Source organism: Hevea brasiliensis, chromosome 1 (assembly GCF_030052815.1).
Source record: "Hevea brasiliensis isolate MT/VB/25A 57/8 chromosome 1, ASM3005281v1, whole genome shotgun sequence".
NCBI lineage: Eukaryota > Viridiplantae > Streptophyta > Magnoliopsida > Malpighiales > Euphorbiaceae > Hevea > Hevea brasiliensis.
This window is the reverse complement of record NC_079493.1, coordinates 107,171,712-107,243,800: the sequence shown is the minus strand read 5'-3', so window position 1 is coordinate 107,243,800 and position 72,089 is coordinate 107,171,712. Positions and strand designations below refer to the sequence as shown.

At 33.4% G+C, this 72,089-nt stretch overlaps 3 protein-coding genes and 1 non-coding gene across 5 annotated transcripts; all 4 read right to left on the bottom strand.

Annotated features, from left to right (window-relative positions):
• Window positions 1-15,459: 15,459 nt before the first annotated feature.
• On the bottom strand, window positions 15,460-16,797 carry LOC110639157 (myb-related protein 308). The gene is made up of 2 exons (XM_021789985.2): window positions 16,243-16,797; window positions 15,460-16,145 (listed from the first exon to the last, which is right to left on the bottom strand). Exons 1-2 carry the CDS (start codon window positions 16,503-16,505, stop codon window positions 15,641-15,643), a joined length of 768 nt encoding a protein of 255 aa, XP_021645677.1. The 5' UTR covers window positions 16,506-16,797; the 3' UTR covers window positions 15,460-15,640.
• Window positions 16,798-36,904: 20,107 nt separating this feature from the next.
• TRNAQ-CUG (transfer RNA glutamine (anticodon CUG)) lies at window positions 36,905-36,976 on the bottom strand. The gene has a single exon. It is a non-coding gene; the product is annotated as a tRNA-Gln (tRNA).
• A 315-nt stretch (window positions 36,977-37,291) lies between these two features.
• LOC110649030 (L-ascorbate peroxidase 3) lies at window positions 37,292-43,507 on the bottom strand. The gene is made up of 9 exons (XM_021803430.2): window positions 43,135-43,507; window positions 42,924-43,048; window positions 42,747-42,796; window positions 42,459-42,524; window positions 42,332-42,380; window positions 38,836-38,918; window positions 38,670-38,749; window positions 38,471-38,573; window positions 37,292-37,760 (listed from the first exon to the last, which is right to left on the bottom strand). The coding sequence occupies exons 1-9, from the start codon at window positions 43,245-43,247 to the stop codon at window positions 37,572-37,574; spliced, it is 858 nt and encodes a 285-aa protein (XP_021659122.2). The 5' UTR covers window positions 43,248-43,507; the 3' UTR covers window positions 37,292-37,571.
• A 17,106-nt stretch (window positions 43,508-60,613) lies between these two features.
• LOC110649018 (synaptotagmin-1) lies at window positions 60,614-68,674 on the bottom strand. Of its 2 annotated transcripts, none has more exons than XM_021803419.2 (12): window positions 68,630-68,674; window positions 67,308-67,406; window positions 67,150-67,200; window positions 66,896-67,019; window positions 65,995-66,113; window positions 65,792-65,893; window positions 64,591-64,665; window positions 62,927-63,003; window positions 62,552-62,798; window positions 62,116-62,466; window positions 61,523-61,654; window positions 60,614-60,951 (listed from the first exon to the last, which is right to left on the bottom strand). In XM_021803419.2, exons 1-12 carry the CDS (start codon window positions 68,630-68,632, stop codon window positions 60,811-60,813), a joined length of 1,521 nt encoding a protein of 506 aa, XP_021659111.2. In that variant the 5' UTR covers window positions 68,633-68,674; the 3' UTR covers window positions 60,614-60,810. The 2 variants fall into 2 exon arrangements, with proteins under 2 accessions (XP_021659111.2, XP_021659106.2); XM_021803414.2 differs by lacking the exon at window positions 68,630-68,674 and adding an exon at window positions 68,249-68,581.
• Between the last annotated feature and the right edge of the window lie 3,415 nt (window positions 68,675-72,089).

Below are 72,089 nucleotides of genomic sequence, written 5' to 3'. Positions count from 1 at the left end.
CAAAATCCAAACTCAACGTACCGGATCCCTAAGACTCGGGAACCCAATTCTCAAAGGGCATCTCAATACGTCAAGCAAAGAAGGTAGCATCAAATCCAGGAATATCGCGACCAGGCAGTAGCCAAAGCTGAAGAAAATCATCCAATATAGCGAGTTACGAGAGGCTTTCATTAGAAATAGAAGAAAATTTGATGAGGTCTGATTGAAACCTCTTTCCTACAGAACCAAATTAACTCTACCCGAGATAGAGCCAAGGTTCAGCAGTTACAACGGGTGGTAGGCGAAGTTTCGATTGTTGAAAATTTAAGTTCCACACTGAAAATAAACAAAAATTAAAGGGTGAACATAAGTGAATGAATTATAATATTAATTTATTTATTTATATTAATGTGTAAAATAATATAATTCTTTATATAAACCCTTCAAAACACAGATGATGGCATAGAACCTGCATGTGACCCCCCCAATATGTGCTGGACTGCCATAAAAATAAAAATTTATTAACCCACACATCCCACTTGGAAGTAGAGAGGGTAAAATTCACTTCTCCGAGTGAGGAAATTAGTCGTTCCCTGCCTGGAAGGGGCAAGGAGAAAGTCTTATGGACAGAGAAGAGTGGTTTGGTACCCCACTAGAAAGAAAGGGGGACAAGAGAAAAATCTCTCCATAAAAAAAAAAAAAAAAAAAACTAGAGAGAAAGTTGTGTACTAATCTTCTTGTGCACGTAGCTATCTCATAGGAAAGTGAATTCTTTATGTAAATACTAAAATTTAATACTCTAAATACATTCAATAATTTTTCATAATACTATTAAGGGGGTCCTTGAAAATTTAATAATGTTGACAAGTGATGACATGACATTAAAGACGAAAATTGAAAGTTGGTACTCTGCTTCTTTAAACCATTAAAATACAATGGAAAAAAATGTGAACTTCTTACAAAAAAACAAGAAATAGCTTTCATAGACCAAACTTTAAATTTCCTGATAGACTTTTAGAGATTCGGAACATCTTATCATATTCAATTTCAAGTCCAGAGGGATTAAACATATGATCAATGAAATCAAATGGTTGAAAGTTGATAGATGAAAAACAGTGAAGACCATATGCAGGTTGCTTCCATCATTAAAATGGTAAGAGTGTAATCCTTCCAAAAAGTCTAATACAACTTCATTACCATAATGATTTGCAATTCTGGAATTTTAATCATCCTGTCTCTTTTGTCTCAACTTGAGAATCATTATTAATTCAACACTCCCAAATGCCCTAATTATAAGTTTTAATAAATTCAAAAATAGAAGAAATTAGAGCTGGGTTTGCATAAACTCTCAAGCCCAACTCAAAAAGTCTGATAATTTGTACACCTACACCATCAAACTTATATTAAATTTTAATCATTGAATTGGGAATATATAACCCTTTAGGTTTGTTAATCATATATGCAAATTCCATGGGACCAAGGAAACAGAGACCTTTACGTGAGAATTATGCAGCAGGCAAGTGGAAAAGAATGGAACTTATGGAACACTCCACCTACCAAAATTGATTGATTGGCTGCCTTCCCATACTTTTCCATGCCAAATTCCCTTACTATAATTGTAATGTGCTCAATTGCTCACTCACGTCTAAACTAAAATAAAATAAATTGGGAACACCAGTAGTTTTTTATTTTAGTACTTATAAATATTATATTTAAATTAATTTAATTAAATATTTTATTATTCTATTTTTATTAATTTTTAAAAGTTTATTGCATATGTCATTTAATATTTTTTTACACTTTTTAATAATAAATATGTTTAAAAGTTATTTTCAATAAACACATTAACAGTTTATCAATCATATATAAATAATTTAACTAAATATATAATTATTTAAAATTTTAATTAAAAATTAAAATTAACTTATAAGTACTAGTTAATTTTTATAAATTAAGCTACAAAAATTCTAACATAAACTATTCTTTTATTGTAAATTAAAAATTTTGATTTCTAATTATATATATTTTTTAATGTTTTTAAAAATGTTTTAATGTTTCTAATTATATATATAATTATTTAAAATTTTAATTAAAAATTAAAATTAACTTATAAGTACTAGTTAATTTTTATAAATTAACCTACACAAATTCTAACATAAACTACTCTTTTATTGTAAATTAAAAATTTTGATTTCTAATTATATATATTTTTTAATGTTTTTAAAAGTGTCATTAATAAATTTTATTGTTTGACATTATTATTAAGTAAGTCTTCAATTTATCTAAATTGAAGTGTTCAACAACTTAATAAATAAAAATATAAGAAATTTTCTTTTAAAAAAATATTAGAAATTTAAAATTTCAAAATGCAAATTTCTTACATATAATGAAAACTTACTTAAATTTAATTTATTATAAATTTAAGATATAAATATATTAGTTTCATATCTATTTTACATAAGAATTTTATCATACATATTATTGAAATGTTTAATTAACTGTTAAATACAGCTAATAATTAATAGTTATTAAAATATTTAAACTAATTTATTTTATAAATTTATACAAATTGTCAATAGATTATCTATTAGCTACAGTTTATATTAATTCTGAAATAAGTATTTTTTTTTCTCATTAGTTGGTAACTATTTTTTTTTAGATTATGTTATCTTTTTAAAATTTATTAATTACAAGATTTTGTCTTTAAATTAATTTTTTATATCACTAAATTATTTATTATTAATAAATAAATATAAAAATAATGTAAATAATAATTAAAGTAGTTATAATATTCATTATTAGATGATAAAAAATATGTATATATAAAATAATTCTATTTTTAATTCTTATATATATTATATAATAAATTAATAATTATATATTTATTTTAATAATAAAATAAATAATATATATATTTTTTATCAATTATTTTACATATTAAAAATAATAATTAAATATAATTTATTAAATATTTAATATATATCAATTACCATATATTAATTATTATTAATTATATTCCATAGCTAAATTAAAATAATTACATATATAATTGGGTATATAATAAATTAAATTTAAATAAAAATTTTTCTGCCCATAGGCAGGTGGGAGAAATTAATGTTAATAGTAAGGTGGCGAAAGGATGGTCCAATAATATATTTATTTGTTTTTTTATAGGATATAAAAGGTCATGTATTAATTTTGAAAAGGACAGGTAGTTGACTGATCCCAAACAATAGAACGACTTTGTGATCAATCGGAAGTCAGCCAAGCCACCACCACCTAACCGCATGAACATCCATACATCTCAACCACACACTAACCCTATCCCATGCCCTCCTATCATTAATATCATTTCTTACCAATACCCCATTCTTTGAAAAAATAATTAAAAAAAACATTTATCTCACCAAACTTTCTTAACTTTCCCTACCAGCTATCTTTTGCTATCTTGCGCCTATGTGTAGCCTGCACACCATGCATTTCCTTAAATTTTTTTTACACTATTTTCTTTTTTTATTTTTATTATTATTATTTTAACTAAAAATAGCATTTGATTAATCGAATTCACTAATTGATTCAAAATCATAGCGAAAGGTTCGACATCAGGACTAGGTTTAGCAATGACAACCAAGTGTTTGTTGAAATGCCAAGGACAAATAGTTCAGAATATAATTCTTACCCTTTCACGAGACGCCAAGTCTCCAGCGTAGCATTGCAAAAAATCAAAGAGAGAGATGGACTGAACAAATATATTATTGGAAAATAATGTGCGAAATTAATTTGGTTAAGAGAAGAAATATAACATTGGCCTGAACTTAATTGTTTTATTATCAACACTTTCTTTGCTAATTTTCACGTTTTAGTAGAAAATGACATGACAATGACGATGTTGAATATTAGAGTTGGAATTTTCCATGAAATAAGAGCTCGCGCTCCTTCATTGACTTCCATTACTCTGTCTTTAAGAATATTTAGAGAAGCTTAATTGTTCTCCCTCTTCTTAATTTCTGATTAATTGACCTTTTTCTTCTTCTTTTTCTTCACAATTCTGAAATAAATAAAATGTGGAGGGATGGGTGTGGATAAGGAAGAGTGGGTTAGATATCTCGTATCTTAAAGAAAAAAGGATGGGGACCAGAGGTAGAAGTAAAGGTGACAGGAGGTGGGGACCACCGCCGCAACCGCGCACATGAGCATACGTCAGACGGCTGCCAACTACCGCCCAAAACAGGAGGAGTTGGTAACGTGTAGGATGCTGACATTTGCTCGCTTTACATTTTGCCTCCTTAACTCCTCTATTTACAATCCTGCCATCCTCTTATTACCTTTAATTTTCTTTTCTTTTTATTTCAAATCTTTTTACTAATTAATGATTTAAGAAATCAAATTTATAATAATTAATTTAAGATCTCTTTACACATTAATTTAACTCAACTCAACTCAACTAAGCCTTTATCCTAAAAATTTAGAGTCGACTATATAGATTCGCTTTCTCCACTCTAAACGATTTTGGATTAAATTCTAAAAAATGTGTAATGCTTCTAAGTTATGTTATACTACTCTCATCCAAGTCAATTTAGGTCTACCCTTTTTTTTTCTTTCTATTCTCTAACCTAATGTGCTCTACTTATCTAACTGAAGCTTCCGTATCTCTACGCTTCACATGATCAAACCACCTCAATTTCCATTCTCTCAACTTATCTTCAATTGGCACCACTCTTACTTTTTCTCTAATACTCTTATTACGGACTTTATCTAGTCTAGTATGGCCACTCATCCACTTTAACATTCTCATCTCCGCAACTTTTATCTTAGACGCATATGACTCCTTCAGTGCCCAACACTCACTACCATATAATATAACCGGTCGTATGGATGTACGGTAAAATTTTCCTTTCAACTTATTAGGAATCTTGCGATCACATAAAAACTTTCGTGGCACGTCTCCACTTCAACCATTCGGCTTTAATCCTATGACTAACATCCTCCTCACATCCCCATCTACTTGAAGGAGTGAGCCGAGATATTTAAAGTGATTATTTTGGGACAGTACCACTTCATCCAAACTAACTCTTTCTCTATTACCAGTTTGACCTTCACTGAACTTGCAATGCATGTATTCTGTCTTCGCTCTACTTAACTTAAAGCCCTTTGACTCTAGAGTACTATCCAAAGCTCTAGCTTTCTGTTGACTACTTCTCGCGTCTCATTTATAAGAAATCATCCGTAAACATCATGCACCAAGGAATACTCTCTTGTATATGTTTCATCAATTCATCTAAAACTAATGTAAAAAGGTAAGGGCTTATAGCTGATCCTTGGTATAATTCAATTGAGATCGAAAAATCTCTTGTGTCCCCTCCAATTGTAAGCACAATAGTAGTTGCTCCTTCATACATATCTTTCAACACTTGTATGTACCTAATAGATACCCTCTTTTGTTCTAACACACTCCATAAGACATCTCTTGGAACACTATCAAAAGCCTTCTCCAAATCAATAAAAACCATTTGTAGATCTTTCTTCATATCTCTATATTTCTCCATTAAGCTTCTAATGAGAAAGATCGCTTCTATAGTTGAACGACCGGGTATGAAGCCAAATTGATTGAGAGAGATAGAAGTACCATGACGTAGTCGATGTTCTACAACTCTCTGCAATAACTTCATAGTATGGCTCATGAGTTTAATTCTCCTATAGTTTGAGCAACTCTGTATGTCTCCCTTATTTTGAAAAATAGGTACTAAAATACTCATCCTCTATTCATCATGCTTTTTTTTTAGTTTAGAATCTTATTAAATAATTTTCTTAACCATGTTACTCTCGTATCTCCCAAACACTTTCACACTTCAATTAGTATTCCATCGGGTCTACAAGCTTTACCCACTTTCATTCTCTTAACTGCTTCATTTACTTCTAAATATATAATTCTTCTAGTATAATTCACATTCTTTTCTATTGTTCTATAGTCTATATTCAAGCTATTACCATTTTTTCTATTATTAAAGAGATTATTAAAATAATTTTGCTATCTTTCTTTAATGTCCTCATCTTTCACCAATACTTTTTCTTCTTTATCCTTAATGCACATAACTTGATTGAGATCTTGACATTTCCTTTCTCTCCTCCTTGTTAATCTATAAATATATTTCTCCCCTTCTTTAATTCTAAGTTTCTCACATAACTTTTCAAAGGCCTACGCTCTTGCTTGACTAACTGCCTTTTTTTTCTCTTTCTTTGCTATCTTGTACTGTTCATATACCTCATTATTATCACATTTAGGTAATTCTTATACCATTCAAATTTTTCTCTTCACTGCCTTTTGTACTTCCTCATTCCACCACCATCTCTCTTTTGAGGGTGGTCCATGTCCTTTAAACTCTTCAAGTACTTTTCTAGCTACTTCTCTAATCTTTGATGACATCTGTATCCACATATCATTGGCTTCCATATCCAGGTTCCATGCTTCGAACTCGAGAAACTCATTTTTGAACTTCACTTGCTTTACTCCTTGAACTCCCACCACTTTGTTCGAGCTACACTATTTCTTTTGACCTTACTTGAATTGTTTCTAAACTTGACATCCAAGGCCACTAACCGATGTTGACTTGTTAAAGCCTTTCTTAGAATGACCTTACAATCCTTGCATAGAGCTCTATTTGTCTTCCTAGTTAAGAGGAAGTCGATTCAGCTTCTATGTTGCCCACTCTTAAAAGTCACTAAATGTGACTCTCTTTTTATAAAGTATATATTTGTTAGTATTATTAGTAATAATTTTAATAATTATAGTATTTTATTTTCATATTTTTTCCATATTCTTCATGAAGTCTTTCTAACCTTAAATTTTTATTAATTGATAATTAAAAAATGTTATTTCTTCGCATAAAAGAATTTTTAAGAATAGTATTTGTTATTATCGTCATTTAAAAGTTAATAGCAATTTTTTTTAACTTATTAATGCAGTTTGTAGGTTTTTATGTGTAAATTTCAATTTTAATCCATTAAATTAAAAAAAATTGTTTTAAATTAAAAAAAAAAGATAAATTAAAAAAATTGAAAAGTTGAGGATTTTTTATTGTTATTGTTATTGTTATGGTTAATTCATCTGGAATAAATCTAATCAAAGAAATAAAAAATGGCATTTTCAATTTTCTATACAAATTTTCTAATCTAAATGTAGATAATTAATTCATGTTTGAATACTAAAAAAATAAATTTAGTATAATAAATAAAAGTTGACATATTTTTCCCAACATTAATGTGGTGTAGACTCTAATACTATATAAGTAAAATAGATCGATATTAACTCTATCCTAAAAGCTAGTTTAAGGAGAGTAAGCTTGTTCAAGTCTTGTGTATAGTTCAAACATATTATTCTAAACTAGTAATATAGTTTTAACAATAATATTAAATAAATTCAGAATATCTTATGATAATAATATTAGTTTAATGGTTGTGAAGACAAAATTTCATAAATAAAATTTTCTCTCATATTTTGTATACATTAATTTATGGCTCAAGCTCATGGAAATTGATCAACATATTAAACAATTCAAAAGAACAACAACACTCAAAATTGTTGATATCTTGGTATACTGAGCTTAGATATAATCTATGAATAGGCTATTATGTTATTATGACTGTGCATTAAATATTAAAATTTTAATTAATTTGGACTATTGACTTTCTTTATTTTTTTTTCCAAAACAATGATTAAATTTTTAGTGGAAAAATGACTCTTTATTTTCTTTTATTGCACATATAAAAGATGTGAGAGTTACATAATATAATAATTTTTTTAAAATATTTTGTAGTTTCACTCATTTTTATTTCAGAGTATGTAATTCACCTTATAACAAAGTGGTACCCTGATGCGCAACAATTACTTTCCATCTTCTTTTCTGTTAAAAAGTGCTGACGCGGAATAAAAAGCTGCTGATGCGTGCAAAGGGAAATCTATTAATATAAAATTAAAAAAAAATAAGAAATTACAAAACAGTATTATGTGATTTCACTTATTTTCATTTCAGAATTTGTGGTTCATTTTTTGGCAAAGTAATACTATGAGATTTTGCACCATTAGCAAACCAAGTGAATTATTTAACTTTTGGAAATAACTAGAATATGAAATCTTTCACTTTTCGGAATACCTTAAAAAAATTTATATATGTTCTCTTTAAAAATCTCAATTTATTGGTTTCAGTATTTTCTAATGGCCAAGTCTCTAAGCCAGAAAAATATGACACGATGTCCAGAAGCGCTAGGGGGACAACTTCAACTCAAACTCCTCAAGACAATGTTGATGAAAACCGTAACCAAAATGAAGAAAGGTTTTAACCATCTCATAGAAGGGAGAACACAAGTAACTAGCCAATGAAAAGCACTATTTCAATCTACCCGTTCTAAAAATAAAACTATTAGTCCTACCCAAATTTTTAGTAATATTAATTCAGTAATTCACTCAGAAATTTATGCCACATCAGCATTTATTAATAGTTATTCCAAAAATAAAAGTGCAAACTCTATATTCAGAAATATGTTGATGGTTATTTCGAAAATCAGGATCTTTATGCAAAACTCTACATCAACATACATTCACTTTTGAAATTATGATGCCAAAGTGAATAAAGTCTCTTTATTACACGAAATATCTTGACAGTGTGTGAATTATTATTTATTATTAAAATAATTTAAAATTATTTTAATATCACATCAAAAAAAATTAACAGTGTCATAAAAATGTTATGATTTGCTAACAAAGCGTTACTATAAGATATCATTTTATCAAAAAGTAAATATTATACTCTGAAATGAAAAATGATAAAATCACATGATTTTTTTTTAATTTCTTCAAATTTATTTATTTTATTTTTTTATAATTTCTATTTTGAATATGTACACATAATGCACTATTAAATATAACATAGAAAATACCAATAAGTAATTGATCGGTACTATAGAGTTAATTCTCAATCGAATTTTACCTATAAAATTAAGTTTAAATTTTGAAATCTCCCTTATTAAAAGAATTTTTTAAAATAATATTCTCAGTTTGAATATAAATTAATCCTATTTGCATGTGTTGGTGGGGATATTAAGTAGTTAATATATATATAACAAAAAATTTATGTTGAAAAGTCACTAGTTACTTATTATCATAATAATTTGAATAATTGAGGGTGAATTTGGGAAGGCAAGGATCTAGAAGAAAAGCTTAGGGGGGCCCTCCAAAGGTCATACGCATGTGATGTTGGTAGAAGTTGAACTGTGAACAATTAAGGTAGGTCAATAATAATTACACTATTGATAGAGATGGAAGTAAATAAATTAATAAATAAACCCAAGCCTTGTTCAATAATTTTTCCTTTAGTGGAATAAAATAAAATTTCCCATGGAAGCTTCTAATGTCTCTACCTAACCCACGTGAAAAAAAAAATCTATAAAAAAATAAAAGATAAAAGAGAGTTGAATATTTGAAAAGTGGCTGCCTTTTCCATATGGGAATGGCCAGTGCTGATGGTTTTTGGATCTGTTCCAAAGTGGCTACTAGCTTACCACTATTTTGTCCTTTTGCTCTACTCACTTTTGTCCTACTACACTTAAAAAAAAATTTTAAAAAGTAAAAAAAAAAAAAAACCCACCCTCCATAATTTTACATTCTAACACATGAGGGATTATAATTTTCTTTTTATTAATTTAATTTTTATTAATCCCATATTTTATGTTTTCTTTAATTAATAAATATAATTTAAATTATTAATTATTATTAAATAATATTAATATGATAATTAACATAATGACATGTTAGTACTAAATATTTATCATGTAAAAATTATATCTGCTATGTATTATCATTTATATCAGCATTATAAATTTATTATATCAGTATCATTTAATAGTAATTAATTATTTAAATTATATTTATTAATAAAAAAATATAATATATCAAATTAATAAAAATTAAATTATAATTTTTTATGTGTTAAAGTGTGAAATCACAAAATATTTTTTTTATATATATATATTTTTCAAAAACTTTTAAGAGTTTATCTATTTCTTCTTTGACCTTTGTTGTCAATAATTATATTTTTGTTTAATTTCTATCTTTTTAATGCATTCCTAACTAAGTTATTCTCCCATTTGTTTGCTAGCTCATTCAAAATGATGACAATAATGTTGTTATTTAATTTATTAATATTTTCTGGTGGTTCATGAAGCAAGCAACATTTTGTGAAAGGCCAAGTACATAAATGGGACCTAAATCCTCAAGTGACATGACCTTGAATTCATGCCTCCAATTTGCCAATTTGAACGGTGGTTTTCATCTCTCAACTTGATAAAGTCTATATAAAATCATGACTCTATTTAATGATAAGTTTATTATTAGAATAATATGAAAAAAAAATGTTACCAATATTATGCAAAATTTAAATTATTTATAAAAGTAGAGTAATATATTAGAAAATGCAAACTGAAATGATAAAGAGAAATTAAATGGCTTATATTATATGATTAAATATTAAAATAGCTCGTTAAATACTTTTGAAAATGCCAATTCAAGTGAGATTTTTAATATATATGTTACATTTTTATGTGATAGCGATTGAAATAAAATATTAAAAATTAAAAATTAAAATAATTTATTATATTTAGAAAAAATAGTTAGAACTATAAAAATAAATAGTCATAAAATAACAAAAATATAAAATAGTTTAAATAAAAAGTAAATATAGTAAAATAAAACTTGATATTTAATTTCTATTTTATGATTTTATATGATAATATTTCTAAAATTTTATATAATCATTTTTTCACATATTTTTATTAAAATATAAGGCTTTATATATACCATATCATTTATTCCATAAAATGACATTCTTCAAATAACTTGACAAATGATATATAATGTGTTAATTTTATTCCATATTTAGTAATCACATAATCAAAGTTGTAATGTAATGATAATTATATAATATATTTAATTACATTATTTGATAAAATAAAAAATTTTAATATAATTAAATATCAATTAATATAATTAATTACACTTAAAAGCAACATAATAATAATAATAAAATATAAAAATTAATATAATTATAATTATTTGTTAAAATTTTTTTTTTAATTTTTTATCAATACTACCACTATCTCTGCCTAACTACTATAGCTACTCTCACCACTATTATCTTGTTACCACCATCACTATTAGTATCACAATCATTTAATTATTGTTATCACCATTTAGTCACTATTAACGCCATCGCCACTACTTGGCCATTATCATTGTCTCTATCCTCACCTAGCCACCATAGCTATTATCAACACTATTATCCTGTTACCACCATTATTATTAGTATCACCATCATTTAATTATTGCTATCATCATTTAGTCACTACCAACGCCATCGCCACTACATGGCCACTATCGCTATCTCTATTCTCACCTAGCCACTATCACCTAACCATTGATGTTGCCATTACCACCATTATCACTTAGCTACTATTAACCCTCGACCACCAATCATTATAACTATTACCACTTATTATTAATACCATAAATAAATTAAATATTAAAATAAAAATTATCATTATATTGTATTATTTATATTTTTATTTTGTAACCAAACATAATAATGTAATGATAATTATATTATAAATTTAATTTCATTACATAATTGATTATATTATGTCACATTATGCTGTATCAAACATACCTCATATTTTTAACTTCTAAATAGATTATATTCATGTTTACATAGATAGATGAAAAAGATAAATAAAATCATTTTGTGAGTTTCACTTTTAAAGGATAGTGATTTATGTGAATTAAATTAAAAATATTTAACTCTATTAAAAAATCTCTAAAATCTCCCACATAATTCTGAATTGTTTTGAATAAATTGAGTTGTAATTTATTAATTATTATTTGTGGGCTTAAATCTCTAAAATTGTTAAACACAAAAAAGAGATTTTGAGAAGAAAATTCAACAAGTATGAATATTGGATTCAAACTAAATTTAGTATTAGAATTTAAATGTTTAAAATATGAGATTCAAATTGTAATGACCTTTATATATATATATATATGAAAATTTTAAAAAATATTTCAAGTGGTGAGTTTCTTATAATTATTTTTAAATATCTATGCTTTAATGTATTTGTTGGTCCCACTCCTAACTCATGTGAATGAACTCTATGAGTGAGCTAGTGTTTGATAGAAATATTAATTTAAGTAAATATCCTTTGGCTTTTCATTAATTTGATAAAATATTTAAATTGCTACCTACCAAAGTTTCTAGAACTAATTAATTGTTAGCTAATTCAAATTTTAACTTGATATGCATATGAAGTAAGCATTTGGAAACCCCATCAATTATACTACTAACAGACACTACCTATCTTATTCTTCAAAATTAACTCTCTCTCTCTCTCTCTCTCTCTCTCTCTCTCTCTCTCTCTATATATATATATATATATATATATTGTTAATTATCTAGTTTTTGTGGAAATTAATTGCTTCTTCATTTAATTAAAAATAATGTTTCTCAAATTATGGACTCCAATAGTAATACTATTGGACTAAGGAATTTTTCGTGCTAATGCATGTGACTATTAATATTTCTAATTTCTATATTTTATTTTAATTTTAAAATATAAAAATAATATAATATTTTAAATTTTTTTATTAATTATTCCATATTTTACTTTATTATTTTTATCTCTCAAACTTTTTAATAAAAATTTCATAATAGAAATAATTGAAATCTATCTATATTATATATATAAATATAAATATATGTAATGAATATAAATTTATAAATATATGTAATTAATGTATGTTAATATATTGTAACTTGTTTTATAATAATAGTTGCTTATATTAGTATTAAGAGAAAATTATTAAATAATTTATAATTTGCATATACATAATTAGAGAATTAATAAATTTTATTAAATAAATTATATTTTATAAAATAAATTTTCACTTAACATAATTTCATAATTTTATGTGGTGTATATATATATATATATATATATATATATATATATATATATATATATATATATATATATATATTTCATTAAAGAAATAATATAATAGTTTATAGATAACAAATTTAATTATAAAAATCTTGAGTTTTGGATTAATTGTTAAAGAAAATAATAATTTAAATTATAAAAATTAAATGATGATGATGATGACACTTAAAAAAAAAGAAGGAAATTAATCTGAATATAAAAAGATAATTATTAAGATGTAAGGTAAATTTTTTATAAAAAATAATATGTGACAATACAATAGAAAATGACACGTGATAATATCATGAAAAATAATATTATATGTCAACCCCTTAATAATATCTACCTGCTTTAGATATATAGATAAATTTATTTTTTAAACAATTAAGTCTATATATCTTTATTATGAACTTAATTTGCAACAACAACGCACTCCATTAACTAAATTAATTAAATAATTGAAGGTAAATTACTATTATTGGTTGGTGAGATATTATTTTAATTTGCTGCAAAACCATTTAATTTATTCAATTTTTGAGATATATTTTCCTTGGATGGATTTGAGAGATAAATTAAGTTGGATATATATAAATAATCAATCAAAATATGTATTTGTAATTTGAATGGTGAATTTACGATGAATATATATATATATATGAATTATGTAATGTAATTAAATATATTTTAAAAATGATAATTATCATTAATTATTGAACATGTAATTATAATTATTTATTTTAATTTTTTTTTTATTTATTGGCAACAATATCACTCTTACCATCGCAATTACAGTTAGTATCATCACTTAATCAACGTCGTTGTTATTATCACCATTACTTAATTACTTCTAATACCACCACTATTTAACTATTATTATCGTTACTTAGCAGTGAAAATGTTAATAATTTGAAATTAAATTTATATTTAATAAAATATATTATATATTAAAATTTTAAAAAGAAATTTGAAATTTGAAATTAAATTAATATTTAATAAAAATAATATTATATATTAAAATCATGATTACTTATTTTATTTTATTTATTGATAATTTTATCACTACTACTATTATTGCCACCACTATCATTACCTAATTTTTGTTATTGCTATCACTGCTACCACTTAATCACTATCAACATCACCACCACTATTTAACTGCTATCACTGTCACTTAAAGATGAAAATGTTAATAATTTTAAATTCAATTAATATTTAATAAAATCATATTATATATTAAAATTTTATTAATAATTTGATCATATTTTATCAATGTATATATATAAAAACAAACATGAAACTATAATAATAATTATATTAAATATTTATTATTTTAAATAAAGCAATATATATATATCACATTACATTATAACTTTTTAATTTCATTATATGTACGTTATATCAATTAAAGCTTAAAGAAATGTGCAGAGATGTAGAGAGAAGAAAAAACAAAATTATAGTTGTGGAAATAAAATGAAATGAAAGGAGAGTTGATTGGGTCATGGCATAGATAATTAATATTTGTTTGGTAGAGCTTAGAAGGATAGTTGTGGTACTACCGGCAGTTGGTAGTTTCTTCACGCTTTTTATTTTAAAGGGTATTTCCTCTGCTGCTTTTATTGATTGCATTTGGAAGAGATAGGTTAGGTTACATTATTAGTTTTTGAAATATATTTTTTAAAAATATTTTTTAATTTTTTTAACATTTAAAGTGTAAAAAATAAGAAATTATCTTGTGATTATATTTTAAAATATTTTTAAAAAAATTATTTAAAAATTATTAATCTTTATAATAAAAAGAAATTAAAGGCCATTTTCCGCGAAGAGAGATACTCTGCTCATCGTACTTTGAAAAAATAAAAAGTTAGGTTACCCACAGCACCACTCCACTACTCTTCGTTTCTCCTCCTCTCACTGCTTATCCGTTTCCCACTGCACAAAGTCGTCCTTTTTTCTGCCGCAAGAGAGCCCAACCCCATAAAGAATCTCTCTCTATGTATAATAATTGATATTTCATTAAAATAATAATAATAATAATAAGTCGAGAAAACCTTTTCTTCTATCATACAAAATTTTGCATAATTTCTATATTTGTTTATCATTCATCATTAGGGCAATAATTTAATTAAAATAATTGTCCCGTAGAATATAAATTAAAATTTAAGTGTTTTTGTTAAAAGGGTCATGATTGATTGGAAAGAATAATGAAAAATCAATTAAGCTATATAGAGTTAGCTCCTGTACTAGATTATTAATGTTATTACTATTATTATTAATTATTAATTCTTACTTCACCTTTACCTGCTGATTGTATAGCAACAACTAGAACATGACCCTTTTGAGATCTGATAAGAGGCTGACAAAGCTCTACTTTCCCGGAAAAGAGGGCAGAAAAATCCATTGAAAAATCATAAAATCACTAGAAAAAAGAAAGAAAAATTATACTTTAATGAGTGGAAAACATTTATCAATTATAATCACCTGTACTAGCACTGTATTTATATATTTATGTTCTAATAATCATACAGATTAAGGGAAGAAAAAAAAAAAAGAGAGCTTAGGGAGATTCCAATCTAATAGCAATCCCTTTCTCATTTCTCTCCATTTCTTTTCAGCTACAAGATCAAGAATAGTTTCATATATCTTATTTCATTTCCAGGCTTCTATAGTCCAAAACACCACTTTTCATGGCTAAGAAGTCATAGCCAGAGTTGCTGCTGCCACTGCTAGAACCCAAATTACAACTGCAGTCTTTGCTGTTTTGTAGCCCCAGCCTGCAAGCAAAACAAAGACCTCTTGCTCCAGTTTTCATCGGCTCAGGAACCTGGCTTTGGTAGGGAAGGCTGATTTTGAGCTCAAGATTCAAGTCTGGACATCTTTCTTGAACTGGGTTTTTCTCTTCTTTACATACAAGTGTAGTTGTGCTGCTAATCTTTTCTTTTTCTTCTTTAACATGACTGAAAGATATTGTTGTCGTCGTTGTCGTCGTCGTCCTTGTTGTTGCTGCTTCCTGTGCTGGCTCGTTGAGTGGCCTGTGAGTTGCAGGATCTATTCCTCTGTTCAGAAGCTTTCTTCTTATATGTGTGTTCCAATAATTCTTTATCTCATTATCTGTTCTGCCTGGTAATCTCCCAGCTATAAGAGACCATCTGCAGGAAAATAAAAAACAAAAAACAATACCCATTAGCCTCAAGGCCTTCAAACAACTCGTGAAAAGCAATTATGTAGGTTAGATATATGGCTTACTTGTTGCCAAGGAGGCTGTGCAGTTTGATAATGAGTTCATCTTCTTCTTCGGTGAAATTTCCACGTTTAAGGTCAGGTCTTAAATAGTTAATCCAACGGAGTCTGCAACTTTTGCCACATCTAAGAAGGCCTGCAGCTTTGGGAAGAGAGCGCCAGCAACCCTCACCATGAGCTCTAATATAAGCAATAAGACGATCATCTTCTTCTTTGGTCCATGCACCTTTGTTTGTATGAGCTTTTTCACAGCAAGGAGACCTTCCCATTTTGGAGTAGAAGAAGCAGTATCAGCAAGTTCTTATTTTTCTTTCAAAAACAATATATAATTTTTTTTCTTTGGTGAATTTGGTAGAAGTGGAGACCTTTGTTCTTAGAGTTGCTGGAACATTAAGGCCGGCCCTTCAGAGTAATGGAGATGGAGTTTTATATAGGCTTTTGACTCAGAAAGAGAGAGAGGGTAGTGACCCTAAGTGTTTCTAGATGTGAGTTGGTGAGACAGGTTTGAGGGAGTGGCTGGTGGCCTCTCTCTTGATGATATTAGCGTCAATCATATAATAAGTTAAAAGGACATTAACTATAGGTAACCTTCAGGTAGGTGTAAAGTAATGTATATTAAAGTATAGGCAAGACATGGTGTACAACACTGCCCCTCCTCTCTCTCTCTCTCTCTTTCTTCCTTTTTTTCTTTTGATCAAGTCTTCTTTCTTTTATTTATCTGTAAAAATCTTCCCCAACTCACTGGACAACATACACATAATTCATATAGCTATAGCTAACATAGCCTATATTATTAATTATATCATGCTGTTGGAACTCACAAATTGGGGTGGGTCTGCAGAAAGGTCCACCTTCATATCTTCTAGGTATATAACCAAGCAGGGTTGCTTCAATACTTCTTAATAGGCCTTATATTGCAACTAAATTGGCTATATCATGCTTTTCTTAATGATATACATTATTGACTAACAAGTTATCATTTATGTAACAAATCAAGTACAATTTAATTTGATATATATTCTCTCTTGGAAATCCATGGAAAATGCTCACTCCGGAACTTGAGTTGGAATATGATTTTGGGAGAAGACAAGAAATTTTGTGTTTATTATTATTATTATTATTGAGTATGTTAGTTGTGGTGGGCAATTGGAAAAGATGCTCAACTGGTTTGGCTATTCTTGTGTTATTCTTGTGCTTATGTATAGAGATGGTAGTTGTGGTTCTTTATTCTATTGGTACACTACACTATCATGCATGAGAGAGAGTGAGAGAGAGTGTGTGTGTGTGTGTGTGTGAGAGAGAGAGAGCATTTCTAGAAGAGTTGGAGGTTGGATTCAAGAAAAAATGATGAAAGAAAAGGGAAGAACAGAAAGGAAGAAGGAAAATAATAATAAAAAAAAAAGATAATGAGTGTGGTTGTAGTTGTATGTGGGCTTTGGTTCACCATCTACTTTTCCTTTTTTTTAACCCCAACCTTGTGGTGCAAGTTTAGGCAACAAAAGTAGGGTTAGGGATGGGAAGGTTGATTAACCCTTTTTGTTGTTATCTCCCCTCCAACTTGCAGATTATTTGTTACCCACCACCACCATTTATTTGGGACTCTCTCTCTCTCTCTCTCTCTCTCTCTCTCTCATCATGACATTCAAGTGGATTGGTAAGGGTTAAGGATCATGGGCAGAAGTTGCTATCAAGCAGAGAGAGAGAGAGAGAGAGAGAGAGAGAGAGATCCGCTTGGGCAATAATCTGTGTGTATTTCACCTACTTTTTCACCCTTCCTGACTGTCCCTGCACCAAGTCCAACACTGGCCTCACTTTGATGTTGAAACTTTTTATGATTTTATTCCCATAGAAGTTCTTTTTTTTTTTTTTTCACATAAAACCACCTAAGCTTATCCATTTTGCTTTCAGAAATTAAACCTACAACCATCAAAACCAAATTCAAGCACTGCTCATAAACAAAAAGAGTTTAAAAAAAAAAAGAAATAAAAAAAGAATTTCCTAACTAAAGACTCTATATACATCAATGACTTATAACTAAAATTTAATTATTGAAGCCTCTTTTGCTTCAATCAGATGGAACTCATCATCACTGTCAGTTAGGTTGTTTTAACACTATTTGATATTGCAACCTTTCTTTTCTACAAATGCACACACAGGCACATGGCTCCTCCTAAAAGGGATTTTTATTCTCATTTTTCTTTCCTAAAAAAGATCAACTAAAATTTATATACCTAACTAGGTTTAGAGACTTAAGGGAGGGGACTCAGATAAGAGGGTTGGCAACAATCAAGAACGAGTGGTGATAGCCAGCAAAGCAAACACGTGAATGTCATGTGCTTAGGTACTGAACAAGAATCGTGGGTCAGATGCCAAACACACTTACCTACCTCTTTGGCTATCCTCCCCCATGTGGGACTCCTCAATCTAAGCACAAGGGTCAGCTTCAGTGACCCACATTAGGATAAAAGCTCTAAACAATGCTTTCTTCAAATTATTTCTCATTTATTATTTGGCTACATTATTGACTGAGGAAAACCAATCACATCTTCCTCATCCTCATTCCTAAGGGCATCCACTGTTTCATGAATTGGAATCTCCCCACCAGACAACTTTTGAGTTCAAGAATCCCATACCCAGTCTTGCAGTCTCAATAGCAAATAGGACTCTTCTGAGTTCTGACCTCTGTATTGAGGTTTATGTTAAAGAACACCTAAAAAATGGAACTTTTTTTTTTTGTTCTGCACATGCTTTAGTACAAGTCAATGATGGTAGATATTAATCATACACATATATATGAAATTAAAAGAAAACATCCAAAACATTCCAAATATAATTTCTATAACAAGACCGAGAACAGCAGAACAGGAAGGAATAGAAAAAAAACAGACATCTAATCATGGTTGAGTTCAGGTGCGCTGACTTTAGATATTCCATGTTTTTAGGGTCAAAGTGGAAGAGTAGAGAAATAGACAGGCTAAAGCAATTCATGATGGAATTTGGAACATCTGCATTAGGACAAGATAATGAGTAATTAACATGTGGAAGAACAAATACTACATAGTGTTTTACTGCTAGTTATATCATCATGGTTAACATTCTAACCATGATTAGCCAGTGCACCAAAACTTGGGCATACACCTGACTGTATGTGCTAATCTTTAATATGCCAAGACACCACTATAATTTTGATTGCTTGTTTGTTTTGCAGAAAGCTAAAGATTAATCAAAGATATTCGCAATAGCTCATTTGTCATCCATGCATCTAAGTACTTCATTTAGAATGGAAGAAGAATAGTTTCTATTCATTCAGTGGTGTATTATCGTTATTGTCTGATATAAACATTCACTAATCAGCTCATGGGCTGTGAAAATGAACAATGCTAATGACTCATTTTAGGAACAATAAGCGGGAATAAAGTTCAAGCACTCTTTTCTTCATTTGTTATGCAAACTTCAGGGAAACAACTAAAAGACGTACAACTCTAGCTGCACTTTGTGCCAGTCTGGTGCTGTCCTTCGCAATTACACTGGATCAAGAGGAGGAACTTGAAGTGAATTATAGTTTTGAAAGTTTCTCATGTGACACCAGAATTTCTAAAGAATGCCTCCTCATCCATCCCCCCAACAACAAAATTTGCATGAAAGAAAACCACATATAACATTACAAAACCTTCTAGTTCAAGAAGTAGGCAAGAAACAAGCTCTCCCTAGCACTTTTAACGGATTTCAAGTGGCCAAAATCATCTGAAGAGGTACTAATTATTGTAAACTAGCTTAAAAAAGCAGATATTTTGGCCCAACATTAGGTAAACTGATTAGTGTCCATCAGCTAAACCTTGGACATGACCTATATTTAAATAACTAATATGTAAACCCATATATTTTTCTAGGAAAAAAATTATAAAATTGTGCTGAAAAGGATAAGGCAAAGCTTTCTTCTATTCCAGACCCAACTTGTATGAAAAGACATCATTCAGATAGGAAGGAAATTAAAAATAACTAATTTGATTAATGGTTCATTCTGATTTTATTTATTCTAAGTGGATTGATAGACGAATGTCAGACCAGATAAAATAAGATGGCAAACTTGAACTTTTAGGTATATTGAAACGCGTAAGTGGCGATACTAAACTATTTAAATGAAAACATTATATACAAATAGGAGTTGCCATAAAGGTATATATGTCTGAATGTCATTACATAATTAGATTACGTAGCAATCACACAATAATCTTTTGGTTGAAAAGCAGATGAAGAAGAAAAGATGCCTATGCTGCCTTTTGCATAAAAGCTCAACATAAGGATGAAACTCATGGTCATCCAAACAAAACTTTTGTCAGTTGGAAGTCACACTCCCTTCTGTCTTCCCTTTCAACAATTGCCTAGAATCAATGCTAACTATGAATATATTAATCTCAATTCATATGCTCCATACAAAGAGGTGTAAAATCTTTCCATTTTCAGTTTAGACCTTACACAAAATATGAGTTATTAAACTTCAGGCCTCCTTGGTTCCAAGGGCCATCAAAACCTAAACCTATATATTACATAGCTAACAAAAGAATTATACTTTTGTATAATTAGCTCACCCTACTAAATTGAAACAATTACAGATAGTTACCAGAGAATGACCATTGAGATGGCCTATGGGGACAATGGAGAAGAACCAGGTTCTGTCAAAACCAAAAAAAAAGATTCATCTACAAGCATTTGGACTGCATCTCTGCATGCAGATCTACATGTATTTTGAGACATGGGATTGTTTAGCTATAATTCACCAACTATCGCACGTATTAATATACACTTATTAAAATAGCATCCATCTCAAGTTACCACTTGAATTAAATATCTCTCTCTCTCTCTCTCTCTCTTACATATGAAGCAATCTCTCTCTCCTTTAGACAACACCCTACTTAATCTGCCTATCTCCCCGCAGTAACAACTACTGACATTTTTATTTCTTTCTAAAGAAAAATTTTGATATTTTTATTCATGAATTCAATTAACATAATCTATCACTATATTTTTCTCATTTTGAAATGGCTGAACAAAATCAACACCACATGCCATTTTTATACAACTATAACACAAAATAATATAAAAAAATTACTGAAATATTTTTGAAGCCATATCCACAAAATATTCAACTGCAAACATTGTACGAGTAAACCATAAACAACTGATTCTTAGAACCAACAGGCATTGAATCGCCAAATATTGGCACAGCATGTTTGTTTGCCATTAAGACTTTTAACCAACAGTCTTGCATGACTTTAGTTCAGTGCCCTATGTCCCCATTTAAAAGATACTGGAATCCTGTAAAACACTGAAGTTCTTGAAAAGGAAGGACCACAGCAACTTAAAAACTGCCATTCCAACTCAGACAGAGCAACACAACTTAGGCCTCAAAGGTCTTGCACCATTTGCCTATTAGATATTAACATAACAAACTGCAAGCCTCAACTTGAACCAAGCAATTAAGCTCATGTTAAGCTACCTTATTGCATGAATTATGTGTGCGCAGTGTGCACATCAGCTTTCTCAGTCATTTACCTTCAAGAAACATACAAAGAAGCAACAATAGCTTTAGAATCTGAAGCAAACGATACCAAGATACATATCAAGCATCAAGTAGGTTCCTACTACGAATAAAATAGATTTTTCTATTGTCTGAACTCTGAATCCACAAGTATGAGGGCTCAAGTTGAGCATTATTTTAAGCACAGAAACTACAAAACTGGCCTGAAACATGCAGATTAAAAATACTGTAATCAGAAAACTTAAGAATCTATAAAACAAAAGTAATTTTGTAGCAAGTGACAATCACTAGAGATCCATTCTAGTAGGAGAATATAAGCATAAGACAACTGAATGATAAATGAGGGACAATTTTGTTGGACATAAACAAGATTATTTTATTGAAAGCCAGCAATATTAACCACCATCGCTCAAATATTTAACAAGATGGTCCATCCACACTATCATGTTAGGATGAGGAAAGTAGGCGTGTAAAATGTAAACCCTTGACTGGGGCAGGTAACCAACCACGAGGAAAAATTATCTATAAGCTTCAATCTTGATGCAATAATCTAACCACTATGAAGTTAAGCTCCGTCCAAGACCTGTTGGTGTAAGTTGTGAAGAAATTGGATGGTCACTTTGGAAGTGCAACAAGTGTTTCCAAATCCATATCCTTCCTAATATAATTGAGCAATATATCTCTCCAAGTTACTCTCCCCATAATTCGATATCTAGCCAGTACTCTATTGAGCAATTTAGCATGCACCAGAAACCGAAAACGGCAAGAGACAGTACACCAGAATCCACTATGTACCAATACTCCAAGCGGTGGAATTCCTCAATCTCTTTACAATGAATTTACATTTCCTCCTTTTCCCCCATTTAGGGTAGGATTGGCCAGAAGATTTGAACTCAAAAATCCCCATATTGATTTTATTGTGTATGTGGTTGTAATATCTTTAACTCCGTCTAAGTAGTTTGCGCTTAGCCGGTCCCAAGCCCGGATAAAGGAAGAGGATTGCGGTAGGTGACAACCAGCGTAAAAATTTCATCACACCTTATGATATAGATTCAAATGATATAAACGTTGGGGCATCCTCTACTAACGACGAGCTATATCGGAGCCCAGGTGTAATGAGAAATATGCAAGGGTGTAGGACGTTCACTGAAAGCGACACGCCATGCCAGCGCCCGGGTGTGGTGTTAAGTAAGCAAGGATTCCCACATCATGGACGGGTGTGGGTAAAGAAGTTAGTGCATATGATAGATAATAGAACAAATAGTGGAACAGAACACAAGATAGACATAGAAAATAATAAAAGATATCATAAAAGGAGACCAATTAGGAAGGAACAGGATAGGAGGAGAATCAGGGTTGGTACTTAGAATGTTGGATCACTTACAGGAAAATTAATGGAGCTTGTGGATACCTTGGAAAGGAGAAGGGTGAATATTGCTTGCATTTAGAAGACTAAATGGGTAGGAGAGAAAAGCAAGGAAGTGGGTAATTCAGGGTATAAACTATGATTTACCGGAAAATAGAGAAATAAGAACGGAGTGGGCATAATCATAGACAGGACATTGAAAGACGTTGTAATAGCTGTGAAAAGAGTAGGAGATAGAATTATACTAGTAAAGCTAGTACTAGAAGAAAAAATAATAAATATAATTAGTGCTTATGCCTCACAAATAGGACTAGATAGTGAGAGTAAACAAAGGTTTTGGGAAGATATGGATGATTTAATGCAAAGCATACCGAATAAAGAGAATATTTTCATTGGTGGAGATTTGAATGGACATGTAGGAAGTGATAAGTAAGGCTATGAGAATGTTCATGGGGGTTTTGATTTTGGCAGTCGAAATGAGGAGGGAAAAAACATCCTGGTTTTTGCTATGGCATACGACCTAATACTAGCAAATACCTACTTTATAAAAAGAGAGTCACATTTAGTGACTTTCAAAAGTGGGCAATATAGAAGCCAAATCGACTTCCTCTTAACCAGGAAGACAAATAGAGCTCTATGCAAGGATTGCAAAGTCATTCCAGGAGAGGCTTTAACAAGTCAACATTGGTTAGTGGTCTTGGATGTCAAGTTTAGGAACAATTCAAGTAAGGTCAGAAAAAATAGTGTAGCTCGAACAAAGGAGTAAAGCAAGTGAAGTTCAAAAATGAGCTTCTCGAGTCTGAAGCATGGAAGCTGAATATGAAGGCCAATGATATGTGGATACAAATGGCATCAAAGATTAGAGAAGTAGCAAGAAAAGTACTTGGAGAATTTAAAGGACATGGACCACCCTCAAAAGAGAGATGGTGGTGGAATGAGGAAGTACAAAAGTCAGTGAAGAGAAAAAGAGAATGGTATAAGAAATTACCTAAATGTGATAATAATGAGGCATATGAACAGTACAAGATAGCAAAAAAAGAGGCAAAAAAGACAGTTAGTCAAGTAAGAGCACAGACATTTGAAAAGTTATATGAGAAACTTGGAACTAAAGAAGGGGAGAAAGATATTTATAGATTAGCAAGGAGGAGAGAAATGAAATGTCAAGATCTCAATCAAGTTAGGTGCATTAAGGATGAAGAAGGAAAAGTGTTGGTGAAAGATGAGGACATTAAAGAAAGATGGAGAAATTATTTTAATGATGTAACACCCCAAAATTTTAAATTTTATTATTTTATGAGCATTTTTGGTATTTTAATTTTATTTAAATTTTAGAAATTTTTTTGAGATTTTTCGGATTTTAAAAATCGGGTTCGATTTTCCGAAAATATAAACTTTGATGATTTTTAAAAATTAATTTAAAGACCACGTGGCAAAACTAAAAATATATTTGGAGTCTACGTATTTTTCTGAGTTTTCTGGAAATTTTTCGAAATTTTTGGACCTCGTTTTCGGCCCCGAGGCAAAGTAAAAAATTTAAAATTTTGTATTCCGAATCGAACCGGCCGAATCGAACCGGACCGGTCGAATCGGATCGGCTCCTTTTTCTTCTTCTCTTTTCTTCCGCGCGTCCCGACCTCCTCCCCTTCTCTCTCTCTTTTCTCTCTCCTCCCTCCTCCCCTTGCTACCGCCACCTCCCTGCCTTCCCACCTCGCGCGCCGCCTCGCCTCCCCACACCACACCAAACGCCGGAAAACGGCCCCAGAAATAACGCACAGCGCCCGCGCGACTCCTTAGCTTCCCGGCCAAAATCCGGCCGATCCGGCCACCAATTAGACCGGGTATTGTGTCTAAAATCATCTACTCGTCGAGAGCTTTCCATAGACACCAAGAACACCGAAATCCATCGAGCGGTTTGTCCAATTTTTGCCCGGGAAGTTTTAGCCCATTTTGACTTTTGGGCTAGATTTCTCGCAAACCGTGAATCCCACGAGAAAACCGAGAGTACCAGAGCGCTCCACTCGTCGAGAGCTTGGCGGCGACATAAATTTTGAATTTTTTCTGACACCGTTTTTCGGTGGGTCCCACAGAACTTCGCAGTGTCTTTTCGAGCATTAAATGAGCTTAGAAAATTCTGAAAAATTTATGTATTAACCCCCGTGTTGTTGGCTTCGTGTAGGTATCCTCAATTCGAGGAAATTCGACAGTTGACCGGTTCAGGAATTTCCGCCAAATGCACTGCTATCAAAAGCTACGAATTGGACCGAGGTTTTGGCTATCCCCATTGTCGATGTCCCGAGCGCTGCCTCGAAGTCGAATCGGCAAAGGTAAACCCGAACCTTGCTTTTTCATAATTTTCTAGTGCTTAAATAGGATTAAAAATTCATAAAATATTCGTGGTAGCTCAGAAAATTATGATTCTTTTTGCAATAGCCTAGTAATATTGCTAAGGACCGCGAGGCAAAGTTTTAGAATTTTTAGAGCTTGTTTGGGTAGTTTTTGCAAAAATGATCAATTATAAGTACTAAATTGAAATTTTACATATTGTGATGGATTACTGATTTGATGGGCCCAGGAGGGGCTGTGTGATGTGATTGAGTTGTGGATATATGGATTGTGAATATAGAAGTGTGTTTTGAGCCATTTTGCAAGTTGGGTAGGTCCTAGGTATAGGGGAGACTCTGCCGAATTTTCGGCACGACTTAGGACGTATTTGGTCTTTTTTTGATTGTATTGAGTCATTTGAATTAAATAATTATAATGTAATTGTCAGGTGAGCCGGGACAACCTTCTTCCTTCGCCCAGCCGCCACAGTGACCGTTGTCAAGTCTGTGAGTAAAATATTAATTTTAATTGTAATTTCACTATTATTATATGTTCAAACATGCCCATGCATTACTTATGTGCATATATCTATGTAGATAAACTTTAGGCACGATTTATGTTGCATTCATAACTGTGAAAGTGCCATATATGTTACTGTGGTAATTTGGAGCAGTGTGTGTGCGTTGGCGTGCGTGTGATGTGGTGTGGACTATGGATAGGACGGGTAGACACGGCTTGAGATCTTCGCTTGGACCCGGTCCTTCGGGGTAGACACGGCTTGAGTTCTTCGCTGGGACCCCGATTTGGTTATTAAGTGGAAGTCCGAGCTGAGTTCTTCACTGGCACAGTTGGAATTAAGAGAGCTGTATAGGGGATCAGCTCCCATATATATTATGGTTGATGTTACTGGGTGTGTGAGTGCTCCAAATTACCTTTTTGATGTTATGATGTGAAAATGTTGTTGATGTTGCATTTCACTCTACAGGATGCATTAGTTTTAGATAGTTATAGAGATTATGGTTAAAATTGATATTTTACTCTCTGAGTCGAACGCTCACTCCTGTTCAATATTTTTTCAGGCCACAGGAGGATATTTTTGAGGTTAACCTGCTTTCTCCCTCGCAAGTTATTTATTCATGCTTGTGTAATTCTATAAATTTCTAGAATTTTCGCATGTGTTAGAAATGTTTATTTGATATGGGTCTGTAAACTAAATTATTATTTTGGACCTGTAATCTTAATATTCTATCCATGTTTAATGGATTGGATGAGGGAGCTGAGCTCCCATTTATTTTTATGCTGATGAGTATGTGGAGGGTGAGCTGAGCTCCCCAATTGAGTATTTATTGTGTTTACAGGTCGGGTGAGTCAAAAACTCCCCGTTGAAAGGTTCATTTTATGGCCAGACTCAGTCCGGTTGATTTCTTGATATTGGGCCCAAATGGGCCTTAGAGTTGGATTAATGAATAGTTAGGCTTACTACGGGCCTCGGGGGCTTTAGGCTGGCCCAGGTCCTAGTGCCGTTCCGGCCCATAGGTTGGGTCGTGACAAATGTGGTATCAAAGCCTAGGCTCCAGATTCTTAGGGAATGTTCATCTAAAGTGTTGGGAAGAGTCTACTAGGAGTCACATGCAGAAAAATAGGGTCCACATTCGTCTTGCATTGTCATCTTTGCTTCTAGTTTCTGCTTCATATATTGTGTATAAATATGAGTCTATAGAGCTGTGTAATGAGTAATTTTAAATTTTGTGGGCTAATGCTGCTGAATTTCAGGAAAATGCGTAGAAGGTGAGAGCGCATCGCACTGTAACTGATGTGCTCGACAAGGTGTCAGCACAAGATGAGGCGCCTACCCCGAGGAGGTGGGGTAGGAGGCTTAGAGCTGCTCAAGTAGAAGAGCAGCTGCCAACAGTTCAGGATCAGTCTTTCATGGCACAGGGTCCCATGGACCCCATGGCAGCTACTCTAGCTGGTTTGTAGAGGACCATTGATATGATGGCGCAGTATATGGTCCACCCTCCACAGCAGCAGCAGTCCACCGCACCAAGAGGGGAACCTTATAAACAGATCATCAATTTCAACAAGTTAGTGCCTGGTACTTATGATGTGTCAGATGATGCATATCGGTTTTTGGATTCTCGCAGTGCAGAAATGTAATTGCGATTGATCGATAGAAGAATTATAGAGTGTATGCAGCATGTCATGGGGCCTATGCCTAGACAATGGATGAATGACTACATATTACCTCGGATGGAGGGTTTGTCGTGGACTTAGTTTGTGAAAATGTTCATCAACCGGTTTGTACCAGAAAGCTTCAGGGATCAAAAGCAGTGGGCCTTTGAGGCCTTAAGACAGAATGGCAAGTCTGTAGATGAGTATGCTACAGAATTTCTGGAACTGAGCAGGTATGCCCCCACAGCAGTATCTACAGAGACTATGAAGGTGAAAAGATTCCTAAAGGGACTTGACAGGAGGTATGCAAACCTGGTCATGATGTCTGATCACTGCTTGATGTGGTAGTTGATCGAGCTGCAGATAGAGATTAGCTATCTCATGGATGACAATGGAAGAGCAAAGAAAAACAGAGCAGAGGGTTCTTCAGGTGTTCCCCACATGGGTACTACGGATAGTGGTGGCCAAACTACTTACAGAGGAAGAAGCAGGAATAAGAGGAGTGGTTTTAGACACAAATCCCGAGGGTTCAGACCAGGGAACGGATCTAGCAAAGGGTCACGATTCGAGTACAATGAGCCGGGTTTGGTTCAGGATCTTCCTTAGCACCTTGTGCACAGTGTGGAAGAAGACATTCAGGACCTTGTTTGATGGGTTCAGGAGTATGCTTCAGGTGTGGCCAACCAGGTCACTTTGCTAAGGAATGCCTCGTGTTCAGTGAGCCACAGATGGGGTCACAGGGTTCTGTTGCAAATGTTCCTCGCCAGTTGTATCCGGGTGCTTCAAAGATGGCAGTGATCGATTCGGTGCCAGGCCGAGGACAAGGGGGACGTGGAATTGGAGGCGGTCAGAGGTAGAAGTCGATCGTGGTTACGCCACTCAGGGTAGGGATCAAGCTCGGGTTTTCACCCTGACCCACCAGGATGCTCAAGCTTCAAATGCAGTTGTGGCAGGTATTCTTCTGGTCTGTTCCTATGAGGCTCATGTTTTGATAGATCCGGGTGCTACGCACTCATTTGTCTCCCCTGTGTTTTCCATAAGGTTGGGTAGAAACCCTACAACCTTAGAATGTCCTTTGTCGGTAGCTACCCCACTTAGTGACAACATAGATGTAGATATGGTTTTTCCGGGTAGCCCAGTAGTGGTGGATGGAAAGATCCTCCCAGCAGACTTGGTTCCTCTACCAGTGATTGATTTTGATGTAATTTTGGGAATGGACTGGTTGGCAACTCATTATGCCACTTTAGACTGCAGGAACAAAAAGGTACATTTCCACATACCTGGTGTGGAAGAGTTTAGCTTTGATGGTGACAGGAGCGTGGCTCCATATAATTTGGTGTCAGCAATTAGTGCTAGAAAAATGTTGAGGCGTGGATGCCAAGGGTATTTGGCATTGGTGAGAGATACATCTGTAGAAGATGCCAACATGGAAAATGTTTCTGTTGTCAGGGAATTCATGGATGTCTTCCCTGAAGAGCTTCCAGGGTTGCCACCAGAAAGGGGAATAGAGTTCTGCATTGATGTTATTCCGGGTACAAACCCCATATCAATGCCACCTTACAGGATGGCCCCAGCAGAATTGAAAGAGTTAAAAGAGCAACTACAGGAGCTGTTGGACAAGGGTTTCATACGTCCGAGCACTTCACCCTGGGGTGCTCCTGTTCTATTCGTGAGAAAGAAGGATGGGTCATTGAGGTTGTGCATTGACTATAGACAGTTGAACAAGGTGACTGTGAAGAACAAGTATCCACTTCCTCGGATCGACGATCTGTTTGATCATCTTTAAGGGGCTAGATTCTTTTCCAAGATAGACCTGCGATCAGGCTACCATCAGTTGAGAATCAGGAATGATGACGTGTCCAAAACGGCATTCAAGACAAGATATGGTCATTATGAGTTCTTGGTGATGTCTTTTGGACTCACTAATGCACCAGCAGCCTTCATGGACTTGATGAACTGGGTGTTCAAGCCATTTTTGGACCGTTTTGTCATCGTATTCATAGATGACATTTTGATATACTCTTAGACCGAGGAAGAACACGTGTGGCACTTGAGGATGGTGTTGCAGACTTTGAGGGAGCACCAGCTATATGCCAAATTTTCAAAATGTGAATTTTGGCTAGAAAGCATCTCATTCTTGGGACACGTGGTTTCTAATGACGGCATTCAAGTAGATCCCAAGAAAATTGAAGCTGTAACTGATTGGCTTAGGCCTACAACAGTCACTAAGGTGCGAAGTTTTCTGGGCCTAGCTGGCTACTATAGGCGTTTTGTGCAAGATTTCTCCAGGATAGCGGCACCCCTAACTAAGTTGACTAGGAAGAACGTTCCATTCATTTGGACAGATGACTGTGAGAAGAGTTTCTAGACGCTTAAGGAGTGTCTAACCACCGCCCCTGTGTTGACACTACCTATGAGTGGTGAAGGATACATCGTGTACTGTGACGCCTCCAGAGTTGGCCTAGGGTGTGTTTTGATGCAGAAGGGAAAAGTAATGGCTTATGCTTCAAGACAGCTGAAGATGCATGAGCACAACTACCCCACCCATGATTTGGAAATGGCGGCTGTAGTCTTTGCACTAAAAATCTGGAGACACTACCTGCATGGTGAAGTGTACGAGATATACACCGACCACAAGAGTTTGAAGTACATCTTCCAACAGAGGGATTTAAACTTGAGACAGAGGAGATGGATGGAGCTTCTGAAAGACTATGATTGCACCATCCAGTACCACCTTGGGAAAGCCAATGTAGTAGCAGATGCTTTGAGTAGAAAATCTTCTGGCAGTTTAGCGCACATTTCAGCAGAGAAGAGACCGTTAATTCAGGAGGTACATGAGTTGATGGATCAAGGTTTAATCCTAGATCTTTCAGATGAGGGGGTATTGCTGGCTCATTTTTCAGTAAGGCCAGACTTGAGAGACAGAGTTAGAGTTTCCCAGCACAGAGACCAACAATTGATGAAGATCATAGAAAGAGTACAGCAAGGTGAAGGTGGTGACTTTGGATTTGCCAATGATGGCACCCTAGTGCAAGGTTCAAGGATATGTGTGCCCGATGTGGACAATCTCAGAAATGAAATCATGCAAGAGGCACACTATACACTGTACAGTGTCCACCCAGGTTCCACCAAGATGTACCATGATGTGAAAGATAGCTACTGGTGCAATGGCATGAAGAGAGACATAGCAGACTTTGTGTCCAAGTGCTTGACTTGTCAGAAGGTGAAGTTTGAACACCAGAGACCGTCAGGGAAGCTGCAAGAGCTCCCTATCCCAGAATGGAAGTGGGAAATGATCACTATGGATTTTGTGACTGGGTTGCCTCGTACCACGCGAGGATATGATTCGATATGGGTAATTGTGGACCGTCTAACCAAATCAGCTCACTTTTTGCCTGTGAAGACTACGTATTCGGTGGCACAGTACGCCCGACTCTACATTCGAGAAATAGTCAGATTGCATGGAGTTCCAGCTTCCATAATATCTGACAGAGGGCTGATTCACTTCGATTTTGGAGAAAGTTGCAGGAGGCACTTGGCACACAGTTGAACTTCAGTACGGCCTTCCACCCTCAGACAGACGGACAGTCCGAAAGGACAATCCAAACACTGGAAGACATGCTTCGCATGAGTGTTTTGGATTTTGGAGGTCAATGGGATGATCAGCTAGCTTTGGTGGAGTTTGCCTACAACAACAGTTACCATTCCAGCATAGGGATGGCACCTTATGAGGCACTATATGGAAGAAAGTGTAGGTCTCCTCTGTGTTGGACGGAAATGGGAGAAGCGAAGGTGCATGATGTAGACCTATTGCAATACCCTTCAGAGGTAGTTCCTTTAATCAGGGAACGATTGAAAACAGCTTTCAGTAGGCAGAAGAGTTATGCAGACCCCAGACGAAGGGATGTGGAGTTTGCAGTAGGCGACTATGTATTTCTGAAGGTTTCTCCAATGAAGGGAGTCATGAGATTTAGAAAGAATGGCAAGTTGGCACCTCGGTATATCGGACCTTTTGAGGTTACGGATAGAGTTAGAGCAGTTGCCTACCGGTTGGAGCTACCACCCAACCTTTCTCACGTTCATCCCGTATTTCACATCTCCATGCTCAAGAAATACATTCCAGATCCTTCTCATGTACTACAACCAGATGTAATAGAGCTAAAGGAGAATTTAACATTTGAGGAGCAACCTGTAGCCATAGTGGACTACCAAGCGAGACAGCTAAGATCAAAACAGATTCCTATGGTTAAGGTCTTGTGGAGGAGCCAGTCAGTGGAAGAGTGCACCTGGGAGTCAGAACGGGACATGCGTAGCAAGTACCCTTATCTGTTCAATGTATAATCATCTACTTTATTCTGCCTTGTGTAAAATTCGAGGACGAATTTTCTGTAAGGGGGGAATAATATAACACCCCAAAATTTTAAATTTTATTATTTTATGAGCATTTTTGGTATTTTAATTTTATTTAAATTTTAGGAATTATTTTGAGATTTTTTGGATTTTAAAAATTGGGTTCGATTTTCCAAAAATATAAACTTTGATGATTTTTAAAAATTAATTTAAAGACCACGTGGCAAACTAAAAATATATTTGGAGTCTACGTATTTTCCTGAGTTTTCTGGAAAATTTTCAGAATTTTTGGACCTCGTTTTTGGCCCCGAGGCAGAGTAAAAAATTCAAAATTTTGTATTTCGAATCGAACCGGCCGAATCGAACCAGACCGGATCAGACCGATCGAATCGGACTGGCTCCTTTTTCTTCTTCTCTTTTCTTCCGCGCGTCCCGACCTCCTCCCCTTCTCTCTCTCTTTTCTCTCTCCTCCCTCCTCCCCTTGCCGCGCCGCCACCTCCCCTGCCTTCCCACTCCGACGCGCCGCCCCTCTCCCACTACGGCTCGAACGCCTGAAACGACCCCAGAAACAACGCGCAGCGCACGCGCGACTCCTCGACTTCCCGGCCAAAATCCGGCCGATCCGGCCACCAATTGGACCGGGTCTTATGTCTAAAATCATCTACTCATCGAGAGCTTTCCATAGACACCAAGAACACCGAAATCCATCAAGCGGTTTGTCCAATTTTTGCCCGGGAAGTTTTAGCCCATTTTGACTTTTGGGCTAGATTTCTCGCAAACCGTGAATCCCACGAGAAAACCGAGAGTACTAGAGCGCTCCACTCGTCGAGAGCTTCGCGGCGACATAAATTTCGAATTTTTTCCGACACCGTTTTTCGGTGGGTCCCACGGAACTTCGCAGTGTCTTTTCGAGCATTAAATGAGCTTAGAAAATTCTGAAAAATTTATGTACTAACCTCCGTATTGTGGGCTTCGTGTAGGTATCCTCAATTCGCGGAAATTCGACAGTTGACCGGGTCTGTGAATTTCCGGCCAAACAGACCCGTTACCGGAAAAGTCTCCGAATTGGACCGAGGTTTTGGCTACCCCCCATTGTCAGACATCCCGAGCGCGTTCCCGAAGTCGGAATCGATAAAGGTAAACCCGAACCTTGCTTTTTCGTAATTTTCTAGTGCTTAAATAGGATTAAAAATTCATAAAATATTCGTGGTAGCTCAGAAAATTATGATTCTTTTTGTAATAGCCTTGTAATATTGCTAAGGACCACGGGGCAAAGTTTTAGAATTTTTAGAGCTTGTTTGGGTAGTTTTTGCAAAAATGATCAATTATAAGGACTAAATTGAAATTTTACATATTGTGATGGATTACTGATTTGATGGGCCCAGGAGGGGCTGTGTGATGTGATTGAGTTGTGGATATATGGATTGTGAATATAGAAGTGTGTTTTGAGCCATTTTGTAGGTTGGGTAGGTCCTAGGTATAGGGAAGACTCTGCCGGATTTTCGGCACGACTTAGGACGTATTTGGTCTTTTCTTGATTGTATTGAGTCATTTGAATTAAATAATTGTAATGTAATTGTCAGGTGAGCCGATGCCTTCTTCCTCCGCTCACCGCCACAAAGGACCGTTGTCAAGTCTGTGAGTAAAATATTAATTTTAATTGTAATTTCACTATTATTATATGTTCAAGCATGCCCATACATCACTTATATGCATATATCTATGTAGATAAACTTTAGGCACGATTTATGTTGCATTCATAACTGTGAAAGTGCCATGTATGTTGCTGTGGTAATTTGGAGCAGTGTGTGTGCGTTGGCGTGCGTGTGATGTGGTGTGAACTATGGATAAGATGGGTAGACACGGCTTGAGATCTTCACTGGGACCCGATCCTTCTGGGTAGACACGGCTTGAGTTCTTCACTGGGACCCCGATTTGGTTATTAAGTGGAAGTCCGAGCTGAGTTCTTCGCTGGCACAGTTGGAATTAAGAGAGCTGTATAGGGGATCAGCTCCCATATATATTATGATTGATGTTACTGGGTGTGTGAGTGCTCCAAATTACCTTTTTGATGTTATGATGTGAAAATGTTGTTGATGTTGCATTTCACTCTACAGGATGCATTAGTTTTAGATAGTTATAGAGATTATGGTTAAAATTGATATTTTACTCTCTGAGTCGAACGCTCACTCCTATTCAATATTTTTCTAGGCCACAGGAGGATATTTTTGAGGTTAACCTGCTTTCTCCCTCGCAGGTTATTTATTCATGCTTGTGTAATTCTATAAATTTCTAGAATTTTCGCATGTGTTAGAAATATTTATTTGATATGGGTCTGCAAACTAAATTATTATTTTGGACCTGTAATCTTAATATTCTATGCATGTTTAATGGATTGGATGAGGGAGCTGAGCTCCCATTTATTTTATGCTGATGAGTATGTGGAGGGTGAGCTGAGCTCCCCAATTGAGTATTTATTGTGTTTACAGGTCGGGTGAGTCAAAAACTCCCCATTGAAAGGTCCATTTGATGGCCGGACTCCGTCCGGTTGATTTCTTGATATTGGGCCCAAATGGGCCTTAGAGTTGGATTAATGAACAGTTAGGCTTACTACGGGCCTCGGGAGCTTTAGGATGGCCCAGGTCCTAGTGCCGGTCCGGCCCATAGGTTGGGTCGTGACAAATGATCTCTTTAATAATAGTCAAAATGGTAATAGCGTGAATATAGACTATAGAATGATAGGAAAGAATGTGAATTATACTAGAAGGATTAGATCTTTATAAGTAAAGGAAGCACTTAAGAGAATGAAAGTGGGTAAAGCCTGTGGAACCGATAGAATACTAATTAAAGTGTGGAAGTGTTTGGGAGATATCGGAGTGACATGATTAACTAAATTATTTAATAAGATTCTAAACTCAAAAAAAATGCCTGATAAATGGAGGAGGAGTATTTTAGTACCTATTTTTAAAAATAAGGGAGACATACAGAGTTGTTCGAACCATAGGGGAATTAAACTCATGAGCCATACTATGAAGTTGTGGGAGAGAGTTGTGGAGCATCGACTACGTCATGATACTTCTATCTCTCTCAATCAATTTGGCTTTATGCCCGGTCGTTTAACTATGGAAGCGATCTTTCTCATTAGAAGCTTGATGGAGAAATGTAGAGATGTGAAGAAAGATCTACATATGGTTTTTATTGATTTGGAGAAGGCATATGATAGTGTTCCAAGAGATGTACTATGGAGTGTGTTAGAACAAAAAATGGTATCTATTTAGTACATACAAGTGTTGAAAGATATGTATGAAGGAACAACTACTATTGTGCGCACAGTGGGAGGGGACACAAAAGATTTTCCAATCTCAATTGGATTACACCAAGGATCAGCTATAAGCCCTTACTTTTTTATATTAATTTTAGATGAATTGACGAAACATATACAAGAGAGTATTCCTTGGTGCATGATGTTTGCGGATGATATTGTTCTGATAGATGAGACGTGAGAAGGAGTCAATAGAAAGCTAGAGCTTTGGAGAAGTACTCTAGAGTCAAAGGGCTTTAAGTTAAGTAGAATGAAGACAGAATACATGCATTGCAAGTTCAGTGAAGGCCAAAGTGGTGATAGGGAAGGAGTTAGTTTGGATGGAGTGGTACTGTCCCAAAGTAATCACTTTAAATATCTCGGCTCAGTCCTTCAAGTAGATGGGGAATGTGAGGATGATGTTAGTCATAGGATTAAAGCCAGATGGTTGAAGTGGAGAAGTGCCACGGGAGTTTTATGTGATCACAAGATTCCTAGTAAGTTGAAAGGAAAATTTTACCGTACAATCATACGACCAGCTATGTTATATGGTAGTGAGTGTTGGGCATTGAATGAGTCATATGCGTCTAAAATAAGAGTTGCAGATATGAGAATGTTAAGGTGGATGAGTAGCCATACTAAACTAGATAATGTCCGTAATGAGAATATTAGAGAAAAAGTATGAGTGGTACCAATTGAGGATAAGTTGGGAGAAGGGAGATTGAGGTGGTTTGGTCATGTAAAGCGTAGACATACGGAGGCTCCAGTTAGATAAGTAGAGTACATTAGGTTAGAGGATAGAAAGAAAAAAAGGGTAGACCTAAATTGATTTGGAGGAGAGTAGTACAACATGACCTAGAAGCATTACAAATTTCTGAGGATTTAACTCAAAATCATTTAGAGTGAAGAAAGTGAATCCATATAATCGACCCCAAATTTTTGGGACAAAGGTTTAGTTGAGTTGAGTTGAGTTGTAGTTGTAATATCTTTAGAAACTATATCTCCATCTGCTCCTGCGCAAATTAGAAAATGAATCCAGAGAAGCAATAATCTAAATACAGGTGTCTTTCTCATATGCTCTAGTTCTCTCTTCATCCATGGAAAAAAAAAATGCCAACTCGTTAAGCTTAGAATCAAAACCTGTCCTTTCTTGCACAGGAAAATATTTATGTGCTCCTGAAATGGTATTTAGATATGTAAGGGGGAAATAAAAGCAAGAAATCAGTAAATTGAAAAAAAAAATCATGGGTTAACAATATAACACCAAATCCCAATTTATAAACAACCAAAAATAATCATTTGGTCTGCGTAAGTAATCTTGGGATGTTTAGCTTTCACTTCTTCCAAAAAATGAAAACAACACATGCTCAAACACACACACACACACGAGTATAAAAGGAAAAAAAAAAAGGGGGAAGAAAAGAAGAGCTGACCACAAAAATCAAGAGCAATCTTCAAGCCATTATTGGAGCCATGAGTGTATTCCTCTTCATTCATTAAGTAAAGCAAGCATTGTTCGAATCCAAACATCATGTTATGCATTTAACCTTGCAGTTGTCCAGAAAATTTTAAGAGAAGGTCAGGAAGTAGGCATGGGGGAAAAATATATCTTGAAGTTAGGTTCCACCGAGATTTGAACTCGGGTTACTGGATTCAGAGTCCAATGTCCTGACCACTAGACCATGGAACCTTGTTGTTAGATTTCTAGAACTTACATTTATAATTATACGACAGCTTCTACGAATTAAAATCATAACCTCAAATCACGAGTGGATTTTCTCTCCCACTTATGAACACCAATTAAAATTTTTTTTTCAATTAAATAAATAAACACCAAGGTTTATTTATGGTCTAATTTTAGAAATAAATCAAACATTTTCGCATTAGCATTATAGTGATTTAATTTAAACTTTTAAATATTGATACAATTTGACATATTTCTAAAGTTTATTAAATTTTTAAATTTCATTCTAATAAAAAACAAACCCACAACCACAAACCGAAATTTTCAAGACACACTAAAGATTAAATTTTCATTTATCCAAAGGGTTTGATTCGGTGTTTCAGTAAATTATAGTAACCAAAAGCAGCATGTGGCGATTCACAACCACCTTAATATTTACTTTGGAACGGAAGAAAAATCACTTTAGCATTTCAGCATGGGGCGTATTATTGTTATCTTCAGGTACAAATATCACAAATCAGCTCCTGGCTGGGCCGTGAAAATGAACTTCATGCCACTGATTCACAAGGAACAATCTATGGGAATAAAGATCAACCACTCTCTACTTCATTCTTTTGCGAACCTCATACAAATAGCTAACTATCACCACAGCAGCAGCAACTACAACTCCAACTGCACTTTGTGCCAGTACGGTGCTGTCCTTAGCAATTACCTTGGACCTTGGAGTAAACCCTAGTTCTGAAAGTTTCTTATGTGACACTGCATAATCTCTAAAGAATGCCTCCTCATCCTGCCACCCAACAAAAGTTTGCATATGAAAAAATAAATAAATTATTTTACATATGACATATACAAATGTAACTATTACAAATGATTCTAGCTCAAGAAGAAAGGCAAGACACAATCTTTCCCTAGAATTTATCAGTTTTCAAGTGGAGATAATCACCTGAGTAGGTACTAAACTACTGATACATATTCTTCAGAAGAGCCAAGATTTTGGCCCAACTTTAGGTAGACTAGCTTCCACCAGCCAAACCAAGAGGTGATCATATTTATATAACTAGAAGACAAACCAAGACATTCTCCTGAAACGAGAATTACAGAATTGTACTTGAAAAGGACTAAGCATAGCTTCAAGTTAACCAAATCAGTAGTAGTAATCCAGACCCAACTTGCAAGAAAGAACAGCATTCAGGTTGGAAGGGGATTAAAAATAAATCATTTGATCAGTGGCTCATTCCAATTAATATTTGTTCCAAGTGGATTTGTAGATGCATATGAGGACCAGAATAGACAACTTTTTTAGAGTAAGAAGGGTAAACTTGACCTATATTCTTTTTTTTTTTTTTTTTGGTGAAGAAATGATAAAAAATTCTTCAAACACAAAAATTAGTTCTGCAAACAGGAGTGATCATAAAGGTGATTATTTGCCAATGGTACATGTCTGAATGTATTATCATTTGATTGGAAAGAACAAAAAAGTAAGGATGTTTATGTTACCTTTGCATACAGCTCAACATAAGGACGGAACCCAGGGTCTTGCAACAGAGCAATGTCAGTTGGGAGTTTCAACAGTCCCTCTGTCTCCCCTTTCAGCAGTTCCCTATAATCAACAATAAATATGAATAGAATAATTTGAGTTTAATCGCTCCATACAGAGAAGTCCAAAAAATTTTACTGTTCTTGGTTTAAATCTTACACGAAGTATGAGTTATCAAACTTCAGAGGCTCCTTGGTCCAAGGGCCATCAAAACCTGATCTCTCTGGATGTGCCCTTCCCTATGTATCACATAGCCCAACCAAAGAATTATAATTTTGCATATTACAGCTTAACCTACTGAATAAAAACAGTCACAGATAGTTACCAGTGTATGACCCCCGGAGAGTGCCACAATATCCTTGTCAGACAGGCCCATCCGATAAAAGATATCTCTTAAATGTCGTGGACCTACCACAAAATTCAGAAAGAAAATATTCAAAACTCAGATCCTGCCAATTCTGCCAGGGATCCATTAACATAAAGTCTCTTCAAAAGTGAAACCTTCTGGAACTTTTGAGTTTCACTTCGACGTTTTTTTTTTTTTTTTTTTGACTTCCTCCTCAGCTAAACAGTTTCAATCATTAACTTGCATGAAGGACAAGTAAACATCAATTTAAACGATGGTATGACGTTAAAGAACACTTAGAGAAACCGTTCTGATGAAAAGACACCAGAAACATTTTAATGTTATGAGATGACTGGACTGATTTTGCAAGAACAGAAACCTCCTACCAACCAAAAATTTTATATGAATTTTAGAGCAAGTGTATGAGACATATTTCTAATACTGTAGGAGTAAGTGTAAGAGAAACAATCCTTCTTGGAATCCAAAGTTTCTATGATGGTAACTCATATATTATGCATAGAACTTGAGGGAAAAAAATTGAGGGAGAGAAAAGAGGCAATGGGGAAGAACAAGGTTCCGTCGTAACCAAACAATAGAACATTAAAAGTTTCAGCTACAAGCATTTAGACCGAATACCAGCATGCATGTCTATAAACAAAATATATGGTTGAAACTTGGGATTATTTAGACACCATCCCCCAACTAGCCCACATATTAATCTACATTTACTAAAATATTAGTCATCTCAAGTTGTACAACAGCCTAATCCCTTATGCCAAAGGCCACCACTCTCTCTCTCTCTCTCTCTCTCTCTCTCTCTCTCTCCACTCCCCCCCCCCCCCCCCCTCTTCCAAAACTTCATGAAACACTGTATTTTAATTTGTCTTTCTCCTCCCAATAACAACTTTTAGTATCTTTTTTATTCAACAAATTCAATTAATAGCCATATATCACTCTACATTTTCCTAATTTAAGAATTTTTATGTGATATAACAAAATCAAAGCCACAAATCAGTATTATACAACTGTAACACAATAATGTTAAAAAATGACCAACAATATTTTCAAAACCATGTCCACAATTGCACAGACAAAAACTAACTCATTGAATCTCGCAATTAATGAGCATTAGATCCCCAAATATGTCACTCCATGTTTGTCTTATGTTTCCTATTTGCAAAAAAACAAACATTGTATCTTCTTTTCTAGTGCTTTGCCAATTTACATGATATCAAGTCTCTCATAATAAGTTTTTGAATCCCAATGACAAGATACTGTATTGCTCTGTGCTCATCTAGTCTAACTGATAAGAGCAGATCCAGACATCTCAATTCAAATAATTGCTAATACAAGGAACTGGCCTAATACAACTTTACATTATACTGTGAATCCTTTGTCTAATAGTTTGAAATGATTTTGTTAACATATAATAGATGAATCTCCTACGGTTAGTAGTTTTTGACAGCAGTGCATTTATTGGTGCATCAATTAAGATTGCACACAATCCACTGCCATTCACTTGATCCGGCCTGAACCAAATTTTGCTTTGCCACTGAGATCCCAACATAGCTCATGAACTATTCTCAAATAGTAATCAACTAATGCAATTATATTTTTCCCATGTCCCAAACAGAATACCCCTCCCAAACTTCTTGATGGGGAAGTAGTTTTGTGTAGAAATTTGACTTTCAATTAAGATCTTTATGCAACAATTCAAGTTGCACGATATCACTTCAGTGCTTTATGTTCCTGTTTAGAAAAAAATGTGATACTATAAATCGCTTAAAGTTCTTGACAAGAAGGAAGGATCACAAATTAAAAAACTGTGATTCCAACTCAAAAACGTCAAGGAAAGTTAGGTATGGGAAACTGTGATTACAACCCTATTTTAAAAACCGGAAACTGCAAAAAAATTCTGAATCATGCAGAGAATAAATACCATATTCACCAAACTGATTTTCTATATTAAATAAAATAAAAGTTTAGACAAGTGATGATCACTGTAGACGTAGAGGGACATTCTAGTTGGAGAACTAAACCATGAGGCAACTGAATGGTAAATGCTGTATGAATTTCTTGAATCTAAACAAGATTAATGCAGTAAAATGCGGAGGTTTGAACCTAACAAAATCCGAGTTCATCATTAAAGTTCCTGAGATTTGGAAGGAGATGCAACTAAGTGTATTCCACTAGAAACTTATAGGTGCACCAAAAGATTACAAGTATGGTCAAACAGATTAGCTCCCTCAAAATATCATGCCTTTTAACAGAAAAGACAGGGGAGGGGACGTCACAAATTTGCTTATTGTGCTAGTGAAAAACATACATTTACACAACATTGTTCTTAGAATCTTACGATTTGATTTGATTTGATTTCCCATCCTAATGATTCAAACCTATGGGGTGAATCATAAATGTACCTGAATCATAACCGAATCTTACGATTTGAGGTGAATCAATATAAATTTACTGATTTAGTCATTTTTTTTGTTAGATCCTATAGCTTCAAAATTTTAGATTTCACTTTATTTTTACTGTGAAAAGTGCACATAAAACCATCCCTTAGTTATTTTTCTTCCACTAGCCATTGTTTTCCCTCTCCCTCTTCTTTCTTTTTCTTTTTTTCTTATTTTTGTTAATTTACTTCTCTAAATATAGTTGTCAAATTATGACATTTTATATTAATATATTCTAACCTTTTAATTTAACACACTATTCTTTTTTATTATTTAATTATTTGATCAAATTTAAATAGGAGTTTCAACACATGCATAATGGTAATCATTGTCAACAACTCAACAGTTCATAATTTATAACATATAATCGCATAACATAATAAGAATGTATAGTGCTATTTTAAGCATCCTTCTCATTAGCTAAACGATAATTCTATATTTATCAAAATATATAATTGTGATATATTTTCTTTTACTTATTTTTTAAGAACACATATCATTTTTAATTAATTTTGAAAATTTTTATCAAACCCTATGATTCGACTCGATTCTCCATTCACTAAATGAAGATTTCGATTCTCAATTTAACAACTATTACACACTCTCTTTCTCACAAGTTGTCATCCAAACAAGCACTTCACTATACAATTGCAAATTAAGGGTGTTGAAATTGTAGCATCTCATTGTAATTAAGCATTGGAAACTTAGGATGCAACATATAATCATACTAGAAATCTAATTTTAGTTTCTTGCTGGTGTTAGCTTATAAGCCAATATTTGCATCATTAACCAACATATAATCTTCCAAACCTGCAATACAGGGAAACCTTCCCCATCATTCTATGCCACATTATTAGTGAAGTTCAAAATTTATCATTCGCAGCATTAACATAAAAAGATATAACTCAGAAGTGCGAAAATTATCATTCACAGAATTAATTTAAAAGCTACAATCCAAAAATTTTAGAATGCATATGGCTTGATGAATCAAAAAAGTGAGATTAATTAAAGATTAACACCTTTTTTAGCATCTGGAAGTCGCCCTTCCTCAGGAGAAACTTTTGAATCCTAAAAAGAGGATAAATAGTTATTGATACTATATTTTGAAAATCTGCCATAAATTCAAGAAATGCCATAATCACGTACCTTTCTACCAGGAACAAAGTCAATGGATGGGCCTCCAGTGACCTCGACTGCAACAACACCCGCAAGCTAAAAACAGAAGTAACTATTATGAGATAACTAACTCCTCATATTGGCAAACCATATCATACAATGTGAATCCATCACAAACCATGATCGTAGGATTGGCAGGAAGAAATGAACCAAAATAATTCCACATATGATTCAATTGAGAACTAAAAAAATAAAAAGAAAAACAACTAATCTATGAATAAAACCGATATATAAAATCCCTAAAAAAAAAAAGATCACCTGGTATAGGTCTGCATAAGTAATCTTGGGATGTTTAGCTTTCACTTCTTCTGAAAAATGAAAACAACCCGTTTTAGTACTAGCACGCATATAGTCAAACACACGCACACGCACACGCACACGCACACACACAGGTATACAAATTGGGGGGAAAAGAGAAAAAAGAAAGAAGTCGACCACAAAAATCAATAGCAATCTTCAAGCCATTATTGGAGCCATGAGTATATTCCTCTTCATTCCTTATGGAGCCATTAGGTCCACCAGTTTTTATGTTCTTATCGTAAGTCCCTGCGTCGTGCCACCTTCACAAACAAACAACCATTCGATCAATCAAACAATCCATCCATCAATCAAATGTTAAAACTAATGTGACAGAAAGAACGATTACGCTAAGCGGAGCATGATAGGAGCGCAGTTTTTGCAGGCAATGAGAGCACGGAGATCGCGACGAGCCTTGTCGATCTCTTTCAGGTACTCTGTATCAACCACCGGTAACGCCATCGAAACTCTTCAACAAGTTCCAACTCTGCTGCGCAAAAAAACTAGTGTTGTGTGTATCTGCCGCGATAGAGAACAAGTGATCAGATAAATGAGGAAATTGTTGCAGATTTATTTTAATATATAATTTTTTTTTTATTTGATTTTCGGAGCTAAGCAGGGCCAATGGTATGAGATTAGGTAGATAGACTATGAAGTTTTTATCTCCTGCGGGCTGAGCTATGCTTGAGATCAATACGTGGCTGCTTTGATTACACCACAGCTCCTCACGAAAATTTTGTTGTTTGTCAAAATTATTTCACAATATATAATATATTTTAACCAATATATTATTTAATTCATATATTAACCTCCTGTTAAATTTTGTTGTCTAACGTTAGTTAAATTATTATTTAATTTATTTATTTTAATAAAATTAATTAATTAATTTTTATATTTTTAAAAAATAAAATATTTTAAAAAAATATATTCTTAAATAAAAATAAAAAATTTTATGTTAGAAAAATTGAATCTGAATTTGTATTTTTAAAAATTATTTAAATATTTTTATTTATTTTTTTTGATATTATTTTTATATTTTCTTTCTTTTTTTTTTTACAAATATTTTGCATTATTTTTCTATAAAAAAGATGAAAAAAATGGAGAAAGAACCACAGGAGATGGGAAGAAACAAGGGGAAATATAAATAAGAGAGGTTAAGAAAAAATAAATCGGAGAGGTATTTGGTATAAAAAAAACAACACAATGCTATGTTTAGATTGAGGATTTGACCATGTGAATTTGGATTTAGGCTCAATGCATTATTTAGATATTCTAAATGATAATGGATTTAATTTGGTCAGATAGCTTTAAAACTAAAAATTTAAAATAACCATCATTACAATTAAATGTATCAACTAGACATCACAAGTTCTAGGCACTTTGATGGAATTTTTTTTTATTACTCAAACAAAATATTTTTAAATTTATGAATTTCAAATTCTAAATTTTAAATGAAATATTTAAAATTCAAGTTTCAAATTTATAACTTATAATCTAAATGCTACCTAAGGCAATAGAGAGTTAATAAACTAAATTACAAGAATAACTAATGTGTTTTTAAAATATAGTGATTAACTAATTAGTTTTATTAAGGTCTTATTCGGCAACAACTTTCAAGATAGCGTTTAGTATTTTGATTATAGTAAAAATACAATCTCTCTTATTTATATTATTTGGTGATATAGGGTTTATACGAGTATTTAGAGATTGAAGTAGTAATTCATAAAAAGTTACTCCTCCTAACTTTTAGAGGTTGAATGAGCGTTTTGACTAAAGCTAATAAAATTATACAGCTATTTATACATTTGACTGCTAATTCAACAGTTATTTTTATCAAATACTTTTGTTTTAAAATATCATATAAATAGCTAACCACTAATAATTAATATCTAATAGCTAACTGCTAATAAAATTATACAGCTATTTATACATTTGACTGCTAATTCAACAGTTATTTTTATCAAATACTTTTGTTTTAAAATATCATATAAATAGCTAACCACTAATAATTAATATCTAATAGCTAACTGCTAATAAAATAGTTGACAACTACTAAAACTGCTAACAGTTATTAAAATAACTAATATTTCTAAATATGACATAAAATAGAAAAATTAGATAGTAGTATTTTTTAGAATACAATGATCAACTAATTAGTTCATTAAAATAAGGAGACAAAATAGTAATTTGACTAATATTAAGATTCATTGACTAATAAAAAAAATTTAACAAACTAAAAATAGGGAGACTAAATTATGTATTTTTAAAAAGTGTCAAAAAGAGAGACTTTAAGTGATTAATTTTATTAAAATGGATAGATTAAATAATAATTTTCTAAAAAAATAAGAAATCTATTTTAAAAAAAAAATTAAATCTAAAGTTGTTCATGACCATCAAATCGTATAATTACATAATTTGCCCTTTATGAGATTTTATTCTTTTTGTTTATTGATGGATTCACATTTTCTACTCAAGAATAAATCTCTTTTTTTTTTTTTAGGTTTTTTGAGGTAAAAATACCTTTTAAGTCTTTAACTCTTAAAATCAAATAAGTTCTTATCAATTTAGTTCATCTATTTAAATTTATGACAATTATTCTTAGAATCAAATAAGCCCTTATTAATTTAGTTGATACATTTAAGCCCCTAGCTAAGGGTGTGTGGTTTCGGTTCGATTCGGGATCTGCTTAGAAACTCGAATCAAATCAAAATTTTGGTACGATTTCATTTCGATTTTTCATTGTTTCGATTCTAATTTGATATAGTTCTCGATTCTTCAGTTTAATATGGTTTCAGTTCAGTTCTTGATTCTTAAAACAATTTTATGTGATTATTTCCTTAAAAAATTTATACTTTAATTAGCATTTAAGTTTTGAATTAAGTTATTAATATATAATTATTATATAATATGTAACACCCCAAAAATTTTAAATTTTATTATTTTATGAGTATTATTGATATTTTAATTTTATTTAAATTTTAAGAAATTATTTGAGATTTTTTGGATTTTAAAAATCGGGTTCGATTTTCCGAAAATATAAATTTAGATGATTTTTAAAAATTAATTTAAAGACCACGTGGCAAAACTAAAAATATATTTGGAGTCTACGAATTTTTCTGAGTTTTCTAAAATTTTTTCGGAATTTTTAGACCTCGTTTTCGGTCCCGAGGCAGAGTAAAAATTCAAAATTTTGTATCCTGAATCGAACCGGCCGAATCAAACCGGATCTGATCGGACCGGTCGAATCGGACCAGCCTTTTCTTTTTCTTCTTTCCCCTTCCCCGCGCGCGTCTGACCTCTCTCCCTTTCTCTCTCTTTTTCTCTCTCCTCCCTCCTCCCCTTGCCGCGTTGCAGCCTCCCTTGCCACCACAGCTCGCCGGCGCCCACCCCCAGCCATCCCAACCCATCGGCCGCAGCCCCAAACGGCCGGAAAACGCGCGGGAACGCCCCTCCCTTTCGTGCGCGACTTTTCGATTTCCCGGCCAAAATCCGGCCGATCCGGCCACCAATCGGACCGGGTCTTGTGTCTAAATTCATCTACTCGTCGAGAGCTTTCCATAGACACCAAGAACACCGAAATCTATCGAGCGGTTTGTCCAATTTTTGCCCGGGAAGTTTTAGCCCATTTTGACTTTCGGGTTAGATTTCTAGCAAACTGTGAACCCCACGAGAAAACCGAGAGTACCAGAGCGCTCCACTCATCGAGAGCTTCGCGGGGATATAAACTTCAAAATTTTTCGACACCGTTTTCGGTGGGTCCCACGGAATTTCGCAGTATTTTTCTGAGCATTAAATGAGCTTAGAAAATTCTGAAAAATTTATGTACTAACCCTCGTGTTGTGAGCTTCGTGTAGGTATCCTCAATTTGCGGAAATTCGACAGTTGACCAGGTGTGTGAATTTCCGGCCAGACAGATCCGCTACCGGAAAAGTCTCCGAACTGGATCGAGGTTTTGGCTACCCCCTCATTGTTAGATGTCCCGAGCGCGTCCCCGGAGTCAGAATCAGCAAAGGTAAACCCGAACCTTGCTTTTTCGTAATTTTCTAGTGCTTGAATAGGATTAAAAATCTATAAAATATTCGTGGTAGCTTAGAAAATTATGATTCTTTTTGCAATAGTCTAGTAATATTGCTAAGGACTGCAGGACAAAGATTTAGAATTTTTAGAGCTTGTTTGGATAGTTTTTGCAAAAATGATCAATTATAAGGACTAAATTGAAATTTTACATATTGTGATGGATGATTGATTTGATGGGCCCAGGAGAGGCTGTGTGATGAGATTGAGTTGTGGATATATGGGTTGTGAATATAGAAGTGTGTTTTGGACCCTTTTGCAGGTTCGGTAAGTCCTAGGTATAGGGGAGACTCTGCCGGATTTTTGGCACAACTTAGGACGTACTTGGTCTTTTCTTGATTTGTATTGAGTCATTTGTATTAAATAATTGTAATGTAATTGTCAGGTGAACCGGGACAGCCTTCTTCTTCCGCCCAGCTGCCACAGTGACCGTTGTCAAGTATGTGAGTAAAATATTAATTTTAATTATAATTTCACTATTATTATATGTTCAAGCATGTTCATGCATCACTTATATGTATGTATCTATGTAGATAAACTCTAGGCACATTTTATGTTGCATTTATAACTGTTAAAGTGCCATGGATGTTGTTGTGGTAATTTGGAGCAGTGTGCGTGCGTTGGTGTGCGTGTGATGTGGTGTGGACTATGGATAGGATGGGTAGACACGGCTTGAGATCTTCGCTGGGACCCGGTCCTTCGGGGTAGTCACGGCTTGAGTTCTTCGCTGGGACCCCGATTTGGTTTATTAAGCGAAAGTCCGGCTTGAGTTCTTCGCTGGCACCAGGTTGGATTTAAGAGAGCTGTATAGGGGATCAGCTCCCATATATTATGATTGATATTACTGGGTGTGTGAGTGCTCCAAATTACCTTTTTGCTGTTATGATGTGAATTGTTGCTGATGTTGCATTTCACTCCACAGGGTGCATTAGTTTTAGATAGTTATAGAGATTATGGTTAAAATTGATATTTTACTCTCTGAGTCGAACGCTCACTCCTGTTCAATATTTTTCCAGGCCACAGGAGGATATTTTTGAGGTTAACCTGCTTTCTCCCTCGCAGGTTATTTATTCATGCTTGTGTAATTCTATAAATTTCTAGAATTTTCGCATGTGTTAGAAATGTTTATTTGATATGGGTCTGTAAACTAAATTATTATTTTGGACCTGTAAACTTAATATTCTATGCATGTTTGATGGATTGGATGAGGGAGTTGAGCTCCCATTTATTTTTATGCTGATGAGTATGTGGAGGGTGAGCTGAGCTCCCCAATTTAGTATTTATTGTGTTTACAGGTCGGGTGAGTAAAAAAATCTCCGTTGAAAGGTCCATTTTATGGCCAGACTCTGTCCGGTTGATTTCTTGAAATTGGGCCCAAATGGGCCTTAGAGTTGGGTTAAGTGAATAGTTAGGCTTACTACGGGCCTCGGGGGCTTTAGGCTGGCCCAGGTCCTAGTGCCGGTCCGGCCCATAGGTTGGGTCGTGACAAATGTGGTATCAGAGCTTGGGCTCCAGATTCTTAAGGAATGTTTGTCTAAAGTATTGGGAAGAGTCTACTAGGAGTCACATGCGGAAAAATAGGGTCCACATTCGTCTTGCATTGTCACCTTTGCTTCTAGTTACTGCTTAATATATTGTGTGTAAATATGAGTTAATAGAGCTGTGTAATGAGTAATTTTAAATTTTGTGGGCTAATGCTGCTGAATTTCAGGAAAATGCATAGAAGCAGGAGAGCTGCCATTGCACCAGAACCAGATGTGCTTGACGAGGTGTCGACACAGGATGAGGCGCCTGCCCCGAAGAGGCGGGGTAGGAGGCCAAGAGCTGTTCAAGCAGAAGAGCAGCTGCCTACAGTTCAGGATCAGTCTTTCATGGCACAGGGTCCCATGGACCTCATGGCAGCTACTCTAGCTGGGTTGCAGAGAACCATCGACATGATGGTGCAGTATATGGTCCACCCTCCACAGCAACAGCAGTCCACCGCACTAAGAGGGGAACCTTAAAAACAGATCATCAATTTCAAGAAGTTGGTGCCTGGTACTTATGACGTGTCAGACGATGCATATCGGTTTTTGGATTTCTGCAGACAGGCAGGAACAGAATTGCAGTTGACTGATAGAAGACTAATAGAGTGTATGCAGCATGTCATGGAGCCTATGCCTAGACAATGGATGAATGACTACATATTACCTCGGATGGAGGGTTTGTCGTGGACTCAGTTTGTGGAACTATTCATCAATCGCTTTGTGCTAGAAAGCTTCAGGGATCAAAAGCAGTGGGCCTTTGAGGCCTTAAGACAGAATGGCAGGTCTGTAGATGAATATGCTACAGAATTTCTTGAGTTGAGCAGGTATGCCCCTACAGCAGTTGCTACAGAAACTATGAAGGTGAAGAGGTTCCTAAAGGGGCTTGACAGGAGGTATGCAAACCTGGCCATGATGTCTGATCAGTCGTTTGATGTGGTAGTTGATCGAGCCAGACAAATAGAGATTAGTTATGCTGCGGATGACAGTGGAAGAGCAAAGAAAAACAGAGCAGAGGGTTCTTCAGGTGCTCCCCATATGGGTGCTCCAGATAGTGGTGGCCAGAGTAATTTCAGAGGAAGAAGTAGGAACAAGAAGAGTGGTTTTAGACACAAATCCCGAGGGTTCAGACCAGGGTACGGATCCAGCAGTGGTCACGATTCGAAGTGCAGCGGTTCGGTGCAGTTCAGGATCCTCCTTGGCACCTTGTGCACAGTGTGGAAGAGGACATTCAGGACCTTGTATGATGCGTTTAGGAGTATGCTTCAGGTGTGGCCAACCAGGTCACTTTGCTAGGGAATGCCCCGTGTTCAGTGAGCCACAGATGGGGTCACAGGGTTCTGTTGCAAATGTTCCTCGCCAGTTGTATCCGGGTGCTTCGGCATGGCAGTGATCGCTTAGTGGCCAACAGGGCCGAGGACAAGGGGGGCGTGGATTTGGAGGCAGATCAGGAGGTAGAAGTCAATATCAGGGTTCTGCCACTCAGGGTAGGGGTCAAGCTCGGGTTTTTACCCTGACCCATTAGGATGCTCAGGCTTCCAATGCAGTTGTGGCAGGTATTCTACTAGTCTGTTCCTATGAAGCTCGTGTTTTAATAGATTCGAGTGCTACGCACTCATTTTTCTCCCCTGTGTTTGCCATGAGGTTGGGTAGAAACCCTACAACTTTAGAATGCCCTTTGTTGGTAGCTACCCCACTTAGTGACAACATAGATGTAGATATGGTTTTTTCGGGTATCCCAGTAGTAGTGGATGGAAAGATTCTCCCAGCAGACTTAGTTCCTCTACCAGTAATGGATTTCGATGTAATCTTGGGGATGGATTGGTTGGCAACTCATTATGCCACTTTAGACTGCAGGAACAAAAAGGTGTATTTCCACATACCCGGTGTGGAAGAGTTTAGCTTTGATGGTGGCAGGAGCGTGGCTGCATATAACTTGGTGTCAGTAATTAGTGCTAGAAAAATGTTGAGGCGTGGATTCCAAGGGTATTTATCATTGGTGAGAGATACATCTGTAGAAGGTGTCAACATGGAAAATGTTCCTGTTGTCAGAGAATTCATGGATGTCTTCCCTGAAGAGCTTCCAGGGTTGCCACCAGAAAGGGGAATAGAGTTCTGCATTGATGTTGTTCCGGGTACAAACCCAATATCAATGCCACCTTACAGGATGGCCCTAGCAGAATTGAAAGAGTTAAAGGAGCAACTACAGGAGCTATTAGACAAAGGTTTCATAAGTCCGAGCACTTCACCCTGGGGTGCTCCTGTTCTATTTGTGAGAAAGAAGGATGGGTCATTGAGGTTGTGCATTGACTATAGACAGCTGAACAAGGTGACTGTGAAGAACAAGTATCCACTTCCTCGGATCGACGATCTGTTTGATCAGCTCCAAGGGGCTAGATTCTTTTCCAAGATAGACCTGCGATCAGGCTACCATCAGTTGAGAATCAGGAATGATGACGTGTCCAAAACGGCATTCAGGACAAGATATGGTCATTATGAGTTCTTGGTGATGTCTTTTGGACTCACTAATGCACCAGTAGCCTTCATGGACTCGATGAACCTGGTGTTCAAGCCATTTTTGGACCATTTTTTCATCGTATTCATAGATGACATTTTGGTATACTCTCAGACCGAGGAAGAGCACGTATGGCACTTGAGAATGGTGTTGCAGACTTTGAGGGAGCACCAGCTATATGCCAAATTTTCAAAATGTAAATTTTGGCTAGAAAGCATCTCATTCTTGGGACATGTGGTTTCTAGGGAAGGTATTCAAGTGGATCCTAAGAAAATTGAAGTCAGAATCGATTGGCTTAGGCCTACAACGATCCACCGAGGTGCGAAGTTTTCTGGGCCTAGCTGGCTACTATAGGCGTTTTGTGCAAGATTTTTTCAGGATAGCAGCTCCCTTAACTAAGTTAACTCGGAAGAATGTTCCATTCATTTGGACAGATAACTGTGAGAAGAGCTTCCAAAAGCTTAAGGAGTGTCTAACCACCGCCCCTGTGTTGACACTACCTATGAGTGGTGAAGGATACACCGTGTACTGTGATGCCTCCAGAGTTGGCCTAGGGTGTGTTTTGATGCAGAATGGAGAAGTAGTGGCTTATGCTTCAAGACAGCTGAAGAGGCATGAACAGAACTACCCCACCCATGATTTGGAAATGGCGGCTATAGTCTTTGCACTAAAAATCTGGAGACACTACCTGTATGGTGAAGTGTGCGAGATATACACCGACCACAAGAGTTTGAAGTACATCTTCCAACAGAGGGATTTAAACTTGAGACAGAGGAGATGGATGGAGCTTCTGAAAGACTATGATTGCACCATCCAGTACCACCCTGGGAAGGCCAATGTAGTGGCAGATGCTTTGAGCAGGAAATCTTCTGGCAGTTTGGCGCACATATCAGTGGAGAAGAGACCGTTGATTCGGGAAGTACATGAGTTAATGGATCAAGGTTTAATCCTAGATCTTTCAGATGAGGGGTTATTGTTGGCTCATTTTTCAGTGAGGCCAGACTTGCGGGACAGAGTTATAGTTTCCCAGCACAGAGACCAACAATTGATGAAGATCATAGAAAGAGTACAGCAAGGTAAAGGTAGTGAGTTCGAGTTTGCCAATGATAGCGCCCTTATGCAAGGTTCTAGGATATATGTGCCCGATGTGGACAATCTCAGAAATGAAATCATGCGAGAGGCACACTATACCCTGTACAATGTCCATCCAGGTTCCACCAAGATGTACCATGATGTGAAAGATAGCTACTGGTGGAATGGCATGAAGAGAGACATAGCAGACTTTGTGTCCAAGTGCTTGACTTGTCAGAAGGTGAAGTTTGAACATTAGTTTGAACATTAGAGACCGTCAGGGAAGCTGCAAGAGCTCCCTATCCCAGAATGAAAGTGGGAAATGATTACTATGGATTTTGTGACTGGGTTGCCTCGTACCACGCGAGGATATGATTCGATATGGGTAATTGTAGACCGCCTAACCAAATCAGTTGACTCTTGCCTGTGAAGACTACACATTCTGTGGCATAGTACGCCCGACTCTACATTCTAGAAATAGTCAGATTGCATGGAGTTCCGGCTTTCATAATATCTGACAGAGGGCCCCAGTTCATTTCTCGGTTTTGGAGGAAGCTGCAGGAGGCACTTGGCACACAATTGAACTTCAGTACGGCTTTCCACCCTCAGACAGACGGAAAGTCCGAAAGGACAATCCAAACATTGGAAGACATGCTTCGCATGAGTGTTTTGGATTTTGGAGGTCAATGGGATGATCAGCTAGCTTTGGTGGAGTTTGCCTACAACAACAGTTACCATTCCAGCATAGGGATGGCACCCTATGAGGCATTATATGGAAGAAAATGTAGGTCTCCTCTGTGTTGGACAGAAATGGGAGAAGTGAAGGCGCATGATGTAGATCTAGTGCAGTACACTTCAGAGGTAGTTCCTTTAATCAGGGAACGATTGAAAACAGCTTTTAGTAGGCAGAAGAGTTATGCATACCCCAGACGGAGGGTGTGGAGTTTGCAGTAGGCCACTATGTATTCCTGAAGGTTTCTCCGATGAAGAGAGTCATGAGATTTGGAAAGAAGGGCAAGTTGGCACCTCAGTATATTAGACCTTTTGAGGTTACTGATAGAGTTGGAGCAGTTGCCTACCGGTTGGAGCTACCACCCAACCTTTCTCACGTTCATCCCGTATTTCACATCTCCATGCTCAGGAAATACATTCCAGATCCTTCTCATGTACTACAGCCAGATGTAATAGAGCTAAAAGAGAATTTGACATTTGAGAAGCAACCTGTAGCCATAGTAGACTATCAAGTGAGACAGCTAAGATCAAAACAGATCCCTATGGTTAAGGTTTTGTGGAGGAGCCAGTCAGTGGAAGAGTGCACCTGGGAGTCAGAATGGGACATGCGTAGCAAGTACCCTTATCTGTTCAATGTGTAATCCTGTACTTTATTCTGCCTTGTGTAAAATTCGAGAACGAATTTTCTGTAAGGGGGAAAGAATGTAACACCCTAAAAATTTTAAATTTTATTATTTTATGAGTATTATTGATATTTTAATTTTATTTAAATTTTAAGAAATTATTTGAGATTTTTTGGATTTTAAAAATCGAGTTCGATTTTTCGAAAATATAAATTTAGATGATTTTTAAAAATTAATTTAAAGACCACGTGGCAAAACTAAAAATATATTTAGAGTCTACGAATTTTTCTGAGTTTTCTGAAATTTTTTCGGAATTTTTGGACCTCGTTTTCGGTCACGAGGCAGAGTAAAAATTTAAAATTTTGTATCCTGAATTGAACCGGCCGAATTGAACCGGACCGAATCGGACCGGTCGAATCGGACCGGCCTTTTCTTTTTCTTCTTTCCCCTTCCCCGCGCGCGTCCGACCTCCCTCTCTTTCTCTCTCTTTTTCTCTCTCCTCCCTCCTCCCCTTGCCGCGCCGCCGCCTCCCCTGCCCTCCCAGCTCGCCGGCGCCCACCCCCAGCCGTCCCAGCCCACCAGCTGCCACCCCAAACGGACGGAAAACGGGCGCGAACGCCCCTCCCTTGCGCCCGCGACTTTTCAACTTCCCGGCCAAAATCCGGCCGATTCGGCCACCAATCGGACCGGGTCTTGTGTCTAAATTCATCTACTCGTCAAGAGCTTTCCATAGACACCAAGAACACCGAAATCCATTGAGCGGTTTGTCCAATTTTTGCCCGGGAAGGTTTAGCCCATTTTGATTTTCGGGCTAGATTTCTCGCAAACCGTGAACCCCACGAGAAAACCGAGAGTACCAGAGCGCTCCACTCGTCGAGAGCTTCGCGAGGATATAAATTTTAAAATTTTCCGATACCGTTTTTCGGTGGGTCCCACGGAACTTCGCAGTATTTTTTCAAGCATTAAATGAGCTTAGAAAATTCTGAAAAATTTATGTACTAACCCCCGTGTTGTGGGCTTCGTGTAAGTATCCTCAATTCGCGGAAATTCGACAGTTGACCGGGTGTGTGAATTTTCAGCCAGACAGACCCGCTACCGGAAAAGTCTCCAAACTGGATCGAGGTTTTGGCTACCCCCCATTGTCAGACATCTCGAGCGCGTCCCCAGAGTCGGAATCGGCAAAGGTAAACCCGAACCTTGCTTTTTCGTAATTTTCTAGTGCTTGAATAGGATTAAAAATCCATAAAATATTCGTGGCAGCTTAGAAAATTATTATTCTTTTTGCAATAGCCTAGTAATATTGCTAAGGACCGCAGGGCAAAGATTTAGAATTTTTAGAGCTTGTTTGGGTAGTTTTTGCAAAAATGATCAATTATAAGGACTAAATTGAAATTTTACATATTGTGATGGATGATTGATTTGATGGGCCTAGGAGGGGCTGTGTGATGAGATTGAGTTGTGGATATATGGGTTGTGAATATAGAAGTGTGTTTTGGACCCTTTTGCAGGTTGGGTAAGTCCTAGGTATAGGGGAGACTCTGCCAGATTTTCGGCACGACTTAGGACGTACTTGGTCTTTTCTTGATTTGTATTGAGTCATTTGTATTAAATAATTGTAATATAATTGTCAGGTGAGCCGGGACAGCCTTCTTCCTCCGCCCAGTCGCCACAGTGACCGTTGGTCTGTGAGTAAAATATTAATTTTAATTGTAATTTCACTATTATTATATGTTCAAGCATGTTCATGCATCACTTATATGTATGTATCTATGTAGATAAACTCTAGACACGTTTTATGTTGCATTTATAACTGTTAAAGTGCCATGGATGTTGTTGTGGTAATTTGGAGCAGTGTGCGTGCGTTAGTGTGCGTGTGATGTGGTGTGGACTATGGATAGGACGGGTAGACACGGCTTGAGATCTTCGCTGGGACCCGGTCCTTCGGGGTAGTCACGGCTTGAGTTCTTCGCTGGGACCCCGATTTGATTTATTAAGCGAAAGTCCGGCTTGAGTTCTTCGCTGGCACGAGGTTGGATTTAAGAGAGCTGTATAGGGGATCAGCTCCCATATATTATGATTGATATTACTGGGTGTGTGAGTGCTCCAAATTACCTTTTTGCTGTTATGATCTGAATTGTTGCTGATATTGCATTTCACTCCACAGGGTGCATTAGTTTTAGATAGTTATAGAGATTATGGTTAAAATTGATATTTAACTCTCTGAGTCGAACGCTCACTCCTGTTCAATATTTTTCCAGGCCACAGGAGGATATTTTTGAGGTTAACCTGCTTTCTCCCTCGCAGGTTATTTATTCATGCTTGTGTAATTCTATAAATTTCTAGAATTTCCGCATGTGTTAGAAATGTTTATTTGATATGGGTCTGTAAACTAAATTATTATTTTGGACCTGTAAACTTAATATTCTATGCATGTTTGATGGATTGGATGAGGGAGCTGAGCTCCCATTTATTTTTATGCTGATGAGTATGTGGAGGGTGAGCTGAGCTCTCCAATTTAGTATTTATTGTGTTTACAGGTCGGGTGAGTCAAAAACTCCCCGTTGAAAGGTCCATTTTATGGCCGGACTCTGTCCGGTTGATTTCTTGAAATTGGGCCCAAATGGGCCTTAGAGTTAGGTTAAGTGAATAGTTAGGCTTACTATGGGCCTCGGCGGCTTTAGGCTGACCCAGGTCCTAGTGCCGGTCCGGCCCATAGGTTGGGTCGTGACATAATATATCTTTTAACTATTCTATATTATATAATTTTTAACTATAAAGTGCATATATAATTTAGGATTAAGAATATTATATAATATAATAGTATAGCATACAATATATATTTTAATTATTTAATATGTAATATTTAATCATAAGATACAAATATAATTATAAATTAATAGATACAATATAATAGTACATTTATAATTCTTAATTATAAATAATTTAATATATTTATAACTAAAATTATTAGAAAATATAAAAAAATGAAATATAATATTTATGTTGTATTTAATTCATATATATATATATAATGCATCTAAAAAAATTATAGAAAAAATATGTATAAATCTGATTCTTTGTTTAGTTTTGGTTCAGTATAGTTTCGGTTTAGTTTTGATATGATTCTGATTCGTTTCTTAGTAAAGAATCATAATAAACGAACCAGAATCGAACTAAAATATCTAAATAAGTTCGGTTCGATATGGTTCCTGTCAATTTGATACAATTTTTTGGTTTGGGACCCCCAAAAACCATGCACAGTCCTACTCCCGACAGGAACTCTTAAAGTTCAAACATTGAAAATTTAGGTCAAAAAGACCTAATCTCTATTATGTGACTTACATCTATTAGGCATGCATTTAGTTAATGTCCATTTTTGTTACATATATGAAATTAAACTTTTTATTGCTCCCTCACTTCCTCTCTCGGCTTCTCCCCCTCCCCCACTTCCCCTTCTTTCTCTCTCTGATTTAATACACACACACACATATATATTAATTTTTAAAAATTATATTTTAAAGAAATTGATAATTTAAATCACAATAATTATAATAATAATAATAATAATAATAATTAAAAGAGAAATAAAAAATAAAATAATAATTAATGTAAAAAGAGTTATTTATAGAGAGTAACATGTGACAAACTCTCTAAGGAAGATCTCATAATCGTGAACTTCTTTTCTGAAGAAGCAATGACAGTATCTGGGGAATAAGTATCGGCTAACTCTATGCCAGTAGCTATAGTAATACAGATGATGCAAGCGTTATCTAAAATGATTAAGCGTAAAGTGTCTATAGGTGGCTTTTTAAGTCCGCCGAAACCTTTGTTAGAGAGTTTGTCACATATCACTCTCCATAAATAACTTTATTTTATACTAATTATTATTTAAATTTTTTATTTATCTTTTAATTATTATTATTATTATTATTATTATTATTATTGCCGCCTTAATTTTTATAATTTAAATTACTATTTTCTTTAAAATTTAATTTTTAAATGTTAAGGCTTTTGTGATTAAATGCAATATTTAAAAATTATCTATGTTGTTTTTCTTTTATTAATTCATTTATGAAAAAAGAGTGATGTTGTTATCTGATACTTTCTTTGAAGCTTTATTGTTGTCCCAAAATAATTAAAGAGGGGGGAGGGTGGTGGGGGTGAATCTACACGGAGTCAACAATTATCATATGTCACCCTTTATAAATAACTCTATTTTATGTTAATTATTATTTATTTTTCTTTTAGTTATCATTATTATTTATCGTATTACTTTAATTTTTATGATTTAAATTATTATTTATTTTAAAATTTGATTTTTTAAAATTAGGGCCTTTGTGATTAAATGTAATGTAATGTAATATATATATAAAGCAAGCATATTTTCCCTTGATACTGTCATATAAAATTTCAGATGAATCACAATTATGTCAAGTGACAGATTTTAATTAAATTTATGGATGACAATTATTTCAGTGTTGCTTAAATAATTATAATATATAATTATTATTTAATTTTATTAATAGCAATTATTTCAGTATTTCCTAAATGGTTATAATATATAATTATTATTTAATTTAATTTTCTAAATACAATTTAAATTTTACTCTTAATTAATTTAATAACATCATAGTAACTTTGGGTATTTTACTAAATAAATAAAATATTATAAGTACAGTAAAAAAAATTACTTTCCAGATATAATGTTTTCTTACTCAAATAATTATCAAAATTTCAAAATGCACAATTTTTTTATTCAAACTTTCTAAAAAAATAACAATAACAATCATGTACTTTAATTACTCAATTAAAATCCAAATATCACCTCTAAATTAATTTTGATTTTTTAACTTTTAATAATGGTAAATTATTTCTGTATTTTCTAAACTTTATAATACATAATTATTATTTAATTTAATGTTTTAAATACAATCCAAATTTCACTCTTAATTAATGTAATCTTTTAAATCTAAATAATAAAAAAGCATTAATTGTGTTGAAAATCAAAATTTTGACAATTTAAAAGATTTAATTGTCTTTAATTTAGATAGTTAACTGTCTACTAATTTCAATATTAAATTTGGTTAACTAATTTTAAATATCTTTAAAAGAAAAGAGAGAAGTGTTAATAATAAAACTTTATGCATTTCATAAATGGTTATAATATATAATTACTTAATTAATTTAACTTTTCAAATTCAAATAATCTTACTATTTATTTATGAAAATTACATATTTAAATCTTTGTGAGAAATTAATGATTGAATTTTTTTAAAAATGTCTAATTATTAAAGATAAGATTTTATTTATAAATAAAATCTTATAAATAAAGTAAAAATCACTTTGTAAATGTAATGTCTCCTTATCAAAATAATTATTAAAATTTCAAAACGTACAATTTTTTAATCTAAACTTTCTTAAAAATAACAATTATTTTATTAATTAAAGGTTAATTATTAAAAAATATAAATTTTCATCAAAATTCGGTCAATCTCTTAAAAATTATGTTTTGAAAATTTATATGTTATAATTATAATGACTAAAAATTTAAATGTTTACTTTTATTTTCAATTTTAATTGATTGATCTTTTAATTTTATTGATTTTATACTAATTTAAAAAATTGATACAATTATAATTATAACTAGCCAATTAAAATTATAAATATATAATCCTCTTCTTGAATCACATGGCAATAGTAACAGTTATTAATTGGAAATTGTAACTACTTCCTTTTTATTTTTTTAATTTGAAATTAATTATTGACCAATTCAAAAAACTGAAAATTAAATCCTTGACAATTTAAAAAAGTTATTTTTTTTTAATTTGGATAGTTAATTATCCACTAATTTTTAAATTTAAAAAAAATATCAACTTACTTTTTTTTTTATTTTTTAAACGGTTATAATATATAATTATTATTTAATTTAATTTTATAAATATTTTATATATTAAAATTATTATTAATCACGTGCAAAGCTTGAGTATGTACCTAGTTATTATATATATAAAATAAAAAGGTATTTACAAGAATCTAACATGTGATATTTTTTTATAACATTGCCATGTAGCTAACACGTAGTATTCTTTTTCATAGTATTATCATATGATATTCTCTATTATATGTAACTTATAAATTATTTAATAGTTATTCTATTAATATTATAATAAGTAGCCATTATTATAAGATGACTTATAATATATTAACATATATTAATTATATATATTTATATCTATATTACGTATAGATATATTTTAATTATTTATGTTATGAAATCCTTATTAAAAATGTTAAGAGATGAAAATAATAAAAATAAAATTCGAAATAATTAATAAAAAATTTAAAATATTTCATTATTTTTATATATTAAAATGAAAAAAATATGTATAAATTAAAAAATATTTCCAAGAGTTTGACACGTGATGTTCTATTTTTCACGTAACTTATATGTAATATTTTCATTTATAGTATTGTCATGTAGCATTAAGTTATAATTTGTTTAATAGTTATCATATTAATATTATAATAAATAACTATTATTATGAGGTAACTTACAATATATTAATATATATTAATTACATATATCCATATCTATATTATATTTAAATATATTTTATTTATTCCTATTATGAAATATTTATTAAAAATTTTAAGAGATAAAAGTAATAAAAATAAAATTTAAAATAATTGACAAAAAATTTAAAATATTATATTATTTTTATATATTAAAATAAACATTATTGATAACTATGTGCATTAGTATGAACATTTTCTTAGTGCTATCAATAGAAGATATATGATTGAAAATATAAATATTATGTATTGTTATTGCCATTCATCATATCTAGTGCTAAATTTTAATGCTTTTCAACTTTGCCCCATACTGAATGCAAAAGAAAAGTTTCAAGCACTGCAAGACTCAGTGGCACAACGTATGTTGGACTTGCATTTAACAGAGCACATACAACATTAAGTAAAGACTTGTAAAAATGAATTTTCGATTTATAATACTTCAATTGATCAATTAAATTGATAATAACTTACTTGACTCTAACAGTAATTGTCATATTTTTAAAAGAATAAACTAAATTTAAAAGAGTTTATTTAACTTTAAGAGTAATTATCAGGAGTTCAAAAAAATCAACTAGATTGGCAAAAATCTATTTGACTCTAGAGTAATTATCAAGGGCATTGTTTTTTTTATTTTTTTTTTATTACAAAACAAATATTTATAAAGGTCATAACTCCAGCCAGTAATTTTTATTTTTTTTAAATTGCAGAACTTTCCGGTTGAAGAGTAAATGCGGGTTTTTATTTATTTATTTATTTATTTTTATTTATTTACTGCAACAACTTACAAGCTTACAAAAACAACAAAAAGAATCGTAGGAGTTTGGGGCAAAAACAACAGACAATTATTCCTATAACGTGCTACCTAAAATCAAAATTCAAATTAAAAAAGTGATTTTAATGAAAAAACAAACAATCTAAAGCTCATGAAGCTGTTCTCTCCACTGCATCTCAATTTGAATCTGACCATTCTTGGAGCCTATAAGATGGTACTTCTCATTGATCCTTCTGTTGCTAACCACATCCGCAAGACTGATGTCCACATAACCCAGAGATTCCTGATCAAACAACAAGGAAATATGAAAAATTTTTGTTTGACTAAAGCCACCGTAAATGCTATAATTCATCTAAATGCGGCACATAATTAACCAAAAACTACAACAAATCCAAGAAATGGAGCTTCTGCTCATAAACAACCTTTAGTTTTCATTCAACCATATGTCATGATAGAGAAAGCAACTCCAGTGGAAAACTTCCAGACAACACTACAGCCTAAAAAACCAACATTCCTTTCTTTCATGAAATATATTTCTATAATCAAGGAATGTGCAAAGTTCCATGATCTTCTAAGACAGCATGGCACAACGAATTAAAGTTTAATCAAGCCATGCCAAAGTTCAAAATGATCTGCTAGATTTCTGTGTTCTTAGTACTTTGAGCCTGATGAGAAAAATTAAATTCCATAGAAATTGAACAGAATTCTTTTCTTTTTCAGGTTCAATGCATAAAATAGAAATGGTGCTGCATCAGCATATTATAATCACAACTGAAGTGGAAATAATTACACTTTCAGTAGCATTCTCTCCCAATACTTTGAATAAAGATATAAGTAAATTATGCAACTCATACCTTAGGATGCAACAAGCCCATCCTCGATGTAGTGCTAACAACTTCTACACGTAGCTTATCGTTAGTGGGAGGCTCATCCAACATGAACTGGAACTCCTCCTCCCATCTAGGATCTCGGTTCTTCTTTAAATGCTGTTCCAATAGAAGACAGAATTATCAACCATAGATATCCTATTGCATTGCATTGCACAGACCAGTTTCATTAATTCCTTAAATCCTATCACTTCAACGGCAGACATAATCAACCATACGAAAATAAATAAATAAAATGAAATGAACTTAAAATGAATCTATTTAATGCTATCCAAAAAATCATTAATTCCTTTAGAAAGCAACAGCCACCATTTATTTCACAGCACATGCCATGTCAATTGCTAAATTGAGGTAATTACCACAAAGCATATAGAGGCCAAACTAAAAGCAAAGTTTCAGAGTATCATTTCAATACAGTTCACCGAAAAATTTCAAGTCACAATGTATCACGTGGAATTCAAACAAAAAAGAACACAACATATATTCACATAAATACCTGTAAATAACACTAAGACACAATTATAATGCTAATGCCAGTAATGTATTTACAAATAATATACCTTAGTTTTCCTCTCCTCCCCTCTAAAAATAAGCCGTACATGTGGATTAGTATGATACTTTCCTTCAACATCCTGAGCCTCATGAACAATCACTACTAGCAGACCTCCACCAGCAGGGATTGCATCTGGAGCCTTCTGCACTGTACTTGACTCTTCAAAACCACTGGGCAAATCCTCCTCTTTGAATGGTACATATGTCAATTCCACCTCTAGCCGCCCACATGACTTTTCATTTTGAGGATCATTCAAATCCATATTTTTAAGGAGGTCAAGAGTCATAACTTTTGGATCCTCTGGTGGAAGTTCTTTTAGAGGAACCACATTCATACCCATCTTATCATGTTTGCCAACCTAAGAAAATGGAATAAACAATTTGAGATGAACAAATACGTAGCAGAAGATGATGACTTCCAGTAAGCACATGGAAATCTTATACCTGCTCCCAATCATAAACATGAAACTCTACTGCCTGGGTCTCTGGATCTTCAACAGCCAAATCGAATTCCTCATTCCATTCAGGGTTCAAGTTCTTGTGTTTTACAGTTGTCTTCTTTGATGGAAGGTTATCCTCAGTCAACTTTATTTTGACATAAGGATCTGATGCACCCATCAGATCTTTTTTCTTCAGCTCCATTGCCCTCAGAACTTTCACACAAAGAATTCCCACAGGCTTCTTCAAGGCTCTGCATTTTCCAATTAATTTAGAAAACAAAAAACATGCAAATGTCAAGGGGAAAAAATTGTCATAATCTAGAACTAGTTTTAAATTGTCACAGCTCATATAAGTTTTCAGAACAGTTGAGAAACATACTTTGTAGAATCCATGATCGGTACTTCTAGGGTTTTAGGCCATAGGTACATGTTGGCAACCTGATCTTTAATAATCTCCTGCAAGGAAAGAAAAATATCTCACTGTTAAAATCACAAACCTCAAAAACCAATATTGGCTACCAAATCTTTCAAATCCTAAAATGCCATGACAAGACAGTTGCACACCAATTTTATTATTTTAGCAAATAAATCTATTAAAGAGAGACATGCATAGTATCTTCCAGAGAGCGATGTGATCAGAACTTCTTTAAGCTCAATTGCTTTTGTCCCTCATCGGGCAACTACAAAGTTTATGAACTTGCTCAAAACACATGGCATCCACCATCTGACCTTAAATCATTTGTAATTATGCAAATGAAAATGGTGTCACACAATACATGTTTTAACATGCAAGTTTAATATCCGGTAAGAATCATTAAATTAATGACAAATGCTTTTACATTAAAATTTCCCCCATGCCCATTTTGACAACAACTTGAGACAAATGTGTTCTATTCCTCTGACTCTGATAAGCAAGCCAAGTTAATTACTCAACTCAACTCAACTCAACTAAGCCTTTATCCCAAAAATTTGAGGTCGGCTATATGGATTCGCTTTCTCCACTCTAAATAATTTTGGGTTAAATACTCAGAAATGTATAATATTTCTAGGTCATGTTGTACTACTCTCCTCCAAGTCAATTTAGATCTACCTCTTTTTTTCTTTCTATCCTCTAACCTAATGTGCTCTACTTGTCTAACTGGAGCCTCCGTATGTCTACGCTTCACATGACCAAACCGCCTCAATCTCCCTTTTCTCAACTTATCCTCAATTGGTACCACTCCTACCTTTTCTCTAATACCCTCATTATGAACTTTATCTAGTCTAGTATGGCCACTCATGCACCTTAACATTCTCATCTCTGCAACTCTTATCTTAGACGCATACAACTCTTTCAGTGCCCAACACTCGCTACCATATAACATAGCCGGTCATATGCCTGTTCGGTAAAATTTTCCTTTTAACTTATTAGGAATCTTGCGATCACATAAAACTCCCGTGGCACGTCTCTACTTCAACCATCCGGCTTTAATCCTATGACTAACATCCTCCTCACATCCCCCATCTACTTGAAGGATTGAGCCGAGATATTTAAAGTGATTACTTTGGGACAGTACCACTCCATCCAAACTAACTCTTTCCCTATCACCAGTTTAGCCTTCACTGAACTTGCAATGCATGTATTCTGTCTTCGTTCTACTTAACTTAAAACCCTTTGACTCTAGAGTACTTCTCCAAAACTCTAGCTTTCTATTGACTCTTTCTCGCATCTTATCTATCAGAACAAGTTAATCACTCAATTAAAAAAAAATAAAAAGAGAGGAAAAAAAAAGTTGCATCCTTAGAGCTTCAAAAACTTTTCAGTTGAAAATTATTAGCACCAGATGCTGAGATGAGATACCAAACCAATAGTATGTAAATTTCTCAATAATGCTTGCCACCAGGTAGACAGCATATCCAAATGATCAGCAGCCAAATCCAGCCTTAAGCGGCAACATAATTGATTAAAAAAAAAAAAAAAACCTTAATCTGCCAACTAGCTGAATGGCAAAAAGCAATAAAAAAAGGGTATATATTCAGAAAGAAATATAAAAGATACTGTACCTGGACGACTCTGTAGAGGCCAGGTATTGACATGAGATCAGCTCCCACAAGCTTTAGCCCAAAGTCAACATGTGGCTGCAAAAACAAAGACAAGTAAATCAAAAGGAAAGGGTTTATATTAAAAGCATCAGATACATACTCCATGTTATTGTATAAGAACCAAAATCAAACAGTTCTAAGCTAGAATATTAATCATAAGATAACATCCTGCAAATTCAATAAAATAATTAGGAACCAAAAGAAAATGAGTATAAAGTAGCAATGATTATTGACACACTAATATATTAAATAAGGTATGTGCAGAAGCAACAGGCCCCAACCCCAAGTTCAAATAACTCGGAGACATATTTGGCATGCAAACTTGGCACAACCAGTTTTTGTTAATGACCTCATCACCCCTAGTCTATCATAAATATTTTAAAGCAAGTCCCAAAGCAAACTTCTAAAGGTCTTACACCCATTAGAGAAACTTATCAAGAGTACAGTAATTATCTAAGATGATCACTGGTGCAAAGGATGAGAGAATTTCACATGGGAATTGGATTAATTAGTTTCTGAAGGATTCAGCAGTACAGACACAGTAGGTATAATTTTGTCAGTTCTGAGTACTAGTTTTATGTGTCTTAAAGAGTTATTTCTTTTTTTTTTTAGTCATATTAATAATCCTAGTCAACATAGGAGTCAAGTAAAGGAGGATTCTTTGCTTAGAATCTCCAAATGGAACAGGAGTCAAAGTAATGGTTTAGGATTATTTCTGGTCTATAAATACCCATGCTTGTAGAGCGTACTATTCAATTTTCAGTCCACAAATTCCAGCAACTTGTGCCTTTTGTTTCTGAGTTGTGTGATGTGATTCTAAACCTAGAAAGTGATACTTTCTTGATAGGAGTGAGTCCTAGATCCTGCTAGTGCTAGGCTAGTAGTTTTGATTGCTTAATAGTTGATATTGAAACACTGAATATTCATGTGGTAAGAAATGATTAATATTGCAACACGGCACAAAGCAAACATATTCAGGCCTTACTTTCCTTCAAATATGCCCATGCCCGTCAAAAGAATTTTTCGGCATACACATATGCCGCACAAGTGGCACATGTTGTGCCTGACAAGGATAAGTCCAAGTATCGATGTTGCAGAAGTTCTAGTAAATATTTTTATTTTGCTAAACTATCAGGGTAAAAGGACAAACAGAATCACCAACCTTCTCCATAAGAGACACATAGATTTTGGCAAAACAAGGAAAACTAGGAACCAAGGGCTTCAAAGTTATACGTGGTAAAGCAAACACTTGCAAATCCACCACCTGAAATTATTCAAACAGCACATAATAAGAAAACCAGATTTCTCAAAAATAGGTTAACAGAATCATATTTTCCTTCCAGAGTAAGAGAAGAAGCCACTAACCTGAGCAGTTGCTTTCAACCCAAATGCTTTAACAGCAACAGTGACATTAGGATTTCCAGCCCATTTTAAGCATGGTTCCATTATCAGCTCCTTCTCATCAGTGACATAAACTTTCATTCCTGATAAGAACAACTTGTGGAAAAGATGAATAGAACATTGAAATGAAAACATTGTTTATATGTGATAAATGACATAACTGTATCCAGGGATAATAGGCTGGCAAGTGAATTCTTCTGGATAATCACTGCATTATCTCCAAGGCTCACTTAACCCTTTACACTATGCATGGAAATAATGAGGGGAACAGGAGAAGTGATTTGGGAATTAAAAATTAGATAAGAAGGGGAAGGGAAGTGAAATTGTATATATTTAGTGTGAGATGGCCACAGAGGTGAAGATAATAGCGCAGACAAAATAAACCCATATCATTTAAATTAATTTCTAATTGCCTAATAAAAAATAAGGGTAAAAAGGTCAAACAAATAAAAGTTGTTCCCCTGTCCAAAGGTGAAATTGTTTATACCCTAATTGGGTAAAATGAAACAAATTTCAACTAGTAGGAGGGAAATGAAGAGGAATGGTTACGCGTCTTTCCTTTTCCTCTCCAAGAAAAAATTGAAAGCCAAACAAGATGATGAGGGAAATTCCCTCCTTTCATACTCTTAAACTTCTAGCCATGCATAGCATTAAGTTATAAATGATCATAACACATTGCGATTACAATGTAACTTCTGATGTAAAATGTGAAAGCACAGTTATGTGCCTTTAAAGTTAACACTACTAACTATGAAATGTCTCCCCACAGGGCTTAAGATGCCATTTTAAACAACAATTTTCATTTCTCTGTACATTGATACAATAAAAGAAACAAAATTAAAAAGGATATGTCAGCTCTACTGACCTGAGAAAGTTGGTGGTAGGGATCCTAGCGTAAGTGTTTCAAATTCAACTGAATCAATTTTATATTTGGGAATCTGCTTAGCGATTATGGGGGCTGCAATATTCCTTGCAATCTTGCAAATGGCCTTTGTAATTAAAAAAAAAAAAGGTAAAAGTTAAAAATAGTCAACGCAGACAGATGAGAAGAAGCAACTACTAATAAAAAAATAAATAAAAATAATAAAAAAGGAATTTGAAAATAAACGAAGTTCAAACCTTGTCCAGATAAGGCCACATATACCCAAGAAACTTGTTCAGCCAGTCAATCTGCAGAAAACCGAAGGCAACATTAATACAGTTGCCCAAACAAAATTCAGCATGTGGTTGTGAAATTTCATAGCATAGTATGAAGGCCAGAGATGTTAATTACTCACACGATCATAATCTGGATTTTTCACCCACAGGGGTATCTCTGGAAGCATTCGTTGCAAAGTTTCTGAGTCTTGCTCATCTATTGGGCGAATCTCAGGATCCTAAACAAGAAAACAGTCAACCATATAAGATTCTAACAAGCTTACATCTACATATAAAAAATTTCTGAATTCTAGTTTGTCAGTTTTTAAATGAAGCCCAGCGTAACTGTACCAAGTAATTTTCGGCGCGTATAATATAAAATCAAAATGACTTTCAAACCCTTAGATTAAAGATTAAAGAAAATTTCAGATTTCAGAAAAAATATAAAAAAATAATTTTTAATTCAAAATAAATAAAAAAATTATTTATGTCTTTCATAATTAAATAAAATAAATCATTATAAAATATAATTAAAAAACTTATTTTACTTTAAAATTTTTAATATATATTATTATTTTTCTATAATAATATGATAAATTTTTTTTTATCATAGAAAATAAAATTTTTAAATAATAATTTAATTTTAATTAATTAAATTATAATATAATTTTAATTATAAAAAAATAATTGTTTTCATTGAGAAAAAAATTGGAAAATAAAACTTTATTATGAAGGAAAATAATAGAAAATAGTGGAAAGTCCGTTCTCAAAAGAGGAAGCATAGGCAATTATTAAATCCGCCTGGAGCATTGCTCCTCCATTCGCATAAATGTGTAATTGACATGATTACCAGAATTCACATAGGGCATCACTTTCAAAAACCAACCACAATTATTAAAGAAACAACATTTACGCGCCTATGCACCGTTACTCTTCTATAGTTGTATCTAACAATTTGAATCCATTGCATTTCTAAGCAACCAAACAGAAAATGAGGAACAAAAGCAATCCATAGAAACAAAAAAGAAGAATGAACATCAGAGCAATTGAATGTAAGAAACATAGAGATCGAAAGTTTTGCCTCAACGTCGCAGGGATAGAAATATATGAACAGATAGTATCCAATCACAAGACCTATGGCAACGCCAGCTCCAAATCCAAAGAAACCGAAAATCGTACTGAAAAACCCCATCTCTCAATCCTCACTTTTTCCCGGCAACCAAACAAATCACGAATTCCCAAATCCTTTTCCTCTCTTGCTAAATCAGAGAACGTAGAAGAAAATTCATTTCCAAATCTCCTCGATTTATGAGATGACGCACTAAAACGACTGAGGAGTCCTTCCTCGACCTTTAGTCGTTATCACGTTGCCCATAAGACGCAAAGTAGAAGAATTTAGGAAGACAAATGGACAAACTGAAAACGAAACGTTCATACAGTGAGCTTGTGTGCGTATTTTTACCATTTAATCATCCAAACACGATATCCTTCCCGTTTCTCTTTTTCAGGCACACCGGCACTGGGCCCATCGATGCTGTGCAGCGAGAAAACAAATTAAGGAGTGAAACATAACAAGGCAAAATATAATTCTTGCTTTAAATAAAAAAATTATTTTTCATTCTTTTTCTTACCTTAATCACCAAGGAAAATAATTGTATCATTATTTTTAGATGTTATTTTAACGAGGAAAATAATAAAATAATTTTTTCAAAAAATAATATTTTATTGATGAAAATAATATTTGATTATTGAAAATTAATAAATATTTTTTTGTTATTTTTTTACTTTATATTGTTATAGAAATAAAATTGCATTAAAATGATAAAAATGATGAGGGATGAAATAGGAAATCAGGAGAAGTAAAACAAAAAATAAAAAAAATTCTTAGTGTAAATTATGATAAAGTGCTTGTGATTTTACAAAACTTACAAATTAATTCCTTGTGTGAGTTTGATAACGATTTGATTTTTAAATTCTATTTTCGTTAACAATTTGATCTTCACATCTTACCAAACTTAAGGATTAAATCTTTAACGAAAATAAAATATAGTGTTCAAATCGTTATCAAACGTACACCAAGAATTAATATTGAGTTTTGTTAAAACTCAAGAACTTTAAATGTAATTTACCATTTTCTTATTATACTACTGGGAACATATGTTTTTCATTAGAGAGAAAAAAAGGGTTTTAGATAGAAGGTAAAGTCTCTCTCATTTTTCTCCTTTTTTCTATCATTTTCTCCTTTTGATCTATTTTTGGGTGGATACCACTGGTTGTTTTTACCAGTGGCATCCTCACCCTTTTTTTAAGTTGGTTTATTTATTTATTTTTTTAATAACTCACATATCATTATCCGTTTAGAATAGATTTTAGGTATATTTTTTCAAATTTATCATCTTTAATAATGTTGAGTGAATAAATTTGTCATTGTTGATAAATCTTTAATTTTTATGGTGTTTTCTTTACTTTAATGAAATTATTATGTGTTTTTATTATTAAAATATTTTATTTTTTGAGAAAGAGTACTATGCAAGCAAGATGTTGATTTTTCGTTCAATAGGAAATATAAATTTGAAGATTATATGATGGACTCGTAAAAAGACCATTGAGTTGAAAAGTAGAGCATGTAGCCTGCCTATTGGCTAATTTTTTTTTTATTAGTGATTAGTTTTATTTATATAAAAATATAATATATTGATTTGTATTCTTTTTTTGTACTCTTTCTAATTAATGAAATATATTTTCTATTTTTATTAGAAAAACATATGTCTTTTATTTTAATTTTGATAAATTTTAATTAAAATGGTCAATTTGATAAATTAATACAAATCTTTTTATTCAAAAGTAAAATTATTAAAATTAAAAAGATGAAATATAATTACAAAAATTTAAATAAATTTGATTTTCTAACCTATATATGATGGTTGGGATGCAATAAGAAATTAGAAATTAAAAAGAAAGTAAAATAAAATTATTTTTTTATTATTAAATTATAATATATAATTTTTAATTCCTTATAGTTTACATTCGTGATTCTAAATAAAATCTTATTTATAGAATATTTTTAATTTAATTTTGCAAAAATTCTATTAATATAAATTTCTTAACATATATAAGTTTCTACTTTAATTTCTATACATTTCGATCTTGCTTTATAAAAATGGCAAGGCTATATATTGTAGAAAACTTTGGCTTATAGGAACCAAGTAGTGCTTGCTTTATATATAACATCTAGCCTACGTAGGATGCATCTAATATAAACTTAAGTTCATATAAAAACAAGTTTAATTATTATTAGATTAAATATTTATATTAAATATATGCAGAATTAATTAAATTATATATATGAAGTGCACGTATTTATATGTAAAAATTCAATTTAATGATTGATATACTTATTCTTATATGACCTCGAGCTCTCCATAGATACACTCAGTTTATACATGCCATTCTTATGTAATTAAGGGAAAAAAAATGAAAATTTGCGTGTGAATTTGAAATTATTGAAGTAGAAAGGGATTCTAATTACTATTGTTTTGTGTTTGATTGGATTAGTGTGTGAGTTCAAAAAATAAGGGTTTTTTTTAGGACATGCAATTTCAAAATAGGCAGTTGAAATCACTATAGATTTAGGCAAATATCTTGATGTGCCTTTATTTCACTCTAGAGTTTTATGAGTACATTTTTTGGTAATGTCCATAAATGCCTAAAAGGCTGGAATACATGCCTATGATCTCTTGTTGGACGAGTCACATTAGCACAATAAATGCCCTTTGCGATGCCTCTCTATGCCACGCAAACATTCAAGCTTTCTTTTATATATTAGCAGAATACCCGAGTTATGTAAGGTAGTGTGTGTGTATATATATATATATTAAAAATTATTAATTAAAAAAATATTATTCTTTTAATTAAAAATTTTTAATGTTATTATTTAAAATATTAAAACTCTAAAATATTAGTAATAAATTTTGATCAAATAAGTTAACAGTTGCTCTTAAATTAGTGGTCTTAACGGCCATAAGTTATTCTTTGTTTATCATAATAATAATAATAATAATAATAATAATAATAATAATAATAATAATAATTATTATTATTATTAAATTATTTTAAAATAATAAAAATAAAATAACATTAAATAAAATTAAAATTTATTAAATATATAAAAGGGAGAGAGAAAATCTTTAAGCATTAATTTTCCTTCAAAGTAAATATGAGTTTTAATTTTACTGTTATTGACGTTTTCAAATTAAAAATTAGGGAATATAATAATGTGTGATAATTATATTTAGTAATTATATATCACAGTTGTTAAATACAAAAAAAATTTAATATTAATTTTTTTAAAAAAATTAAAAATTAATGGATAGTCATTACCTTTAATAATTAGACATATTTAAAAAGAATTTAATCATTAATATCTCCAAAAAATTCAAATATCCTCTGATAGTTGGTTCTAATTGGGAGCAGATAATATTCATTGAATTTTGAAATCAAACGTTTAGAGTTTAGGCAAATTATTAATACTTAAATATTAAATTTAATTACAGTAAAAATGTTTAAAAATATTCCACTGAATGATTTTTTTTTAAATAAACGTGAGTATTGATTTTATTGCCATTGATATTTTCAAATTAAAAATTAGGAAACCTCATAATGAATGATATTCATTAAAAATTAGGAAACCTCATAATGAATGATAATTAGATTTAGTAATTATTACTTTTTCATTATTTAAATTTGAAACATCAAATTAACGTATTTAGAAAATTAAATTATATATAATTGTATATTACAACTGTTTAGGAAATATAAAAAAAATTATTATTAATAAATTCAATTAAAAATTGTCACTTGGCATAAATGTGATATATTTAAAATCTTATCTCATTTTGAATTTATTTTACAAAAATCTAAAC

Coding starts and splice junctions, on each gene's coding strand:
- LOC110649018 (XM_021803414.2), bottom strand. CDS start 68,359: ATGGGGTTTTTCAGTACGATTTTCGGTTTCTTTGGATTTGGAGCTGGC. Junction 66,114..66,895: donor CCTACCACCAACTTTCTCAG/GTCAGTAGAGCT, acceptor TGTTCTTATCAG/GAATGAAAGTTTATGTCACT. Junction 60,952..61,522: donor TGGGCTTGTTGCATCCTAAG/GTATGAGTTGCA, acceptor TTGTTTGATCAG/GAATCTCTGGGTTATGTGGA.
- LOC110639157 (XM_021789985.2), bottom strand. CDS start 16,505: ATGGGAAGGTCTCCTTGCTGTGAAAAAGCTCATACAAACAAAGGTGCA. Junction 16,146..16,242: donor CACAGCCTCCTTGGCAACAA/GTAAGCCATATA, acceptor ATTTTCCTGCAG/ATGGTCTCTTATAGCTGGGA.
- LOC110649030 (XM_021803430.2), bottom strand. CDS start 43,247: ATGGCGTTACCGGTGGTTGATACAGAGTACCTGAAAGAGATCGACAAG. Junction 43,049..43,134: donor CCTATCATGCTCCGCTTAGC/GTAATCGTTCTT, acceptor TTGTTTGTGAAG/GTGGCACGACGCAGGGACTT. Junction 38,574..38,669: donor TTTGATAACTCATACTTCGT/GTAAGATTTAAA, acceptor TGTTGATTATAG/GGAACTGCTGAAAGGGGAGA.